This window comes from Hippichthys cyanospilos, chromosome 7 (genome assembly GCF_059441005.1).
Source record: "Hippichthys cyanospilos isolate Australia breed blue-spotted pipefish chromosome 7, RoL_Hcya_1.0, whole genome shotgun sequence".
NCBI lineage: Eukaryota > Metazoa > Chordata > Actinopteri > Syngnathiformes > Syngnathidae > Hippichthys > Hippichthys cyanospilos.
This window is the reverse complement of record NC_142375.1, coordinates 8,358,472-8,422,345: the sequence shown is the minus strand read 5'-3', so window position 1 is coordinate 8,422,345 and position 63,874 is coordinate 8,358,472. Positions and strand designations below refer to the sequence as shown.

General features: G+C 42.1%; 6 protein-coding genes across 12 annotated transcripts; 3 read left to right on the top strand and 3 right to left on the bottom strand.

Annotated features, from left to right (window-relative positions):
- The first annotated feature begins 725 nt into the window (after positions 1–725).
- gnav1 (guanine nucleotide binding protein (G protein) alpha v1) lies at positions 726–26,633 on the top strand. Its single transcript, XM_088419040.1, has 9 exons — positions 726–1,124; positions 2,603–2,694; positions 7,830–7,922; positions 8,314–8,474; positions 14,392–14,520; positions 20,576–20,705; positions 21,047–21,118; positions 24,441–24,528; positions 25,560–26,633. Exons 1-9 carry the CDS (start codon positions 995–997, stop codon positions 25,748–25,750), a joined length of 1,086 nt encoding a protein of 361 aa, XP_088275166.1. The 5' UTR covers positions 726–994; the 3' UTR covers positions 25,751–26,633.
- Positions 26,634–26,683: 50 nt separating this feature from the next.
- Positions 26,684–28,012, bottom strand: npb (neuropeptide B). Its single transcript, XM_088419041.1, has 2 exons — positions 27,575–28,012; positions 26,684–27,121 (listed from the first exon to the last, which is right to left on the bottom strand). Exons 1-2 carry the CDS (start codon positions 27,836–27,838, stop codon positions 26,993–26,995), a joined length of 393 nt encoding a protein of 130 aa, XP_088275167.1. The 5' UTR covers positions 27,839–28,012; the 3' UTR covers positions 26,684–26,992.
- Positions 28,013–34,540: 6,528 nt separating this feature from the next.
- On the bottom strand, positions 34,541–40,695 carry sgsh (N-sulfoglucosamine sulfohydrolase (sulfamidase)). Its single transcript, XM_088420285.1, has 9 exons — positions 40,472–40,695; positions 39,789–39,949; positions 39,347–39,452; positions 38,888–39,258; positions 38,693–38,774; positions 38,406–38,609; positions 35,765–35,931; positions 35,232–35,449; positions 34,541–34,858 (listed from the first exon to the last, which is right to left on the bottom strand). Exons 1-9 carry the CDS (start codon positions 40,581–40,583, stop codon positions 34,675–34,677), a joined length of 1,605 nt encoding a protein of 534 aa, XP_088276411.1. The 5' UTR covers positions 40,584–40,695; the 3' UTR covers positions 34,541–34,674.
- Positions 39,956–49,634, top strand: slc26a11 (solute carrier family 26 member 11). Its single transcript, XM_088420283.1, has 16 exons — positions 39,956–40,022; positions 40,746–40,832; positions 41,402–41,491; positions 41,708–42,137; positions 43,099–43,291; positions 43,474–43,559; positions 44,078–44,300; positions 44,378–44,556; positions 45,064–45,136; positions 45,655–45,766; positions 45,879–45,934; positions 46,628–46,768; positions 46,852–46,979; positions 48,105–48,204; positions 48,275–48,408; positions 48,655–49,634. Exons 4-16 carry the CDS (start codon positions 41,871–41,873, stop codon positions 48,757–48,759), a joined length of 1,797 nt encoding a protein of 598 aa, XP_088276409.1. The 5' UTR covers positions 39,956–40,022; positions 40,746–40,832; positions 41,402–41,491; positions 41,708–41,870; the 3' UTR covers positions 48,760–49,634.
- A 1,278-nt stretch (positions 49,635–50,912) lies between these two features.
- On the bottom strand, positions 50,913–56,878 carry LOC148420884 (triple functional domain protein-like). Of its 4 annotated transcripts, XR_015866171.1 has the most exons (16): positions 56,766–56,878; positions 55,461–55,645; positions 54,776–54,928; positions 54,586–54,691; positions 54,100–54,215; positions 53,857–53,972; positions 53,561–53,627; positions 53,361–53,470; positions 52,909–52,978; positions 52,715–52,807; positions 52,533–52,625; positions 52,215–52,326; positions 52,080–52,139; positions 51,949–52,020; positions 51,775–51,873; positions 51,172–51,319 (listed from the first exon to the last, which is right to left on the bottom strand). XR_015866171.1 is itself a non-coding variant. In XM_088419721.1 (15 exons), exons 2-15 carry the CDS (start codon positions 55,581–55,583, stop codon positions 51,173–51,175), a joined length of 1,596 nt encoding a protein of 531 aa, XP_088275847.1. In that variant the 5' UTR covers positions 55,584–55,645; positions 56,766–56,878; the 3' UTR covers positions 50,913–51,172. The 4 variants fall into 4 exon arrangements, 3 of the variants coding, with proteins under 3 accessions (XP_088275847.1, XP_088275848.1, XP_088275849.1); XM_088419721.1 differs by having other exon boundaries at positions 50,913–51,319; positions 51,949–52,139; XM_088419722.1 differs by lacking the exon at positions 56,766–56,878 and adding an exon at positions 55,099–55,202 and having other exon boundaries at positions 50,913–51,319; positions 51,949–52,139; positions 55,461–55,610.
- Positions 56,879–57,725: 847 nt separating this feature from the next.
- LOC148420883 (triple functional domain protein-like) lies at positions 57,726–63,477 on the top strand. Of its 4 annotated transcripts, XR_015866117.1 has the most exons (16): positions 57,726–57,838; positions 58,960–59,144; positions 59,677–59,829; positions 59,914–60,019; positions 60,390–60,505; positions 60,633–60,748; positions 60,978–61,044; positions 61,135–61,244; positions 61,627–61,696; positions 61,798–61,890; positions 61,980–62,072; positions 62,280–62,391; positions 62,467–62,526; positions 62,586–62,657; positions 62,733–62,831; positions 63,287–63,433. XR_015866117.1 is itself a non-coding variant. In XM_088419321.1 (15 exons), exons 2-15 carry the CDS (start codon positions 59,022–59,024, stop codon positions 63,431–63,433), a joined length of 1,596 nt encoding a protein of 531 aa, XP_088275447.1. In that variant the 5' UTR covers positions 57,726–57,838; positions 58,960–59,021; the 3' UTR covers positions 63,434–63,477. The 4 variants fall into 4 exon arrangements, 3 of the variants coding, with proteins under 3 accessions (XP_088275447.1, XP_088275448.1, XP_088275449.1); XM_088419321.1 differs by having other exon boundaries at positions 62,467–62,657; positions 63,287–63,477; XM_088419322.1 differs by lacking the exon at positions 57,726–57,838 and adding an exon at positions 59,403–59,506 and having other exon boundaries at positions 58,995–59,144; positions 62,467–62,657; positions 63,287–63,477.
- Positions 63,478–63,874: the final 397 nt, after the last annotated feature.

Sequence of the window (63,874 nt, the reverse complement as noted above, 5' to 3'; positions counted from 1 at the left end):
AACCTAACGTGTAACGTTACCTAACCTAACGTGTGTAATGAGAGCAAAACTCAACACAGAGAATAAAAGAGATGGTCAAATATGTGTGTTAGCACTGTTCACTTTAATTATGTTCTGTGTAAGATTTTTTTTGCAATTCCAAAATAATTCAGTTTTCATTTTAATTTGATAATCAAAGACAATATGAATAATCGATTTTAAATTAATATACAAATGAAATAAAATGATACATCTTCATTGAGTAAACCTTTAGAGTTAAAAGAAAATGAATTTCACTTAGGCATTCTTGCTACTTTCAAAGAGAAAAGAGCGCAGATATAACAGCACGTGACACAAAATCACTTCAAAGGTGCGCAAACGATCATAGGCACAACCAGTTTTCCTGGGTTTCAACTTAACATGTATTACGCTATAACCAAACTGTCCAATTTAACGGGAACAGTGTCTTCAATCCAATGATCGAAATAAAGAACGTAAATGACTCATTCAAAATCATGCCGTCAGGAAGTTTCATTAAAGTTGCATTAACTCAGGTAAAATGGTTTTAAAAAGAAGAAAACGGGCACGAACGATAACCATGGAGTCCAGTTACGTGTTATTCACTTCAATTGAATGAATATTAACATTTGAATTAATTCATGATTTAATTAAAGTTATACCTGACTACTTTATTTACTTTGACAATGACGTCACTTCCCACGAACTCCAGAGCTTTTCCCATCTGGAGCGGGAGGGGGCATTGTGGATTGTTAGGGGTGAACCAGCTCAATTTAGACTGTCGTGAAATGATCAAATCAACTCATTTGACGCGGACCTACAACTACGACTTTGTTGAGGGCTATTTCGCATACGGCCAAGCTGTTTTTTTTTTCCTCCATGCCGACACCGAGGAGCTGTGAGCATGCCGCGTGAACAAACTCGCTCGGTTTGAACTCAGTCGGTCAGGACTCGTTCCGAGCCCAGCTCCGGGACGAAGAGGACATGTGTGCTCGGGATGGGACTGTGTCTCGGTACCGATCTGACGGATGAGGAGAAGAAGGCGAGGATACACAGCGCCAAGATAGACAGAGACCTGTACGAGGGTGCCAAGCGGGACATGAATGTGGTGAAAATACTTCTACTCGGTGAGATACGTAAACTTCACGACGCTCCCTTGGTACATTCTCGTATGTTAAAAAAAAAACAAACACTTGCAATAGTCGTATTTAAAGAAGTTTTAAGTCAAATAGCCGCGCTGATTTTCTTTGTAAACCTTTAACTTCCATTCGTTTGTTACTAGGTAGAGTTCATGAGAAATTAATCAACTGCTTCTCATAGGTCAGTGAAAAAAAAAAGATTTCAAACAGACACTCCCACTCAGCAGTTTTGATGAGGATTCCCCAAATTTTGTTGGAGCCAAGGCAGTGAAGGCACACACTATACATGAAGATATTCTCATGGCCCACAACCAAAGATGAAATGCAAAGTGGGTCACAGATTTATTTTTTTTCTGTAAACTCTACTATAAAAAGTCTCATCACTTAATTGTGCTGCCTGCCTCTACAGTGCTGGCTCAGATAGACAGTCAATGAATGGGTGTTTCTCGCCCATTTTGGGGGACGCTCAAGCACCTCTTAATGAAATCTCAGCACTAGAAAAATTGAATTCTTATTTTTGTACTCAATGTGCCATTTTCAAATAAGACAAAGTGTGTTAACAGATTAGTTTGTTGAAACAACAGAATTAAGCAAGGTACCCCACCAGCACCTCCTCAAAAATATTTTTTTCCACTCAATCTTTCCCATCACTCCCTAATCAGGTTGTCCTATTTAAACAAATGAATGAGCTGCCTTCCTCTAATATACAGAACAGACAGTACAGTTCATGTTATGCTGTTAGTTAACACCTGGCACAAACCAGGGAATGCAGCGCATTTCTTACCTTCTACCGCTCAGTACCTTACCAACACTTTACTATCATTCACTTATGGTCGTGCGCTGTGGATTCTGACTGAAGGAATGATATTTTGGGTAAGCGGCCGAAATGTATGTATTTTCTTGGCAGGATAGTAAATTTTCAATATGGTTTAATACTGAATGGAGCACAGTATTGATTTTTACATAATACAAATTCCAGTTTTCATGTGTGTAGTCCTGCTTTGATTCCAATATTCATGTCCACCTCCTATATTCTTTTAGGTTTTGTTTTTAGTCATGCTAATTGTACCACTTTATTATTCTGACATGGCTTAGAACTAAACAAAGTTTAATTTGAAAATGAAATAGAACAAATGATATGAATTACCTTCATTTTTTACAACCTAAAATACTGTTCTTGCTTTCGGATCGGTGATAGTGGTACCAGTATTTGGTATCGATCAGTATTTACTTGGTATCGCTCGATGGATACCAAAATGTCAAGTATCGCACAGCTCTTCTAAAGTCATGCATGCAGTCATACCAGATGTCAGCTCAGCTCCATAAGTGTTTCAGCTTGTTTGCGTTTTTCTTATTTTCTTTTGTATTGACAAAGAGGAAGAATTGACAGTGGTAGTGGTTGAAATGTAACCTTTTCATAGAACCAAACACTACTCAATGTGCGCTTTATCCGTGATTCCTTTCAGGTGCAGCAGAAAGTGGTAAAAGCACTTTGGTAAAACAAATGAAGATCATCCACAGCAATGGCTTTACCAAGCAAGAACTCAGCAGCTTCAAGGTCAGCAACGCACATTCAAACACACAAGAAATAACTATCAGGCGATATACTTTATGACATCTCTATTGTGTATTTCTTATGCATAAAAAATCCAATGTATTTGGTGAGTAGCCGTAATCAATAAACAACTACGAAAATGGTTAAAAGTACTTTCAGTTTGCTATTTGTGAAGTTTGCCTGAAGTTATATCTCTGGTGATGTCCTTGCCTCAGGACACCTGACTATGGCCAAATGGAACATAATAGTTTTACTAGTTGTTTCAAATGTGGCTATCTGGAAACGTTCACGATTCCTCACCCTGTGATTGTCAGGGAAGAATGGAAACACTTATGGAACAAAAACAGTTGTATTCTGTTTTCCATCAACTCTTATCATGAGTCGCATTCCTCCCTTTGCACCCCTGCAGATTTTTAGCCATCCTCTGTCCCACCAGTCATTTCCTATCTGCATGTCTCTGTGTATCTTTCCACACTGGAAGAGACTAGTAGGCAGACAAATCAGATTAAATTGAGCACATTTAAATTAACATGGGGTTGCACAGACTCTTGTGCAACAATACAAAAGTTACACTACCATAATGACACAAGCAGCAGGAGCTGTTGTTGAAGTGACTTATATTTATGCAATATCCTAGATATTGACCTTGATATTCTACATGTGAAGACCAGTCATTCTAGTTTATGGACCTTTAGTTGGATTTGAAGGCTATCAAAGTAAATACTCAAATAGAACAACTTGACCTGGGCTTGTGCAGAAGATCATTGGTGGGGGAAAAAAACCTTGTTCTTAAGGGCTTGAATAGGATTTTAAATCAAACTGTTGGACCTCATCAAGATTCCTTACAGTGTGTATGTGAAATTGTTTATTGCCATGAGAAAGTTTAATAAAAGAAACAATTGAAGTCATTGTTCAATAAAGCAAATCAAAAGAGGTAAATACACACTATAATGTGTTCATGCATGCAGTAAGCTTTGTTGCTACTTTTGAATGGGTAGTGGGCTCAACCATGACATTAATTTTTTCTGAATCTAGGGCAAGTGTGTGTCTGTGTGCGCATGCGAGTGTGTGTGTGCGTGGGTGCACATGTGTGATGACGTTAGGAATTTGATCTCATAGTATGATGTATTCCCATTCCACTTGGCGATTTGGAAATTGCATGCGAGGACACCATCCTATCAGTTTTATTTCAATGAAGTGTTTATTCTCTGTTGGGCACTCCTTGGAATGATGTGTTTGCCACCCCAATTTTGATAGTTGATAGAACGTTTCAATAATGATGTAGCAAAGCTAAACAGCCAGTTTATGTCACTTGTGTCTGGCTTGCATATGCTGTTTACTTGACATTGTGTGAAGGCCCCAATTGTTCGGTTTCCATTTGGAACACTTCACTGCATTCTTTCATATAAATGAGCTATTGCATTCTGCTGTCTGTGTGTATTGCAGTCCTGTCACTGTGCTTGACACATTCTATTGATTGTTTTATTTTCATTTTAATAAGAACATTACATCTGTAGAAGATGAGAATTTAAGAATTTTGTTGATAACAATTTTTTTCCCATTTCCAGCTGTGGCTTCCTTGTTTATGTCCGCGCAAGCCCGGGTTATCTAACCGGTATTGACATATTTGCCAAGTTTTGTAGAATCCACTCGATTGTGAACTGAAATCAACGACAAATTATATTTGTATTCGCTCACCTTCTCGCTTGGCATATGCTTCCAAAGTATAGTATCACCAGTAACACCAGTAAATGGCAAAATAATTCCATACAATGTGGCTTTAAAAAGAACCCCTGATTTGATATACAATAAACAAGATGCTAGCTGGAATGCATGTGGGTCTTCTACATTCTACAATAAATTTCTTGTTTCATATTATTGACATTTTTGTAGTGTGACATCGGTTCACACGGATAGTTCTTGGCTGGGTGATTTGTTAGGCCATATATATATATATATATATATATATATATATATATATATATATATATATATATATATATATATATATATATATATATACACACACACACACAGTATCTCCCAGTGTACTATATGTACTGCATCCCAGACACACACGGGGAACGCACACTTTCAAATCACCATGCGTCCATCGGATGCATCGTTTTTTGACATCAAAATATTAATCATCCATCTATTTTTATTCAACAAAAATGACTACTTACGAATATTTTTAACAACTTTGTCAAATGGTTTCACAATACTTGTATTGCACCTCATTAAATTATGAGGCGCTACAATATCTATTGAATTGGGTGTGTGCAATTTGTACATCTAAATAGTCTACATGTACAAACTTGCATTAATGCAGTAAAAACTGGTCATTGCCTGTACTGTCATTGGGATTTGCTTTCATGTGAAACCATTTCTATTTTCTATTGAAAGGTTGTACAGCTCTCTCCAAATGCACACTTCCATGACACACACACTCTGTCTTGTGCACACACAGTCATAGTGTCTCCTCTTTTTATTGCTCTCGTGGAGTGTTTGTTTTGTGCACCACCTCGCATCATAGAAGTGGAGTGCTTCCAGTGAACATTTGCTTCAGTCTACATATGTGTGCTTTGCTTTGTTTCTCAAATCTCATTGATCATGATACTCATCAACTTTGTGTGTATAAGGCACAGGCAATAGGGGAGCAAGAGGTCTGATCTTGATCGAATTCTTCCTTTATTCAAAGCCAGAGGCAGCACTATGCTGTTTTTACTATCCACAGGCTGATGAACTTGATGCTGGAAAATACAAGCTTGTGTAAACAAGGGGGATGTTTAGTGTGCAAATTGGATTGACCTCTTAAACACTGCAGCTACAATTGTATCGGTATTTTTCATTGGATAAGCTGTTTGATTTGTTGAATATGCAAACTCTCACGAGCACAGTTTGTTGAACGTTGTTGGCACAACGGTCTGTGGTTAATAAATATTAGGCTGCCTTCTTTGTTGTGTTTAAGTCACGCATGCTGCGACACAAGGCAACTGTTTATTTTGTGTATTAGAAAGCCGCTGAGCCAAACATCAAACTGGACAAGCACAATGGTTCCGTGTGCTGGGACGGATTCAGAGATTACTGAGTTGTTCTTTGGCTGCTGACGCTGCTCCTGTTCTTATTGCACTGTTTGTCTCTCTCTTTCTCTCTCTCTCTCTCTCGCTCTCTCTCTCTCGCTCTCTCTCGCTCACACACACACACACACACATGCACACACACATATGCACAGGGGAGTCCAGGTGTCTTTTTACACTATCTTTTCCTACAAATGTTAGGTAACAAAAAGAGGGATTCTGATTGCTATACTTCTAGAGGTTCATGCTGTCCTTTTGCGTGTAAGAGATTCATTTTCAGGGTAGGAGTTAGACCAAAAGCTTCACAAGTCTTTCTTTTAATTTGTGGTTGATAATGTCAAGAGATAACCCATTTAAAAATACTTCATCATGCAGAATGACCCAACCGAGACTGATTAATCATGTTTGCATACCCTTTTGAAAAAAAAGTAAGGTAAGCATTAGTCATAGAGAGAGAAAGAGATTAAAGAGGACAAAGGTGGACTGGGCCAGGATGAAGAAAAACACTGAGAATGCATCCAAGGAATCCACAGCCTCTGCCAACAAATTTCCGACTGATTTTTATCTGAGAAATGTGTTTTTATTCATATTGTCCATGTCCAGAAACACACAAATCTCCAACTTTAGGCAAGGCAAGGCAGCTTTTCCTCTATAGTCTGTTTCAAACACATGGTAATTCACTGTTGGGCGGCTTGGTGGATGAGGGGTTAGTACAATCGTCTCACAGTTAAAGGACTTGAGTTCAATTCCAGGTGGGGCCGGCCTTTCTGTGTGGAGTTTTCATGTTCTCACGAGCCCGCGTGTCTTCCTCCCACACTCCAAAAACATGCATGGCAGGTGTATTGGACACACTAAATTGTCTTTAGGTGTGATTGGGTGCGTGAATGGTTGTTCGCCCCGGTGTGCCCTGCGATTGGCTGGCAACCAGGCCAAGGTGTCCCTCGCTTACTGCTCGAAGCCAGCTGAGATAGGCACCAGTAAGCCTTTGTAGCTATATTTTCAGTATTGTACAAAAATAGAGCAACAAAAGACTTGTTATTGTTTTGTGCAGTTGAAAATGTCATCAAATATGAACATTTGTCATCCCATAGCTTGGACGATGGAAACCCTATGATTTGATTATGAATTTAAAGACAAGTGGCCAGATGAACCATTGATTGTAATTAGGTAAAATGGCAAAGTGACCTCCACCATTCTCTTTTATTTCGGCTTGTGTAGATTCCTACACAGGATTTGTGCTGGTGCTTAGTCTTTTTTTTGTTGTCATTCAGCCTGTGTTGTTAGAGTGTAGAATCCCTTTTTTGTCATTATACAGCAGGTGTGCAACAAAATTGCGAATTTGAAGAGCTAAAAGCCACTGCACCCGTGCTCACCGCCATTTTGTTGCTCCATATGCAATGCAATGCAATACAATACAATACAATACAAAGAATGCAATTCAATAACATAAGCAAATGTTTAACAAACAACAATACAACAAATAATGGAACAAAACATAAAACTGTGACATTGCCACATATGCCTCGTTGTTTGAAGTGGTATTAGATAAAAGACGAGAGATTCAAAGTCTTCTTTCATTAGTGAATCAGAGACGTCAAGACGACAATAATAATGACAGTACTGTAGCTGATGTCAGCAAATGGCACCACAGTTCTGTGAAGCTCATTGACCAGCTCTTTTGACACCACCAACATACCACAAGGTGGTGGTCTAGCACTACAAGAGGTTTCTGATCGCATGGATTCTTCACACCAAAATGTAACAAGATGGCACCAAAGATGTTTTATGAGACAGTTAAAAACGATATCTAATTTAATCAAACGGGACAATTTGAATGCATAAAGTAAATATGCAGATTTTACTGTAATCTAACTCAGTGATTTTGAAACATTTACTTCATATTAAACTGAAATGTAATTTTAAATTAATTCACTTCATTTATTTATTTATTTTATTTAGTTTTTTATTTTGAAAGAGAACTGCCTACGTTCTTGCACTATGTTAATTCTTTTTTTGAACACCCTTTTAGGGTTATTTTAATGTGTGTTGCTCTGTCAGCCTGCAGTGTTGGATAACCTCCTGACCTCCATGAAATTTGTTCTACATGGCATGGGCATCCTCCGCATCAACCTGGCTAACAGCAGGAACAAGGTAGCCCGCCTCACCCCTGGCTCCACTATTGTACTGACAGCAGATCGCCGCTAAGGGGCAGCATCTTGCAACTGTGACTGCCCAGTCCTCACTATTGGCTTTCAATCGAATGCACGCTACACTAAAGGGTTTGATATTAAGCTTTAATTTGCTTTTAAACTTGACAATATAATAGAACTCATTCCACCCACTCATTCTATCCTGTTGGGAGTCGATGACAAGCAGAGTATTTCCTTAGATAATTGCCTCCACTGTGTGTGTGTGTGTGTGTGTGTGTGTGTGTGTGTGTGTGTGTGTACTGTATATGTGTGTAAATGTGGACAGGTTCACCTGCCAGATTTTACTGTGAGTGTCCGTGTTCATTCATCAAAATGCGTTTCTTTTCTTCCAGGTGCACGCCCACTCTGTGCTGTCGTGCGGTCGCTCATTTGACGAAGATCAGATGTTTTTTCCCTTCCTGAGTCACGCCCTGGCCTGCTTGTGGGCTGACCAGGGGGTGAGAGCTGCAGTGGCCCGGGGATACGAGTATGAGCTCAATGACTCAGCGCTGTAGTAAGTGCTCTCCTAGCACGCAAACACATGCACGCATACTGCGCTGGGAAGATGCAGGGGTCTAATTAGTAGGACTTTACGGCTGCGACTCAGCCATGTGCTCGCTGCCACTGGGTATTAAACTTACAGCGTAATGATAAAAACTAGCATCGCGCCCAGCAGGACACAGCCATATGCTAAGGACAAACAATCCTACAAATGTCTGGTATTGACGGAAATATTGTGATGCACCCATAAATATTGTTCCATTCCAGATATTCAAAATGAGTTCCACACTCTGAAATATCTTTTTCACTGCACCTCATGATCTGCTGAATGGTGCCTGACTGCTCTACTAAATGCCGGGCCATTGTAGTGGCAAAAAGTGTGAAGGATTCCTCAGTCTGCTCGTTAATCTGAATCTGCATCACCATTATAAAAGCTCATGGTCCATTTCAACATGGTCTACATTTTAACTGATTTTCCTAACTAACCGACCTACCAGGAGACCTTCCATTTTAGTGGTTGGTATGTCAGTGAATAATAAAAAAAAGAAGACTAAACCTACTGTTGTTATATGTCATTCTCATAACATTTACCACAATAAATGGGGCACTTTTAATTAACCCCCCCAAACAGGCATAACAACACTGAACAAGAACACATTTAGAGCCATAGTATGCAGTTTTATTTCATTTAATTCAAAATTTTATGAATCTGTGCGGGACGCTGCTCGTGAAGTAGTAGTCTGTTCCCAAAGTCTATTGGGTTCACTAAGGCGATGTGCAAAACAAGTTTATTTATTTCTTTGTTTCGATTTTCAGCCAAGCGTTTCTCATTTGCGATTTTCGGTTTCGTCCAAACATGATCATTTCGGTGCATCCCTCGTTTTATAATAAATGCTGAGAACAAGGATGACTTCACATTTTCAAGCCTCCTATTTGAAAAATAGGTTTGTTTAGTTGTTTCCCTACAGATAGAATACGTGCAATACGTGCTTTGAAAGTAATTCTAATTGTACATGGTGTAAAGTGGGTGCATGATGAAAACTCAAAATGAAAGGTAACTCTTGAGAGGATGATGTGTGTAATGCGCAAGTACGTCAGAGCTGGGGGAGGCCGTCTGGTCTCATTCTCCACCTTGCAAGAGGCTGCACCTCTGTGGTTATCTACACCGACAGGACCCACTGGTCCCTTGCTGCGAGCATCTAGAGGTGGCATAAGTATTCACACTTTCCACTAGTACAAATACTTGGGTAAAGTGAAACCGGTTAAAATAGCGGCGCCCCACCTCTTGTACTTAAGTAAAAGTAAAATGGAGGAGAATGTGAAACAATACAACAAAAAGCGGAACAAAAAGCAAAAGCTAAAAAAGACATTTTCAGTTTTTGCTGTCAGTTATGTGAATTGCCCACTTTCATGTAGACGAAAAAAAAGGTAAACCAAACCGATGTATATTCTTCTCAATGAAACAATTCAGGTCCAGATGCCACACTGAATATGCATATTCATGTGTGTAATTTAAGACAAGCTCATCATTATTTCAGTATACTGTAATTCTAACATGGCGTTTTTTTATGTCATGGTTTATCATAAAATTTTCTCAAGTGAAATACGGCGCCAAATGAATGAGTAAAGCTCCGTCAGCTACGAGAATGTGCACGACAAAGCCTCACCTCTGTGAGTTCTGTATGAGAAAGTCACAGATGAACAAATGCTGACTATACTACTGTATGATACCTGAAATGTGGCAGTTATGATGAAAAATTGTGTCAACGGGACTATATTTACTCACGTTCTGCAATTGCCCATGATCAAACCAGGATCTACAGAGACCAGCAGCCAGTGGGATTGCCTCAAGCTCAAGCTTGACGCTAAACAGGAAACGTAGGAGGAAATGAACGGATGAGTCACAGGAGTTTAATATTCAAGTAATGTATAAATTGACTTCATTGGGAAGTCTTGTGTCTGCCTGTGTCCCAGTGGCAAGGAGAATCAACTTGCATCATGTAAATAGCAACGCTTCATAGTGTCTTTGATGACTTCCGTCATCAGCCAAGACAGAGATAATCCTCAAATGCACCTTTGTTCTTGAATCGTTTTTCATTTGCACAGCTTAGTAAGCTTCGGGGTCTTCGAGGCGATGTGCGTCACTGCGACACGTACTTACAAACTATGTCTTCAAAACGGGCAGTATGTGGCATCATAAACATATGATCATACAGAAATCTATCTATCTATCAAACAGCAGACTCCTAGATGGGCAATGAATGATAAAGAATATTTATGAGAAACATTGCTGTACTGTTTTTCACCTGCAAAGAAATTATTCTAGTCACATGCAATATCAAGACATGGAGTTGTTTATATCATTTGTGCTTCAGTTACAACATTTAGAGGACAGTCAGACCGAAATTGGGTAAATGAAAATAGAAGAGGATAGAATGCCTTTATTGTCATTGCTCCAATCGGTGCATCTCAAATGAATATGTACAGTAAATAGAATGAATAGTATAGAATAAAAATCACAGTAGCACAGGAGTACAATTTAAAATTGACCATTCACCCTCTAAGGGTTTCATGTGGATCCCACACAAGTTGTTCCACCGAAGAACCGTTTACATTTCTAGGGTTTCATGTAGAGCCTAAATAAAGACCTATTTATTTGGGTTTTCCATTTAATATTTGTTTTATTTTGTGGTTCTTGGAAGGACCACTATAGTCTACGGATCAGGCACAATTATTGAATACCATATGTTGCATATTGTGTACAAACATCACTGTTGACATTGAGAACACATTCAAACTTTTTTTTAATAATCTTTGCATTTGATTTAAAAATCTTCAAGTAATGATGGATAAGGAGGGCAGATGCTCTCAGGGTATGTCAACAAGAGCTGGTTATGAAGGCACCGTGTGAAATAGGATTGTTGTGGGCATAAGGCCAATGGAATCAGCAACATTAAAGACACAAGGCAGGCACACCAGGCCGTCCTCAGCAGGTGGAGTCTTATCAACGTGAGATGGCAGGAGAAAATAAAGAAATAAAAGACCGTTAGCAGCACCAACACAAAACATACTGTACATACTTGATGAAGCACTAAGCCATCTTTAAAAAGTAAAGTTGAAAACTCAACATTTTCAGCTGAACCACTTAGCTTCCATACAGTGTAATGAAGGAAGCTGTGATGAGTCTTGAGAAAATAAAATGTTTATTTCCTTGGGTATCCATTATGGGCAATAATCAACAACAAAATTGGTTTCACTTTGATGATATAGTTTAAGATGGTTTAGATTTTTCCTTTGTGTTGTCATTTTAATAGGACAGTGGAGACACTGATCATTTATGACATCGCACCAGAAAAGGCATTTGAATAGTCACCAAAGCCCTCTTGCTGAATAGTGGCAAACAAACTTTCTTTGTTCAAACTGCAACTCAAAGAAATGATAACTACAAATAAAAATGAACAAATAGTAAGAATAGAATGGTCTACCTTCGTCTATATAGATTCTGAGCTAGAGTGACACTTTCTGGAATAACTTAGTCGATTTGGCTTAGAGTAACCTGATTATTTGAGGTTTCTGATCTTTGGTCACTTCAGTCCATCCTCTCATACAAATTCCCACATAGATAATCACATAATTACCACTGATGTGTCACACATTTTTTTGTATAGCAGGGCAAACCGTGACGTAATCCATAGTGAAACCACCACTCCGCTCCCACAGGGCAACCAACAGGTCAGCCAAGTTGCAGACACTAAACTTTAAACCTTTCCCCTGGATGACTGGGTTTTGACTCCCAGCTTGAACACTCCTCCATTCCTTTAACCCTGTATGTGTGTATATGTATGCATTGATAGGGCTGGTGCCCCTGAACATTTGTGTCAGTCAGGGGCTGCAAGGCCTCTCTGCTGGCCTAACAGAACCTGACATCATTATCATATATATACAGTGATCCCCCCTACTTCGCGGTTAATGGGGGCTGTCAACTCCCCGCGAAGTCTGAACACCGCGAAGTAGGGTATCAGTTCCTAGATTTCTATGTACGCCCCAATATAGCCGCAGTAACCATAAACAATCCTTTTTTTTGTATTTTTTGCCTATTTTATTTCCTTTCTCCTATTATTTAATATTACGTTATCCTTATTAACATTATTGTATATTTATTAAATAACTAATATTACTTAGTTTGTTGGGAATTTGTTCTCAGGACTGGTTATCTGCACCAAGACTCTGGTGAAAGAGTACGCAAGTCATCACGTTGAACTTCACATTTATTTTGGCTTATGTACGGTGTATCATGTAGTATCTGTTGAATAATAAATCAACAACAATCTTAAAGTCAGTAAACTAACATATAAACACTTAATCTATGAATTTACTGTATTTTTAGCCGACATTAGCGGTTTAGCAACAACTAACAGCTACTAACTATAAAGTGCAACCTCTACACAAACGAACTCATAAACAGAATAAACACTCATCGCTTACTAAACATAGGCAGTAGCGTGCGTCATCAACATAAATTATAATAAACTATAAATATGAGCTTACGTTGTCATTCGCACAGAAAACGTAAATCAGGAAACGGAAATGCAACGAGACCCGACAAATTAAAAGCATGCATTTCAAAACGATAAAAAAAGTCACAAACTGAAACGCTTGAAGAATTATTAAGATAGTTATTAACAAATATTACTTCGTTATTTGATTAATACAGTACTGTATAATGTACTTTTTTGCTTTTTTCTATTTTTGTACATTTTTGCACATTTTTAAAATGATTTTTTCATTTTGAAATATTTTTTATTTTTCCTGGAAAAAAAACGCGAAGTACTGAGGCCGCGAAGTTGGAGGGATCACTGTGTGTATATATATATATATATATATATATATATATATATATATATATATATATATATATATATATATATATATATATATATAATATTGTATTAGGGAGAGAAAAAGTGTACTCAAATCCTAGTTTTATTTATTTATTTATTTGTTTTATAAAACTATCCCACCATAGAAGGCTAGTGTAGCAGTGATTTAAACCAAATAAAACATCGAAATCCTTTTGGCAACAAGTCCTCAAGATGCACAAGTCAATTTGAAATGCTTTGGGGGCCAACGGTCATTTAGAAAAGACAGTGGGGGAAATGTTTGAAACAACTGCTTAGTGAAATAAAACCCACTGTAATAATGGCTCCATACTTGTTCCAGGAGAAAGTTGCTCACATAATTGTTTCCACTTCAAGGCCCTCACGAATAAGGTGGTTTGGTCAACAGAAGAATTTCAATACAATTTCATGTTGAATTTGTGGCAAAATTACTATCATCATCTTATTTGGAGAGCAAATTGAAACAAATTGTTTAACAATAACCCAAAACAAACATTTTCAACACAGGTTGCCTCTCAAATAGAAACAAAATGAACACACACATCATCTGTGCTGTGCAGCACCTTCCAAGCCATGTTGGGTTGTGTTTACCAAACAGCAGGATGCAGCTTTCTGTCCAAGAAACTGATTCAGGATGACGAGTTGAGAATGTCACAGTCGGCCTAGCTACTTTTATATCTCTCAGTCTTGTGTGCGCGCGTGTGCTTGTTTACTCTTCCGCGGGCGCACGACAAACTTTGTTGTGCTAATTGTGCTACGAGCGAATCTTGCGTTTGAAACTTTGCCTCCGATGGTAAACCGCATTGTGAATATTCATCATTAGCAGCCACTGCGCCTCCCGGGGCTTCGCTCTTATCACCGCATACTCAACCCGCCTCATCTAATAATGGACTTTTAACATACACGCATACAATTTATTCCTAGTTTACTCTTTGATCTCAAACTTGTCTGCAGGTTATTCTTTCTGTCACGTCTCCTCTGTTTTTGACCTTTAGCGCCACCTTTTTCTCCTCTCCATCTTGTCATTTTTAGTTTCTTTGAAAATATGAGCCGCATCTCGTCTCCGGACTACATCCCCACAGAGATGGACGTTCTGCGTGTGCGCCTGAGGACCACGGGCGTGATTGAGACACAGTTCAAAGTCAAACACCTCACTTTCAGGTATATAGCTTACACTTTTTTTTTTTTTTACCTATATTCTGTGACATGTTGCAACAGTCTATCGATGCCTTGGACTATTGAAGGTCCGAACGCCTGTCCGAAACACCTTTCATCCAAAGTTACTCCACTTTTTGAGCTATGGCTCTCTTATCTCTGTCTGCAGCCCTGTGATAGGGTGCAGATGGAAAATGGAGATGGGTGACTTCATTCATCAATAAGTCAATACTGCAACACACACATGCATCCCCAGATTAAGTCAAAGGCATCTCGGCCATGGCCTTATCACTGTAGGAGCAGAGGGTGGATGCCAGATCATCATATTCAGCCTTAATCAATGGGCCATTGTCACATAATACCTCCTCCGCCATCTCTGAATGGCTGAAGTCATTTTCTCAAGCTCATTATGGTTTTGACAGGAGGACGGATAAAGAACTCGATTTCTCTTTGGCCTCAGCTGAGTACAAGTATTTTCTCCACAGTGGAACCTCTAGATACAAATTTAATCCGTTAGTTAGTTTAGTTTAGTCCTTTAGTTTCAACCTACTGGATAGGGCTATGATAAACCTCTGTAGAAGCACAATCGAGCCACCTTTTGTGATACGACAAACCTAAAATGTACATTTTTTAACCTGTTCTGATATGAGTGTCAGTTTTGATGAGTTTCAGTCAGTGTTTAGACTGCCAAAATATGATTCAATTCAACTGAACAATACATGGGCAAAAAAGACGACTGTTAATCAACTCGGGACGCGGTGCGTAGAGGCATATGTACCTGAACCAAAAGAGATTGAGTTGAACAATGGCATGCATGTGGTTTGATGCATGTGGAAATACATTTGCGAATGCATGTTTTATCCAGACAGCACAGAGATTAAGGGAGGTTTTCCACCGTTAGTTGAATTGGAGTGATGTTGATTAGCTGAGGTGATTGGTAGTGTTATTGTGGCACATCCGACTAGACATACACTCACTGTTGGCAGGGATATTTATTCCAACAAAATTGAATTACGTGCTCTCTGTTGTTAGTAATGTCTATCCGAGGATTACCTCGGCCATGAAGCTTTCACAATATTAACTTGTCCCTCATCCCCACATCTCATATTGAGTGATCATAATGAAACACATTAGGTCTGCTTTTCATAAGTATCATAAGCAATGTAGCCCGAGTCAATTCGTCAGTAGATTACTGGAGTTGACTTCTAAATGCTGTTTGTTTGTCTCTGGGTGCTGCTGACTTATGGTTCTTTCTGTTATGCTTCACTAATGTCTATCATGTTGAGAAACATTACCCAGCTCCCCAAAAGCCACACTCTCTATTTGTCAGGACTGCCTTTAATTTGAGAAATACACATTTTGTGTGCCCTTGTCCCTCTTTACTTTTCTATCATTTCAGTGTTGGAAAAAAAACAAACTGTGCATTCAGTTGAAGTACTAAAACTAGATTTACACAATAAGTAAAAGTTTCAAATATATGACAATGATATCCAGTCTCTGATAAGCAGAAGTGAATAAAACTAATAAGAAACAAGTTACGCACCATCAAATAACGATTCATGAAAAACAAGGCAAAATATCACCCATCGCAATTCATAGCATATTCGGTTCTTTAAAAATGCTTCACGACATTCTTCCTTTTAATGTAGTGAATTATGATATTGCACACACTAATATAGATCGAATGACCTGCTACATTGCTCCACAATTCTTTATACACCATCAAAATATCTTGTTAGCCTTACAGAAAAGTGGTGGATATAAATGATAAATGAATGGATTCTGTTTATGTTTAGATTTTGCATATTCTCCAAGCGGCACGGTGGCCAACCGGTGAGCACGTCCGCCTCACAATGCATAGGTCATGTGTTCGATTCCGAGCTGCAATCTTGCTGTGTGACGTTTGCACGTTTTCTCCTCGTGGTTAGTCTCCAGTTGTCTTCCCACATTCTAAAAACATGCATTCACACGAATGGTTGTCTTTCTACTGTCTATGTGCCCTGTGATTGTTTGGCAACCAATTCAGGGCGTATTGGCCGACTGCCCGAAGTCAGTTGGTGTAGGCTCTAGCACGCTTGCAGGAAAACCAGTTCAGATATTGGATGGCAATTTGGGATTGTATGCTCCAATCACAATTAATCATAACCCTAGATGATAAGAAGTGAAAAATCAAGTTTTACACCTTCAATGACATTATGTAATTTGTTTGGAAGTGGGAGGGTGCATGATGCCTGTATGCTCTCCCTGAAATGCCAAGGACGATGCTGATGGCAGAATGATCTCCACGGCGTCTCTCTGGATTTCCCACGTCTGTCACATTTGCTCGGTGTGAACCCGCTCTCATCTGTGAAAAGAACGGCCCTGCCAGCGGACAATCTGCCGCATTTGCCTTTTCTGGCAAGTCCCAATCGGACTGCATGGTGCCGGGCTGTGAGCGCAGGCCACACTTGTGGTTCTCTGGCTCTCGTTTTACCCTCATGGTGTCATTGTCTTAGAACTACGCTTTCTTTCATTTGTTTTTCGAAGCAATGGATGTTAATTACCATTCCACTCATGGAAATCACTATGCATTCAAAAGTTAATCACTTTTATCGGAGAAAAATAAACGTACCCTCAAGAGAACCAGGAGATTATGTTCTTTACAAGTGTATATAAACCTTTGACCACAATTGTACATTGTTGTTATGAAACATATATGCATTTAGAAACAAATCTCTGAATTCATGTGTCAGGGTCTGTAAAAGAAAATGTCTGTGAAGACAATACTGTATTTGTCTTGAAACTTGCAGAGGTGATTTCACCAACAGTGTCACATTTGATTAAGGAGAGCAAAGTCCCAGGTGGTGTTGCAGGGTGATCTCAGATTTCCGCCTCTCAAACACCTTCCCTCTTATCTCCCAGAAATCTTGAGGAGATCCATAAATGAGTCGGTTAAGTTACACTCAGGTGTGTGCGTGTGCGGTATGCGTGCTCACTTAGTTTTGGAGCAAAATCCTGGGTGTTGCCAGGGGATCTCAGCATATGGTCGGTAATGCATTCATCTGATATTAGGCATTATCTGGAGTAAAGAGTGTTTTTGAGAGCTGTGTGTGTGTGTTTTTTTTAAAGATAGGCAAACACGCAAAGCATTTTTCATCAGTCAGTGCAAACAGACTTTTGTTTTCTCCCATAAATATCACTCAGCATATCCATTCCTTGCATAGTGTAGAATGAAGATAGGCCAACACTGGCATTTATGTTTTACAGCGCAAAAACATTTTTAATATGCTGTGTATTTGTTAATATTAAAACTTTGCTTGTTAATGTCACACTTCCAATTAAGGCTGGGTGATACTGCTATCGTATGGACATCTAGATATGAACATTCAGGATATTAAAGGGCCCATATCATGATATTTTTAACTTTCCACCGTTAAATATATGCATAGAAATGATGAAGTCTTCTTACCTTTGCCACATTGATGATTTAATTCCTTATGAAATACGACAGGTTTTTTTGTACCTACATTTCTAACCAGGAAGTGAAATGTCTCGGTGAGTGAAGCCGCATCTCTCACCGTGGGGCTTTTCTAAACACTCACAGACGCTTTACAACAGGTACATTATTCATGCACTCAGGGCTGGGATATGTAGAATGATAACTAGCTGATGTTAATTAGACTTTCCTTCAGAAGGCATTAATATCTAGGGGCCCAGGGACTGCGTAGCCTGTTAAAAACAGACAAAAAAAATGTCCAGAATTATTCTGCAGCCTGTGTGGATGGTATAGGATGAGGAAATTATCATCTATCCAGTCACCTGAAAATTTGCATTTTACAACCCATCAAAATGATAAAATGATAAGCAAAGCAGAGGTCCCGTCCACACGGAAAAGAGGTTTCAGTGTACCTGCACAAATGTAATTTTTTAGCATTCATTACATTGAAATACTTTTGTTGGTTTATAAATCTTTTGCTTCAGGTCTCAGGGTTGAATCAGCAAAATGAAATGGTCACACAAAATTTGAAAGTTGCTCCTCAAACTTTCACAATGAAAAAAAAAAAACCCTCTATTTTTAGCCCTGTGTCCACTTGTTAGGAGAAGTTGTTTATCTTTATGTGCCTTGCCATTGGATGGCAAGTAGTCCAAGGTGTACCCCAAAGTCACCCCCAAAGTAATCTGGGTTAGGTTCTAGGCCTCACCACCAATGGAATAAATGATAAAACACCATAAAACCATAAACAAAGAAAGACTGTCATAGTTTTGTTTCCATGTTTGTGTATGGGGGTAGTCAAACAAGATTAGAGGCTGAAATGTCACCCTTCAAACAGTGACCCTTCATTGTAATATGGATGTTTTTTCCTACATCTTTAACATAAACGCCTGTAATCGTCCTCCTAAGCCTGTAAATGAGATGTAACTTTGTGTTATGTAGAGAGGAAGCATGACTGAAAATTATTTAGTCAGTGTGTGTGTCCTAATTGAGCAGAAGTAACTAGGTTTGTGCAATATGCACTGTATTAACTTCACTGATTGAATGAGTGTCCGTGGAATATTTCCATCTGAAAGCCATTTTCTTTTTGCGACATCCAATCCAGCGTTTTTTTCCTCTCAATGTGTCTGGCTTCCTTTCCCTTTTCGATAAAAATAATAGCTGCATTAGCTCCAAGGGTGCTCCAATGAAAAATGGCACACTTGACCAACTGGTGACTAGCAAGTGCTTTTCTTTTTTTGGGGGGGCTGTCGAATCAGGTTGACCAACACTCCATGTGCTGTCGTGTGTTTGGCAAACTGAAAGTCCAAAAAACACGATTGTTTCAGTCAACGTGAGTGAGCTTTTTCTTCTTAAATTTCTGTAGATACTGGTTACACCATTATTACATTTTAATCATATGGACTTCTTTTGGGGAATGGCTTTTCGAAAAAGCCTAAAAAAATCCAAATGGAATAAATGTTCTGATACATCCTCTAGTTCTAGTTCTAGTGATTTACACTGGTGAGGTCTGCTTTGATGTAGGCCTGTCACTCGTAGGGCTGTCAATCATGATTATTTGAATAGTTGATTAATCAGCGATTATTTTTACAATTAGTCAACTCATCACGATTATTTTTATTTATTGCTTGAAATTACCTAAAGCTCTAGGGCAGATTCCTCACTAAGCCCTTTACTTCACCACAAAGACAGTGCAAAACTTGTGAAATGTGATTTTATTCATTACACAAAAATAATAAAATAATGTGAAACCAAAAGTACAAAAGTATATAAAATATGCATAAAATTATAAATATAATATCTAATACAATAAGTATAAAAATATGTAATATGATTATATAGTACATGTTTTAAACAGTGTACAAAATTAAATAAAGTGAACTTGTGCTGTAGCACATTTACAACTTTACATAATAACATACCGCTTTCTAAACATGTTTATTAAATGAGACCAATAGCAATAGCTGAAGAGGAGGGTTTCAAAGAGATGATTCAGATTTTACTAGCGGGATGGCTTTTCAATATATATATATATATATATATATATATATATATATATATATATATATATATATATATATATATATATATAATGTGTGTGTGTGTGTGTGTGTGTGTGTGTGTGTGTGTGTGTGTGTGTGTGTGTGTGTGTGTGTAGGTAACATGTTTAGAATGCTGTATGTAATTATGTAAAGTTGTAAATGTGCTACAGCACAAATTCACTTAATTAAATTTTGTACATATATATATATATATATATATATATATACTGTATATTGAAAAGCCATCCCGCTAGTAAAATCTGAATCATCTCTTTGAAACCCTCCTCTTCAGCCATTGCTAATGGTCTCATGTAAGAAACATGTTTAGAATGCTGTATGTCATTACTGCAGCCATTTGCGAAGTGTATTGGCCTTTCTTCAAGCAAAAAAATGTCGCTCATCATTTGCTGCTGCGGTTAAAAACCCATAGGAAAATAAATGAATTCAAGCTTAAACAGACAACTGTACCACCTGCATCCCATATTGAAAAACACATATTCTTTCTAAATGTTGGTCTCTTCTGGCATTTCCATCCGGTGTTGCGCAGGATGTACGATGTCGGAGGTCAGCGAACAGAGCGGAGGAAGTGGATTGGGTGTTTTGAAGACGTCCGGGCGGTGCTCTTTGTGGTGTCGCTCAGTGGTTATGACATGACTCTGGTGGAGGACCCCTCCATGGTAAAAGTTTCATTTGGCTTAATACACTGCCCCCGTCTAGGTCATGATGAATGTCTTGAAGGTGAGCCTTTGTAAAGTGCTTTGAGTACCATTATGGTGTAGAAAGCACTATATAAGTCCACTCTATGTGTCATATACCGTTTATGTTGAATCGCAAAAGTAATGCGTATGTGTAAGGCCCATAGGTTGCATTTGAAACTGCTCGGTCGGTTAACTGGAATATGCTTCATTTTTCATTGGCCTTCGGGGTGAGTGAAAACTACAAACGCTGCCTAGCAACTATCTGTATTATGTCAGTACATCAATGTTCTCTTTGCATTGCTGCTGTGTTTCTCGTGTAGAATCGTCTGCAGGAGAGCATGAAGCTTTTCTCCTCCATCTGCAACAACGTCTTCTTTCGAAGCACTTCCATGGTGAGAAAGATCTTTTTCACTCCATTACGTGAAAAATAAGAACTACAGTACAGATATATATATATATATATACTCCCTGTCACATTTTTGCAGAAGGATTTTGAGAAGCATGGTCAAAAAATACAGTATGTCATACAGAGTTATGTTTAATTGCAAAAGTAATGTGTATGCGTAAACCCATAGGTTGTGATTGAAACAGCCTGCTGGGCACGACTGGGCTATGCCTCATTTTTCATTGGCCTTCGGGGCCAGTGTGATTGCAAACTGCGAATGCTGCCTAGCAACCATCTGTATCATGTCCCATTTTATCCCACAGAAAAACAGCGAAGCGAATAATGATCAACCAAATTTGTGAGATGAAGATTTTGAGATGTGATAATGCAGACATCTCATGTAATAGATATATGATGAGCTGTCCATTATTTGGAGTAGGTATGTGGAAAAACCACATAACGATAAAGAAAATCTGACCTTGCACCGAGGTAACCCTTCACTGTCCAAACTTGATCATGACGGTTCAAATTTCAATGCATTTACCAATGAATCAAAGTCACGCTGTCGTTGTGGTCCACGTTTTGTTTTTGTGAGACAGTTAAAAATGTCCTCTCTTGAGCTACATTAATTTTTCTTAATACGGTCTATGACAGCATATGGTCGCTCCAATGCCTGTGCATGTGTGCACATTCTGCAAGAAATGCTATTAGTGTGACCATACAAAGTAAAAATAAGGTCACGAGTGTGTGTCAAGCCCGTTTTAGTCATTCCTCTGCACAGATACAATTTTCCCCACCTTGCTCAAATGAACTCATTACCTTTGATTAAGTGATGTTCAGGAACAGATGTGGCAGTAGAAATATAGGTGGAACATATGCGCTTGGTGCCCTCTGTCACTTGTAATTAAACAGTAAGTTACAATTAGGATGAGCTGTTCCATTCCTGTTTCTGCTAAATGATCCCATTAAGACAAGCGTGAGGCGGGCTCGCTCAATTCTTTCCACTTAAATTGTGTTTAAATCCAATCGCACTTCCCGAAAGTCAAATATTTTTGGGAATATTCCCCGCAGCAATTTACTTTGTCAGCTACAGCCGAGCGACAGGTTTTTATGCCAGCATCGCGCCTGCGACCAATTACCCCAACGTGTGAAACGCTACTTTTCAACTCAATAAAGTCTTCCTCGCGGCTGGTCAGTTGTGATGACCCCATGCAGCGACTCCTATTCATGCGGGCCTTTTGTTTTGGGTTTTGATCAGTGACAGAGTTTTAATTGGTCAACGACAAAGTTGATAATGTATCCCCGTGAGACCTGGTGTCAGAACATGAGTTCATTTGAGCACCGGCAACACTTAAATATGCACGTATTTGCTGCATCAGATCCCACAAGTGATTGATTGCAATGTTGAACTCTGCTAATTGGTGCGCAGTTCATCCTGCTTTGTACCAGACCAATTAGTGATATTTGGATTATTAGTAATTATTTTTCGGTTTTAATTCCTTTTTTTTTTTTTTGCCCTGATCTTGGTTATCTTAATGATCTCCACACTGATCTGTTGCTATTCAGCGAGTTCCAGACCAATTAGTGCTATTTACTTATTTATTTATTTATCATCCCAGTTCTTTTATGATTGCCGTACTGATCTATTCCTATCCAGAATTTTTGGCTCATTAGGTGCACCATCCGTATTATTAGGCGAGCACAATATCAATGAATTTGCATACATAAGGTCCGCCATGTTTTAAGGCACATTATCTTTGAGCAGCATTGTATGTTAAATACCTTATCCTTACTATAGATTATGTTTACTTGATAGATAATCTAATCAGTGGTTGTGATTTTGCTTTGTTTTTTTACTGTGTTTTTACAAATCATTAAAGTCAACAGATACACCAGGTTTCTCGCTCACCATTATCCAAACTTGTTTTGCTCAGTACCAGCAGCTATCGGAAGCTGGCTGTGTGGTTTACCTCCGTCCCACAGACTGCAATGATATTGTCCCAAGTTGTAACATTGGAAACGCTCAGATCTACAGCATCAGGCTAGTACGGGGGTCAGCAACCTGCGTCTCTTTCATCATGTTGTGGCTCTCCGTGGTTTGGGAAATAAATCATGCTTGGGCGACACATTTGAATCGCAGCCAATGACGTTTGCGCGATTGGGTTATAGGGAAAGATCTATTGGAGGTGTTTGGTGCCACGGGACACAAAACGTGATGCGGGACAGCCAATCTGTTTCAAGTAAAAACAGAAAAGGGAAATATAGCGCCACCTTCCAGATTAAAAGCACACATTTTCAAAGTAAGATCCTAAAACTGAACATTAAAAAATAAAGAGCTTGAAGAATTCTTAACACAGAACAAGTCTCTTCTTTTTGCAATGGATTCGGACGTTGGTTCGGTCTGCTTGCTTCTATTAATGAAAATAATGCGGTGCAACCTTGGTTAACAAAAAGCTGCTGTAAGCAACTCCTCTGGCTGCTCTCACTCAACTGGTTCCATCCGCTTCCACCCTCACACTCGCCGCGTTACCGTAATTATCATACGAATACTTTTCAGAACTTCATTTCAGATGTAATAAAGTGTTGGCGGCTTCCGGTGTTGTCTTAACTTGGAAACCGGTTCAAAATGGCTTTGAATGTTAAAGGTTGCCGACCACTGGGCTAGTAAGACTAAATTTCCCATGATTCTTAGAAACAGAAGCAGGAAATAGTTCTGGACACGGAATAACAAAAATATGGATGTGGATGAGAATATGAAAGGTGAGGAAATATTTTGCATTAAAGACAATCTATTCAAAAGCCAATGTCCAATAAGGAGCACCAGAAGGTACACTATTGATTTTTGAGAAAAATCAAAGGATTTTAAGTGCATATTTTGGTCCCATTTGGGTAATCCTTTTTTACACAATCCATAGTGTGTTTCTGGATGCAAAATCTGTTCTTGACAAACCGCACAGGGACTCAAGGTCGGCTACTAGCGTTATTGAGCAGGCATGTACAGAAACTTGTGGAAATCTATCAGAAGGGCTACCATAAATGACATCCACAAAAAGGAAATCTATCATGACTTCTGGACACCCTGACCTGCACGTGTTTATATACAGTATAAAATGACAAGCACATTTTTTTTAAATGATTCATTTGTTTCATTTCTTGCTTCGTTATGATGTTGCTACATGTGGGAATAAGTAATTTTTTTCCCTATTGATGTGTGATGCTCTTTCAAATTGATTTTTCTTTTTCACTTGAGGTAAAACCATGACTCATAACGAACATCTTGAGCGCTGGGCTGATTTTTTTTTTCCCTCTATATGTTCTATTTGTTTCAGATTTTATTCATGAACAAAATTGACCTTTTCCAAGACAAGATTCTGCACTCGGGGCGACACTTGCGCCATTACCTCCCTGAGTTTAAAGGTTTGTCTAAGAGTTCTGCCTTTTACCCGTCACTGGAACAGGAACGTGAAAATTCTGTCAGTCATCAGACAACTTGGCGTCTCATTTCTCCAGCATTGTGAAAATTAACATCTCTTTCGTATAATGCCTGTATTGCACTTTGGTTGAGTAAATAAATGCCCCGGGCTACTAGTGCATATATTCACATTATAACTGGTAAGCTTTTTGCACATAAAGATGGCAGATGTAACTTTGTAATATGTTGCTTGTCCAATTTCATGTGTTATGGTCACAACAGACAGAATGATGAATTTCATTTGCATTGTTTTATGTTGCAATAATTGATTTGAAGTGTTAAAAATCTCATGGTGCCAGGTTTGACTGTGAACCAGGTTGACTGTGACCCAATTGGCCACCATTGGAGTAAACAAGTATTTAGTCAACAACCGATTTTGCAAGTTTCCCACTTAAAATGTTGACAGAGGTCTCGTCATTTTCATCAAAGTTACACTTCATCTGTGAGTTACAGAATGTGTGTGAAAAAAAATCCTGGAAATGACTTTTTTTTTTGTAAATTATTATGGAAAATAAGTTTTTGGTCAATAACATTGGAATTCGATAATAACAAGCAGGAATGTTCATTCTTGCCTTGAAGATCTTCTGATGATATGATAATGGTGATACAGTCGGGATTTGGGCACCACAGGTAAAAAAAAAAAAAAAATGTGCATAAAGAAGCCCAGGAGAGCTGGAAATAAGCTCCAAAATGCATCAAATCATAGATGACACTGTAGCATGTTCAAATAAATGTGATTGTTTTTCCATTAGAGTATTTACACTTTGAAAATATAAGTTGTAAATAGTATAGCGCATTGTAAAATGTCACCTCATTTTGTGAGTCGGCGAACTCTCACAGGAGTTTGGTTGAGGTCATGGGCTGGTGAACTTTCTGTATTTAAGAGTATTTTTTGGCTAAGAACAGAAATGATCACAAATCAGTTCTGAATTTTGGACTGCTGTGTTTGTCATCACTTGGCAATATCGTCTTCCAGGAGCAGACTGCGACGTGGATTCAGCCGCCCGCTTCATCACCGCCACCTTCGTCGCGCTCGACACAGCTCCGACTAAGCTCATCTATCACCACTTCACCACCGCCACCGACACCTCCAACATCCAGGTGGTCTTTCAGGTGGTTATGGACACCATTATAAAAGAAAACCTGGAAGCTGTGTCTCTCCTGTAGCTGCCAAGAAAAGTCGAATTTCCTTCAAACTGAGATCTAAATGGACCGTCGGATCTTTGGATGTGATGTAGGCATGTCAATCTTCTAATCCACGCACGCTGTCTACGGTTTGCCCACTTACTTTGAGTTTTGACCATTTCAGGGAGTTGTGTAAAATACCCCCCAAAAATTAATATTTCATTGGACAACTCTAATGTGACTGTTTATTCTAATGATCTGCATGAAGTGAAGCAGACTTACTATGGAGCTGAGCCTGTGTGTGTGTGTGTGTGTGCGTGCGTGCGCGCACGCGTGCGTGTGTGTGTGTGTGTGTGTGTGTGTGTGTGTGTGTGTGTGCGTGTGCGTGCACACTTGCGCCTGTGGGTGTGTTTGCTGGCAATTCACCATTTGTCCATGAGGTCAGCTGTACAGAGTTCATTCAGTGCATACTATAAGATTTTCTTTTTCTATATTGTCATGACATCTCACTCACGTAACATGACGCTAATCACTGTAAAAGCTACATCTGCAACTAAACTTAGCAAAATCCTTACAGCAATATGTCATTTTTAGTACTCTGATAACCTATTTATATTTGAAAAAGATGTGTCTTCGAAATGTAAGTTTCTTGTCTTTAACTTTTTGAGATCACGCCAAATCGAGTGCCTTTTAAATGTGACTTGAAGGCATCAACGATGCAGCAGCTGTTTTTATTTTCAGAGTAAATCTCTGTTTCATTTTTGTATCTCGACTGGAATTTAAAGGAATTTTATGCCTTATTTTGGTGATTTACTCTTCTTGATGTTTTTTTTTTGTCTTTAAAAGGAAAGCACACATCGATGCTCTTGCTATACATTTGTCATTGTCCCGAACCTGAAAAACATAATAAAATGTGTTGCTGGAATTTTGCTTCATGGTCCCATTTTTCTTTATATGACACGTGTACACAAGGGGTTCCAAATATTTGTCCAGTTTTATTTAATACAATAAAAGGATTCAAACATACATAAATCAACATTCTTACACACAGCAGTGCACATCAATGGTTTAGAACACTCGTGGTCAGTAATTTCAAATCATTTTTACCAAAACGAACTTTCCAGTGGATTCTTTTTTTTTAGAATAAGGACGCATGTCGACTCTCGCTCAACACCAAAAACGAAAACATACTTGCACTTTTAAATATGAACGAAAAAACATTCAAGAGTCTATACTGGTCGACAAGGACCCTTCTTTTCTATACAAGAGGAGCGCACCGTGGATTCATGCGGACAAGCAGTCGAGCGAGTCCAGAGTGAGGAAGACGTCCGCCTTGCACTGGAAGGTGCCGCTTCCGTCCCTCAGCATCTCGCAACTCTTCAGGTTTGGGGAGATGTCCTTCACGCAAATGGCCTTCAGTAAAAATAAACAATATACATTTATAACGGGGTATGTTCTAAATCCAAACGAATTAACACTGTGTTGTTTACACTTTGCAAGGTTATCAGAGCTGTTGATATGAAGAACAGAAGTGCCAAATAATAGTTTCCATATCCAGAAATATATTCAGAAGACACCAATCGAGTTTCAAATCTGGTCATTGAATTAAAACCACTGTAACGGCACTTTTTCCTTTTGCGGTAAGTTGTTGACGCTCGTGCGTAAAACCTATTACGCTGGCGCTTTTACGCACCGAAACCGCTAGGTGGTTTGATAAATGTGTTGTTTTTCATAAAGAGCTATTTCAAAATGAAATAATGAATGAGAAGTGGCATTCTTTATACATTTGAGGGGGCTTTGCGCTAAAGGCTGCAGACATAAACAGAAACTAGAGGAAAAGAGTGAAAGCAAATGATCACCACTCACCATGCTTTTGAGTAAGGAGATGATGTGTTTGCCAGTTTCCGGAACGAGGTTGCCACTGGTTGCTTCTCCGCTGTCCATCGTTTCTTGGGACTCGGACCTGCGCACATAAGGCGACCTCCGGATTCCGGAGAGCAAACCCGAGGCCCGACCCACAGAATAGTAAGTGGGTCCGGTGGACTGCTTGTACCAGGCTTGCACGGAGTGACACGAGATGAGCAGAGACATTCCAACGCACACCAACGCAAATCGAAGGGACCTCTCCATGTCTTGAAAGCACTTGGACAGTTTGGGGCTCTGATCTTCTCCTGCGGGTCGCCTTGGCTTGATAGCCTCTTGCGCGATTTTCCTGCTGCTTTTATAAGCGGGATGCCAGACGTATCGTGACCTAGGACGTACGTCAAATCAAATTGGAGTAGAGCAGATGATCTTCTGTCTTGATGCGCGAAAAACGGAGGGGGGGGGGGGGTGAAGACGGTTTTCAATTGATTGGGTGCTGATGGGCAGAGAGAGAGAGAGAGAGAGAGAGAGAGAGAGAGAGAGAGAGAGAGAGAGAGAGAGAGAGAGAGAGAGAGAGAGAGAGAGAGAGAGACGTCAAACGCGTGGCGCTCGAGATTTACTCTAGGGGCCCAATAGTGACGTCATGGCCCAACTCAAAGAACTCCGGGAGGACTTTTTTTGCAGCCATTAATCCTTCCGTTTGTCTTCTGTGTCAGTGTCTACTATAAAACAGGTAGTAGACGTCACTATTCTACTAACTAAGTATCTGCATGTAATGGGTAAGTGTCACGGGGGTGCACGGCGGGTGTGAACGCCGGCGTGGTTGCGGAGGACCCAAAAGCAGGGGAGCGTCGGGACAGGGGGTTGATGAAATCCATGTTTATTAATACAACGAACGGGAACAAAAAGCGGGAAAAACAGGACGGCAAAAACTAAGGGCGCAGGCAAGCTGGAAAAACGGAAAACAAACACTACGGGCAGGCTGGCAGGAATACACGAAACTGATGGGCGAGACGAGACGGGACTACAAGACGACAATGACCTGACACGACAGAGACAATGATCCGACACGGGCTGTAACAGACACTAGGCTTAAATACATTCACAAACTAATCAAACTAACACATGGCAGCTGGGCAGGGACAACAGGCAAAGGGAGCAGATTGGAGGACACGAGGCGCAGGTAACAGACAGGTGGACTAAATCAAAACTAACGCAGGCAGACGCGACAGGGGCAGAAACCGGAACTATAAACGTAAACAGAAACAGAACCCCTCAAAATAAACCCACAACCCAACAAACCATGACAGAACCCCCCTCTCAAGGGACGGATCCCAGACGTCCCAAAACAAACCGACAAGCAAACAAAACCGAGGCAGGGTGGGCGGAAGGGGGACCGGAGGAGGGCACAGGAGAAAAACAAAAACAGTCCAAAGGCACCCCTGGTGCCAAACGGGATGCACCCGAGGGGGAAAGTCCAGAGGACGACCCGGTCGCCAGAGCGAGTCAGGCGGGCGACCCGGTCGCCAGACGAAAGGTGCCCTGCGGGGCGAGTCAGGTGGGCGGCCCGGACGCCAGACAAGAGGCGCCCGGCGAGGCGAATCAGGCGGGCGGCCAGGACACCAGAGCAGATGTGCCCGGCGGGCCGAGTCAGGTGGGCGGCCCGGACGCCAGACAAGAGGCGCCCGGCGAGGCGAATCAGGCGGGCGGCCAGGACGCCAGAGCAGATGTGCCCGGCGGGCCGAGTCAGGCGGGCGACCTGGGCGCCCGATGGCGAACAGCAAGCCACCCCAGGTAGGCTTGTATCCCGGTTGCCCCTGAAGATCGGCAGGCAGGGCGTCAGGCGAGAGCGGAGGCGTCGGCTGGACGCCGTCAGGCCAGAGCGGAGGCGTCGGCTGGACGCCGTCAGGCCAGAGCGGAGGCGTCGGCTGGACGCCGTCAGGCCAGAGCGGAGGCGTCGGCTGGACGCAGTCAGGCCAGAGCGGAGGCGTCGGCTGGACGCAGTCAGGCCCGAGCGGAGGCGTCGGCTGGACGCCGTCAGGCCGGTGCGGAGGCGTCGGCTGGACGCCGTCAGGCAGGTGCGGAGGCGTCGGCTGGACGCCGTCAGGCAGGTGCGGAGGCGTCGGCTGGACGCCGTCAGGCAGGTGCGGAGGCGTCGGCTGGACGCCGTCAGGCAGGTGCGGAGGCGTCGGCTGGACGCCGTCAGGCAGGTGCGGAGGCGTCGTCGGGGTGCCATCAGGGAACAGCCACTGGGTGCAGGCCACAGACACGAGTGAGAGCACGAGACTGACCTGGGACAGGGGCGACCACGGGGGACCGTCTGGCATCTCTGTCGTCGGCGGCAATGGTGGCATGGCTGACAGCTCAGGCGACTGCGGCTGCCGCGCCGAGGCTGGCGGCTCAGGAGGCTGTGGCAGCGGCGCAGAGGCTGGCGGCTCAGGAGGCTGAGGCGCCGTGGCTGGTGGCTCAACAGGCTGAGGCTGCGGCGCCGTGGCTGGTGGCTCAGGAGGCTGAGGCAGCGGCGCAGAGGCTGGCGGCTCAGGAGGCTGAGGCGCCGTGGCTGGTGGCTCAACAGGCTGAGGCTGCGGCACCGTGGCTGGCAGCACTGGGAACGGCAGGCTGGACAGAGACAGCCACTGGGGGCCAATCAGAAACGGCGGGGATGCCAGGAGACTGACTTGGGATGACTGAGGCAGACGGGCGACTGGCTTTGGAGTCAGACGGGCGACTGGCTTTGGAGGCAGACGGGCGACTGGCTTGGGAGGCAGACGGGCGACTGGCTTGGGAGGCAGACGGGCGACTGGCTTGGGAGGCAGACGGGCGACTGGCTTGGGAGGCAGACGGGCGACTGGCTTGGGAGGCAGACGGGCAGGGTTCACAGAGCCTGGGGTCCGGCTCGCAGGGTGTACAGAGGCCGGGGTCCGGCTCGCAGGGTGCACAGAGGCCGGGGTCCGGCTCGCAGGGTGCACAGAGGCCGGGGTCCGGCTCGCAGGGTGCACAGAGGCCGGGGTCCGGCTCGCAGGGTGCACAGAGGCCGGGGTCCGGCTCGCAGGGTGCACAGAGGCCGGGGTCCGGCTCGCAGGGGTCACAGAGGCCGGGGTCCGGCTCGCAGGGGTCACAGAGGCCGGGGTCCGGCTCGCAGGGGTCACAGAGGCCGGGGTCCGGCTCGCAGGGGTCACAGAGGCCGGGGTCCGGCTCGCAGGGGTCACAGAGGCCGGGGTCCGGCTCGCAGGGATCACAGAGGCCGGGGTCCGGCTCGCAGGGGTCACAGAGGCCGGGGTCCGGCTCGCAGGGGTCACAGAGGCCGGGGTCCGGCTCGCAGGGGTCACAGAGGCCGGGGTCCGGCTCGCAGGGGTCACAGAGGCCGGGGACCGGCTCGCAGGGGTCACAGAGGCCGGGGACCGGCTCGCAGGGTTCACAGAGGCCGGGGGCCAGCTCGCAGGGGTCACAGAGGCCGGGCGCCGGCTCGCAGGGGTCACAGAGGCCGGGCGCCGGCTCGCAGGGGTCACAGAGGCCGGGCGCCGGCTCGCAGGGGTCACAGAGGCCGGGCGCCGGCTCGCAGGGTTCACAGAGGCCGGGGACCGGCTCGCAGGGTTCGCAGAGGCCGGGGACCGGCTCGCAGGGTTCGCAGAGACCGGGGACCGGCTCGCAGGGTTCGCAGAGGCCGGGCGCCGGCTCGCTGGGACAGGGGCGGTCTGCCGCCTTGGCGCTGGGACAGGGGCGGTCTGCCGCCTTGGCGCAAGGACAGGGGCGGGTAGCCGCCTTGGCGCAGGGACAGGTAGCCGCCTTGGCGCAGGGACAGGTAGCCGCCTTGGCGCAGGGACAGGTACGGGTAGCCGCCTTGGCGCTGGGACAGGTACGGGTAGCCGCCTTGGCGCTGGGACAGGTACGGGTAGCCGCCTTGGCGCTGGGACAGGTACGGGTAGCCGCCTTGGCGCTGGGACAGGGGCGGGTGCCGCTTCAGCCCGCCGGCAGGAAGTTTGGGGAACAGAGACCGGTGGTACAGACGCGACAGGAGCTTGGGACAGGGTGCAAGAAGAGGGTGGTACAGGACAGGAGGAAGTAGGCAGGGCGCGGCAAGAGGGGGACACAGAGACAGGAGGGAACGGATCGGAAGGCTGAACAGATGGGTTCTGGTGGTCACTGGGGCGGTGGCCTTTTCGCGGGCCCCTCCACCGGCGGCCACGAAATGCCAACCGGGAGCCCACGAAAAGGTCACGGTCAAATAGGGGCTCTGAATCGGAGTCTTCGGACGAACTGTAAAAGGACTGGCCGGACTGATAGTCAAAATCTGAATCAAAATCATAATCAGAGGTGCACGGGCTCGAATACGGAATATGATAAAAAGTGTTGACGGAAGAGGGACGCGGGTAAACAAAATCAGGACCGGTACTGGAACGAAACGTGACGAAGGGAGGGCAATCCTCGATGTCGGAAAAATTAGACTCTAACGTGTAGTGAGGAGCGCGAGCAGGAGAGGAAGAGTGATCAGGAGGACGGACGGAAGGTGAACTACGCAAATCAGCGAAATCGGAACTACAAAAAACGTGCGGGGACAGAATCGTGTCGTAAGGGAGGTCGGAGGAACACGAGGGAAACGCGGAAGTGACGGACGCGGGGGACAGATCAGAAGCGGGGACAGGCGCGGACTCCGAGGGGAAAAACACGGAAGAAAAAACAAGAGGTCTTACACTGGGGGAACGGGGCTGGCCGGCGGGCTGAGAGCGGATGCGGACGGGGCGGCGGCGTCGTGTCCGCCGCCGCGGGCTTCCCGCTGGGTCCTGCGTTGGTCGGATCATTCTGCCACGGGGGTGCACGGCGGGTGTGAACGCCGGCGTGGTTGCGGAGGACCCAAAAGCAGGGGAGCGTCGGGACAGGGGGTTGATGAAATCCATGTTTATTAATACAACGAACGGGAACAAAAAGCGGGAAAAACAGGACGGCAAAAACTAAGGGCGCAGGCAAGCTGGAAAAACGGAAAACAAACACTACGGGCAGGCTGGCAGGAATACACGAAACTGATGGGCGAGACGAGACGGGACTACAAGACGACAATGACCTGACACGACAGAGACAATGATCCGACACGGGCTGTAACAGACACTAGGCTTAAATACATTCACAAACTAATCAAACTAACACATGGCAGCTGGGCAGGGACAACAGGCAAAGGGAGCAGATTGGAGGACACGAGGCGCAGGTAACAGACAGGTGGACTAAATCAAAACTAACGCAGGCAGACGCGACAGGGGCAGAAACCGGAACTATAAACGTAAACAGAAACAGAACCCCTCAAAATAAACCCACAACCCAACAAACCATGACAGGTAAGTGTAACCACCCTTTGCCGGCATCATGTAAAATAATCTTTATTTTTTTCACTAAATAATTTGATCATGTTGAAATGCTAATTACTTACGGGAACATGACCCAAACAACAAAATAACAAATGTAGAAGGTATCAAGGTTTTTTTTTTTCCTCCGCAGGATAAAAGCCCAGACCATGACGGATGCCCAATTTGGGTGAAAGTCCGAGTCCTGCCTTCCTGTAGTTTGCATGTTCTCCCTGTGTCCGTGTTGGATTTTCTCTCTGTGCGGGTCAACGCTTTCCTTCCACATTCCGAAAAACATGCATGGTCGGTAAATTGGGGCACGCTAAATTGTCCATTAGTGTGATTGGTTGTTTGTTTCTGTGTGTCCTGCGATTGGCTGGCACCCACTTCAGCCTGCTGTCAGAAGACAGCTTGAATAGGCAACTTCGTACACTCGACCCTCATGAAGATAGATGGTCAAGATAACGGATGAACGAAAAAAAATCTACGTAGCCTATCAGTAAATTGTTATAAAGAATGTTTTTAAAACAACCATGTACAGTAAGACTATTGACAAGCATTCCCAGTAAGGCGTTTTTGTTTTGAAAGAATTTGTTGTAATAAGTCAGGCCCTCAGACATGAAAATTAATTTGAATACCGTGCTCTCAATACTCCCAGTTAGTGACTTTAGTGAGTTTAATTGCAAATTCCCTTTCTTATATGTTGTATTGTCACAGTATTTGTTTGGTGAATGTAGTGAGTATAATGTTAGGAATCAGGTGTCCTCCTGTTATTTATTATTCATTAATTACTGTTCTAGTTATCAATAAGATACATGTGTGGAAGGCACAGAGGCTGAGAAATGTATTTAACTAGTCAGTTTTTGAACGCTACCTTTTTCTGCAGGTGCTTGCGGCTATATGTATTGGACAAAGTAACTACAGTTCAAGTGATTACTGGCATGAATGAAGGAAAGCAATAGAACGGTTTTCACTCCAAAATGAGCTTTATTTTAGAATAAGTCTGGTAACATACTGTAACAAAACGCAAAAAATTAACAGCTTTTCTGAGTTAAATCTATTCATTCGTTGTTTAGCAGTACAGTAGCTAGATTCTACTTAAACTGTTTTTCAGTGTAATTAACAATGTACGTTAAATTACTGGTTGGTGACTGATTGTCATTACTTAGAAATGTTCACATTTGGAAATTAGTTTTTTTCCAAGTAAAGTATACTTAAGAGTATGCATTGTCAGGGATGTAGCAAAGTGGTCATGCGCTGGCCACCCCCACATTTTGGGGAAAAATGTCGTTGACCTGTATTTTGGAATGAAGGCACGCATACATGGCCACACCCCGCACTGACTGCTGCGTTGAGCTGTTACGACAACATTTACGATATGTATGATAAAGTAGTTTGTTTGTTTTAATGGAAAGGTTGGTTTACTGATCCCACTGCTCAGGTATCATTAGCTCCAGCCCTTCCTGGGAGAAGAATGTTGAGGGATGCAGTCCTCCAGTCGAATAATAAAAGAGTCACAGTAAATGTCACGTATGCCATAAGAGGCTCTGGATGACAAAAATATTGTACAGGTACGGAAACCGATTAGAGGCCGCTTCCAGTAACAATCCAGCATGATATCTTGCCATTAAATGAATTAAGACGATGCCAAAGGTTTATTTGTGACTTTTAAAAGCAGCTTGGCATACAAAAATATAAATAAACATGATTCATGAATTATTGTGTACAAAGTGCAGACGTAAATGGCAATCAAGATAAGCTTAGCTACCATTAGAGTCCATTGTAAAGTGGTCTGCATTGTGGCTCCAGCTTGTCCTCCAGCACATAGTCTGCGCCGCAGACCCACGGGTCCCCTGTCTGCCACTGCCATTTAAGCAGATTCTGCTTCAGGCTCTCCAGTACGCCGCTGTAGGACGAGTCTGACGCCAGGTTTTTTGTTTCCAGAGGGTCTCGTCTGAATTGGACATGTGGATTTAAAAAAAGTAATACCGATCACTTTCAACAGTGCTGTCTCACATGTGGGGCTTCAGTGTGTGTGTTAAAAAAAAACCAAAAAACAACTCTTTATATTTTTGAAAGTGAGTTCATCTACATTCTCGAACTAGACCTACCATTATATTTAAAGCATACTGTTGGTCATTAAGAACACATTCATTTGCAAGTTTTTGAAATTTACAATCATTTAATTGATTCCTTTTTAATGAAAAACGGTCTAAATCTTACACACCGTCCCTTTAAACGTTCACCACATATTAAGGTGCCTCAAGGGTTAATCTTTGTATGAGATAAACAATGCAGGCATAGTGTTGTTGGAGATGACGGCAGACCTGATATCGTACAGCTCCCAGCGTTCTCTGTAGTAGTACTGCTGCAGGCTTTTGAACCAGTGCGTGGGCTCACTCAGTCTGGTGCGGTTGAGCAAGTCCTGGAAGGTGGCCGAAACGTACAGGTCCTGGTCGATGGGAAAGGGCATTCGGTAGTGCAGGTTGTGGAGAAGGCGGTATGCCCCCGTGTGGACGGAACGCATTGGGTAATACATGGTGACCTGGTTGGAAACAGACAAAAAGGAATTAGTGATTTGCACTCTACACAAACGGTACAGATATTTGTGCAAAAAAACAACAACAAAACCAACGTTAAAAGTTAAGTCATTACCGATTCATCAGCCTCACTCAAAAACAAATACAAAATACTGACTGAAATATGCTGAATGCATTTTTGGTCTTAATTCATGATACTGAATTGGTAACATAGCTCGGAACACATTTGAACATGGAACATTCGTGGTCGCCTACAACCTCAAACAATTCTCTTAAATAAAGCCATGTAGGGCTAAGAATTTGCTTCGGCAATCACAAACCTCGTGCAGCGACTGGCTCGAGTAGACTGTGTGCCAGTTGCTGGGCTCAGTGACCAGGACAGGGAGCAAAGAACGTCCAGTGAGGTGGACTGGGGCAGTCGTTGTGCTAGGGAGGCTGTATGTAGGGTAGGGGACAGAAAGCCAGTCCAGGATGGTCGGAGTGATGTCTACCAAAAGAGGATGGATAACAGATCGCAGTCCCATTATAATATTTGCAAAATGACAGGGAACATAGTACATTACACTACTAGTAGTTGTTTCCAGTACTTGTAAAAGCAAAGTATCGCATTGTCGTTGTGGCAATTGGGGGCTTTGTTCAGCACGCAACAAGTGCCACGTCACCGTTTTGTGACATCGAGAGGCGATTATAGTTAGTATGGGGGAAGGAGTGGCTGAATTATTCAAGAAGGGCTTTGCTTCATATCTAATTGAGCGCTTTTGCAATAGTCACGGTTGCATTGCTCTGGTGGTTTGGCTATGTCTTGAAACAGTTTGAGGGTAATACACTGTATGACTTAAGACAAAAAAAAAACAACGAAAAGGAGCTTTTGTATATCCGTATCCACAGTGAAACTTTGGAGCAGATATGTAAAAAGAATGATAAAATCAATATTTTTGAGAATATAAGAAGGAGCAAAAACTTCATAATGACATGTAACAGCGCTGGCTAACTTGTACTGGTACTATCATGAATATTGTATTTATTCTTATTGTTGGTATTGTCACGATAAGTACGTAAGTATAAATATTCAAAAAATGGTATCGGGTATATGGTTACTTTTTAACTGTGGAATGACTTTTATTAAAAATAATTAGAATATTAGTTACAGTATATACTAGGATATTAACAGTTTTAAAGTTTAACCAAACCACATACAATGAAGCCGAATAGTATTAACTAAGCAGTTATTGGTATGGTTAGTAAAATGTAAACTGTAAACACTGTATAGTATTTGATAAAGTGTGCACTGTCATTAATAATAAATTGCATGTTATAGGAATATTGATATACTGTGGATGAAAGGGGTAGAATGTGATATGTTTATACTTTCCTTCTGTTTATCCCTCTTATGTGTGACACATAAGACCATGTTGAACATTGTCTACGTATTATGATGATTTTGTTGATGTTTTTTTTTTACTGTTGTTTGATTTGTACCTTTGTCCTTCAAGTGTACTTATTTGAATATATCAGTATGTTTTCGTTTAAAAACAAAGAAAAAAAAACTTTTAAAACAACACGAAGAAATCCTTAACCCACTAAGGAATTGTTTGCAACAGATCGTTTTCTTCAGTGATTTCATCAAATTTCGTAATGTCGTGTAATGGATGTTCTCTCGAAAACATGTCGGCATGATTTCATTATGTGAGTCAGATTGTCTTACAGCCCCAATTATAAAATGACACATGTGACTTGTATCGTAAGTGCATGTCTGGAGGTGCGTCTAAAATCGCTAAAGAATTCATATGTGCATCATTTCTCAGTTTAACTGCTCCTCGCCACTCTTGGTGACTTATTAGTGGCAAGGACAGCCACACAGAGTGAGTGGCCTGCCCCCAGCTATTTGATTACAAAGTCATTCTCTGCTCTAAAGTACATAAGCAAAGGAATGTAATGATGCCAAATTGGCTTTCGAAAAAAGACTACTGTATATATGCATTTATTTCTATTTTTCGAGTATGCAGGTCCCGGAAATATTTAAAGTTGCCAATTACTGGTGTTACGTGAATGCAGCACGTGGGCTACAGCGTCACAGAGAGACCACACTTTGGAAGCGTGCGCCAAGCGAGCGAGAGAGAGCGAATACAAATACAATACGCCATTGGTTTCAGTGCATAATAGCGCGGAACCTACAAAACTTGGGCAAATATATGTCAACACTGGTTAGTTACTCCAGGCTTTCGCAGACATAAAGAAAATGAAAACGCAACTCTTTTCAGTCAACAGAATGCAGAAAACAATCCAGGAGGATTGACATCAGGTAACAAAACATTGAATACAGCGTGTCATTCACAATAAAGTGAAGCCAAAGACTAAAGTAAATTCTTGTTGTATCGTGATGTCTTTGCTGGCGTTTTCTTTTGTGTTCGGTGGGCGAACTCAAAGGTGTAGAATAATTCGTCTTCCTAACACCCAAACCGATCGTTGTGCACGTCATAAAACTTATGATTGGTATACAAACCATCTATTTCCACTTTTTTCCTTTTTCGATTAATATAAAAATCAGAAACTTGTGCCGCGTGGAGCGCCCTGACTCGCCCTATCTGGGTGGCGTTCCCCATGTAATATAAATAGCGATTACTATTTATTTACATGCATTTATTCACACCTTGTTGAAATTTATAGTGGGTTTTCAAAATGACTAATAAACTAAATATTACATTTCACTTTAAATCATATCTATGGATACAGTAGTTTTACAGTAGGTGCTGGACCGCTTCAGAAATACAATATGTAGTAAAGTCTCCCTCTGGTGGTCAATTAAGAACATAGCAACCACATTGGGTTATTTAGTGGATTCTTTTTGCGGGTCGGTTAACGCCAACAACACCAACAACCACTTACTTGAGATCGAATCAAGCGGCTTCCATCTTTTGTGTATTTTTTTTCTGAAGAGAATATATATATCCTACCTCTTACCTAATAAGCTGACATAGGCCTCGCTGGTGTCTCCCCATCGCCCCCTGTGCTCTGGAGAAGACACCAGCATGGGCTCTGCTGTCCCAGAGTGATACAAGTTGGTCCTTCCGTTGGGGAAGGGGATGCCGTTATCGGAGCTGTAGATGATCAAAGTATCATTCTCATAGCCAGCGTCTGTGAGCTCTTGAAGAACTAATCCGATACCTGTGCAGAAAAAGGCACTCCATTAAAACTAGTGATTTTAATCCATGAGTTTTTGGTGAATGCGTGTGGTGTACAGCCTGTACCTTGGTCCAGTCGGCTAACTGTAGTGTACAATGCGGCTAAGTCAGCTCGTGCCGCGGGTGTGTCCGGCACAAAAGGGGGAACCTGGATTACAAAACAGGATCCATATTAATTCAAGACTCTGAATTTGTATGATCACACCATCACGTCACACAAAATTAGTGAAAGAAAACGAACCCCGAAATGGAATCTCTGACCTTAACTTGGTCCGGTGTGTAATATTGCGGAGTCCAGTCTGGAATTCTGCCCATCCCCATCTCCCCATTCCCAAACTTCTCGCAGAAAGCACCATACTGGGGCTGGGAGTGCCCACAGCGGTGGGTGTCATGGAAGGCAACATAGAGGAAAAAAGGCCTTTCTTCATCTTTCAAATTGTTGACTGTGCTGTCTTCTGCTTTTTGTTTTCTGTCAAAAGCTTCCTCTTTATGGGTCTGGAAAAACTTTCGAACGAGAAGTTTGATGCGAGTGATGTTCCGCCCCACCTGAAGGACAGAGTTGGTTTCCTCTGTATATGCAAAATCAAATGGGTAAACAGATCCAGGACCAACATGCTTTTTTCCAATGATACCTGAGAGCGAAAACGACAAAAATACAGATGAGCACACGTTTGCAAGTTGTATCGAATTGGAGGGGTGGTTCTCCCCTCTATTACTAACCCGTGTGTATGTTAGCTTGGCTGAGAAGCAGAGGCAGACTTTGGACACCATCAAAAGAGTTGAAATGATGAACTCCCTGGTGAAGGCCATACATGCCATTTTGATGCTAAGAAGGCAGGAAACGATTGTTATTGAAGGGCAGCATAATTGGGCAAAATGAGGACCTGACATTATCTACAGTGCTCTCTATGCAGTTAAGTGTCTTTTTTTTTTTACATAGGCTGGTAGTTAACAACAACAACAATGTGTATGTCACACTTTTTGTTCCTATTAAAGCTATGTATTATTTTCCTCAAGTCCTGGTAATGGATCGGTTAATTTCAACTGCAAGACAGTTAAAATCATACGCAGAATTTAGGATCTACTACCTGCTTGATTAAATGCTTCAAAGAAAACCCTGACAAAAGCCTGTTGTTCATACGTTGTTGCATAAGTGCTTTACCTGTGGCAAACCACTGAGGATAGTGGAGCGGCTTGGGGAACAACTGCTGACAGAGGTGAAAGCGTTGTTGAACACGACACTGCGCTGAGCCAGGGAACGCAGGTGAGGGGTGCGCACCACAGAGTTGTTGTACACCTCAGTCTCAAAGCCGGCATCGTCAGCTGGAAGAGGGGGAAAAATACTCGTGGGCTCTGGTACAAACTGTGTGTGCATCTACATACTGGACTGCATACAGTATGTGTTGTTTTTTTTTAATATGTATTATCATTGATATCGTTATGTTATAGTGAAACCCAAAATATTTAAATACATAAAAATATATGTTGCTTCAAGTTGCATTTAATATGCTCTTCATTTGAAAAGAAACTGTATTGATCCCGTCACTGCATTTAAACAAATGTTGAATTTGATTTACTGATACCAGTAGAAACACTGTTAAAACTTCACCTACCCCCAGTGGTTACACCTACCCATTTGACACCCATGCTCTTTTTTATTTTATGGAAACATTCAATATGAAACCATTTGTACTTTTGCTACCACCCTTTGCACTATTTGAGAGTGTCATTGAACGGTGGACATGATGCTGAAGCGCGGAAACCACTTAAGCAAGAAGGGCTTTTCGTTTGTTTTTGGTTTGTTCCTGCATTAGGGGAACATCAATTTTAAACGTAATCACTCACCGATGATTAGAAGAACGTTTCTCCTCTTGCACTCGCCGAGGCGACAAAAAACCAGAAGCCAAAGAAATGGCTTGAGCAGCATCGTCTTGTTAATATTGCCCGGATTGGTCATTTGGAGACCTAATTTAGTACAAAACGTAAACGTTTTAGATTGTTTCACATTGTTTTGTATTGAAACGTGAGCTACGCTGCCTCGCTTATTCAAGTTGTTTGGGACTTCCGCAAAAAAATACGCCCACATGTGACACTCATACCACGTGACGTTTCACAACAGGAAGTCCTGACTGGGATGCTTTTTGGGAAGCGGTTCGAACTCCGTACGACGCAAAGCGGCGAATCAGCACCTGGGAAAACCTCTACCGTAAGGAAACACAACTTTTGGTCATATTGTATTTGTAAACGTATCATTTATCTTCAATCTATATTAGTGACCATGTGTGCACTTCTTTTTAAACATTATGTTTATCCGGTTTTTAACCTGATTCAATTTGGCATACTTAATTGTTTGCTGTACACTATATAAATAATAGTACTCATAATTTAATAAGACACTTGTAACACGTAACACATTGGAGAGAGAGGAGAGCGAGAGCGAGAGAAAGAGGCATTGTTAGTTGTGAAAGTTGGTCAATGCATATGTCATATGATTCTCATGCGCTCAATCTATAAACGCCTTATTATTGCTGCGGTCATCGGCGCGGTCTTGCCCGAGGCTCACATGACGCGATCGTTGTTCTCCGAGTTGAGAACCAGGTTTTAAACATCAGCACTTCCTTGGCTAGTTCTGCTCCATCTTTTGAGGAATGAGATTTACAGTATATGAGTTTACACACTGGCAAAGCTCAAAATGACCCTCCGCTCTTATGATTATTTTTTTAACCACTTAGCGAATTTTGTCGTGAGCGTTTGTGTTGGTCTTCAAACATACAGATTGCCACAAGATGAGGGGTTGAGATTGTCACCTGCCACCGTGGAGACCCTGGTTCAAGGCTATCGACCTCCAACACCAGCATGTCTGTGGTATCCTTGAGCAAGGAACTTCGGAGCCCCTTGCTCCAAAGTGATCGGTCAAATGCACAGGTAGGATTTCATGCAAGCTGATCTACTCTACCTGATTATGCTTTGTACATGGAAGTTCTGCATGAAGCAATCAGGGACAAACTGAGAAGAGGAGAGGTCTTTGCAGAATGCTTATAATTTTGCCAAAGAGGTTCCACTTAACTAAGTTACTGGAAGACATTCCCAGTCCAAAAATGACATGAGCGACATATAATACAAGAGAAGGAACTTTCATCTTGTTGCGTAAGTAAATTTGATGTTGTATGTACACTAACTAGTGTAAGTGCTGCACTCATGTTACTGGAATTTATTTTTCCATCCACTTGTGAGTTCTGCCAACATGCACCTCTGCAGGTTCACCTCTTACACAATACAACTCAAAGTTTTCGTCATCATGGACCAACCTCTGCTGCAAAGAGAGAAGAGAGAAAAAAAGAGAGTATGTTGCTCAAGCAGGATGGTAAAGGCATGGTTGCCCATTCTCTCCTGGCTACCCAAATATGAGTTTAAATGGCTTCAAATGGATCTCCTTGCTGGCCTCACCGTCGGGCTGACAACTGTTCCGCAGGCCTTGGCCTACGCAGAAATAGCTGGGCTTCCCGTGCAGGTGGGTGCTTTAATCAACCATTTATTTATTTATTTCGTTTTTATTTTTGGGGCGGATCTAGAACATATTTTTCACCCTTTGAAAACAATTAGACAAAAAAATCAGACTAACAAACAAAATGTCATAAACCAGCAATGTTTTATGTAGTCACATAAAACACATTCATTAGACATACCTTGCAGTTGAAAAGAAAGATCACAATGAAATTGATTAAATAAATACATTAAAGCTACTCACTCGATAAGGAAGTGTGACAGAGTTGTACTTTTGAAGTGAAAAGGGAGGGATGCGGAAGGCAAGAACATTACATTATATTGGTCCCATCTTGTGGCCTCTTGATGTCATGGAATTATGCAAAAATAAATTGAGAGGTTTTACACAATCATAGTGCTGTGCTTATTTTGCAACTACTGTATATTGTGGCATCTTTGGTGGCATCTTTTGGTTTTAGAGAAAAGTGTGAAATTTCATTTGCAAGAGATACTTTACTACATTGCTATTTAAGCTATGTTCAGCAATTAAAAAAGTAATATTTAGTCTGCTATTAATTTGACAACTTCACTATTATAATGAACAATATACAATTAATTCATTTAAAAACATATTTGCTACATTCTGTTGACATCATGTGCACAGGGCCCAGGTAACAAACAATCACAACTTACCTGTTTTCGAGGTATGGTCATGAGACTTACACAAGGTGAGCCATGATTGGTTGTGGCCATGTGTATGAAAATTTGTATCCCTATTCCAAGATGCCATAAATACAAGCCTTAGTCACATGTCATCTATTTATATCATGATATGTTCATGTAGAAAATTGTGTTTATCTATAGTAATATCCAAATTATGGATCTGTTTGAATGAATTGAATTCCCCGCCTTCTCGCTGTTGTGAAAAAACGTGATCGTTTGTTGCATATTTGCAGCCAATTTCAAGATAATCACTTTTTCGCATACAGTTTGGGCTCTACTCTGCCTTCATGGGAGGCTTGGTCTACGCCTTCCTAGGGACATCCAAAGACGTGACACTGGGTCCCACAGCCATCATGTCCCTACTATGCTTCTCGTTGGTGGGGGGCGAGCCACGTCGAGCCGTGCTGCTTAGCCTCCTCTGTGGTCTGATCCAGGCTTCACTGGCATTACTGAGATTAGGTGAGGGGAGGGAACCCATCAGAATCATGTGAAAATGCAGGAAATTTATTGAGTCCCACTTGACCTCAGAAATCACAAGTAGTCACCTTCTGTATAAGAATTTGCATTCACTGGCGCACGACATAGCAATTTGGTGGTACATTTTGTAGATCAACATTGAAATTTGAAATCGTCCATTGCAGGCTTCCTTTTGGACTTCGTCTCATTCCCTGTTATAAAAGGCTTCACTTGTGCTGCGGCAATAACAATCGGCTTTGGTCAAGTGAAGGTGAGTTTATCATCGTAAGGGCACAAACACTGAACGCCAGTAATTACAACACTCTATCAAGAGCAATAATTCCATTGGTTTATAATTAGCAAGAAAGTTATCTGAACCAAAATGTTTTAGAAATCACCTTTATCAGTAGCGATATTTAGTCAATATTCTCCCCAACAAAAACATTGAAAACATTCATGAATGAAGATTAATAAGAGCAGTTATCACCGCTGTCTCAAAGTTAATGAGGGTGTCCTGAGGTGTGACTTTGAGTCTGAACGGCCATTTGTCGAAATGTGCTCTGTGATCGAGTGCCAAAAAGTCCAGACTGTACTCAATGTTTCATCCAAAGACAACAAGAATGGGCTCTAGCTCACCTGTGCTCATAACAAGGATAAGTGGCATTGAAAATGAATTGATGCAAGAAATGCATATTCATATTCATCATGTGGACATTCAGGAGCTATACATCTGTAACCTCTCGTTTTCTTTTTGGTATTTTTTATAAACCTTTTAAATTCTCTTTCTAGAATATCCTGGGACTCCGAGATATTCCCCACGAGTTCTTTCCACAGGTTTACTACACATTTTACAAGATCCCCGAGGCCCGAATCGGCGATGTGGTCCTCGGTCTGCTCTGCGTGGCGTTGCTGGTGATGTTGACGTCAATGAAGACAAGTCTGGGGTCTGATGATGATGATGCTCCCGTGGCCTCCCGGGCTGCTAGAAGATTTGTTTGGATCATTGCTACCAGTCAGTACCAGTGTTCCAAGTCCTTTCTTTTTGCCAGCACGATGGTTTTCCTTAAATGGCTTTTGTGTTTTGATCAGTGCGCAACGCCCTCATCGTTGTGGCTGCGTCTCTTTGTGCTTTTTCGTGGGAAGCTTATGGCCATCATCTCTTCACAATTACTGGGGAAACCTCTGAGGGCCTTCCTCCCTTCAGCCCCCCACCCACCTCGGACACCACCGCCAATGGCACTGTAGTGACATTTGCAGAGATTGTAGAGGTAAGGAGAGAGCAGGTGATATGTAACGCCAATTCTTCAAGGAGAAGTCAATCCAACACTTTCAAATTTTAAAACGTCACATTTGGATTAAAATTGTGCCTATGGAATATGAATTAAGCAGCAAAATCCCCCTGCTTTTATCCATCTCAGGAATATTGAAATTGAAGTCATGGTTGCTCAAAGCTCAGGTAACAACCAATCAAGACTCACCTGTTAAGTCAGTTAGTTAGCTCATGTGATGTTTGTTACCTGATTTCTGAGCTACTGTGATGTTTAGTCAACAGCAAAAGGCAAAATATCTGCCACCTGAGATGGCTAAAAAAAACGAAAAAAAAAGAAGTAGATTTTACTGCTTAATTTATATTCCACAATCAAAATTTTGATCAGAATGCCTTGATCAAACTAGTGGGGCTGCATAGAACATTATGCTTGAAGAACATTTTGATTGACTTCCCCTTTGTCATCTCACTGCTGATTTCTTAGAGATCCCCTTTGTATGGTGCACAGGGCTTTGGAGGGGGTCTAGTTGTGATTCCTTTCATGGGACTGCTGGAGAGCATTGCAATTGCAAAATCATTTGGTGAGTTTATCAAGGGGAAAAGGGTCCAGGTGGGTCAATATGTGCGTTAACTATGTAGACCTCAAAAAGATGCAGGGTACTTTCACATTCTTGCAAGAACAACAAACATACTGCGAAAGCAGCATACATAGTAGTTACGACTTATTATACTATACTATACTATACTATACTATACTATACTATACTATACTATACTATGCTATGCTATGCTATGCTATCTACTTTTTTATACCTTTGTCCAACAAAGGATAAAAACTTGAAGCTACCAAGAAATGGGTTATCTGTATAGATGTGGTTAAAAATAATATGGTATCAATTTTATTAAATTGTAACTGAATCCAGATGATACCACTTGGCGAGATAAAATTGACTAAATTAAACAACCATTTAGTCCCTGTATGCAGTAAATGATCATTTGAAAATGCCAAAAGTGGAGGAGAATTGAATCTATATGGTTGCATAATGTCATTGAAGGGCTTTTCACTGGGCTAACCTTTTGACTTCTTGTTTGTCCTCAGCCAGGCAGAACAACTACAGAATAGATGCCAACCAGGAACTGTTGGCAATCGGTGTGACCAACATCATGGGCTCCTTTGTCTCAGCCTATCCTGTTACGGGTAGCTTTGGCAGGTGTGTGTGGGCGTGCATCTGAGAAAGAATATGGGAAGGAATGGATGAAGCATGAACACTACGGTGTGTACTCTACTGTCTGTACAAATTCATCTTTTGTCATTGTTTTTAGGACTGCAGTAAATTCTCAGACTGGGGTTTGTACACCAGCTGGAGGGATTGTCACCAGTGAGTTCAGACACCTTTCCTCCTTTGATATCATTTTAAAACTTGATTAAATCAGTCTTGCAGTGCATCCGGAAAATATTCAGAGCGCTTCAATTACTCCACTTTTTATCATTTGGAGATGATTTAAAATGGATTAAAAATAGAAACCTAATACATGAGTATTCACAGCCTTTGCCACTAACCTGAAAATGGAGCTCAGCTGCATCCTTTGCCCACTGACTGTCCACTGACATGGGGTACATCACCTGTGAACTGGCATTTTTAAGAGGGACCGGGACCGGTAGGTGTGCTCGGGCTATAGAGAGATCACTCTCCTCAGCCTCCCCGGTAAAGTCTATTCAGGGGTGTTGGATAGATGGGTCCGTCAGGAGGTCCAACCTCAGATTCGGGAGGAGAAGTATGGTTTTAGTCCCAGGGGTGCATGGGAGTTCACCCATCCAGTTTACATGTGTTTTGTGAACTCGGAAAAGGCGTTAGACCGGGTGCTTCGGGACTATAGGGTACCGAACGCCCTGGTACCTGTCCGGTCCCTGTACCAAAAATATCAGAGTTTGGTCCGCATTGCCGACAGAAAGTCAAATCCGTTTCCAGTGGGGATTCAACTCCGTCAAGGGATGCTCCGCCATGAGAATCCGATGACTGTTAATCATTAGTTTGGTGTGGCTTTATTTATTTATTTAATTTTTTTGGTAGGTGTGATAGTGTTGCTGTCCTTGGCGCTCCTCATGCCGGCCTTCTACTACATTCCAAAAGCTTCTCTCGCTGCTGTTGTCATCTGTGCGGTTGCTCCTATGGTTGACTATCATATCATGGCTAAAATGTGGCGGATACATAGTAGGTTTCTGCACTTGTACACAGTATACAAGTGTAGTTACACAGTTTTGACTCACACAAATGTGCCTTTGTGTTATCCCCAGAGCTGGACCTTCTTCCCTTCATTATGACATTCCTGATGAGTTTTTGGCGAGTGCAGTATGGAATCATAGGAGGTGTAGCTGTATCTGGAGCCTTACTGATGTACACCATGGCTAGACCTCAACTAAAGGTACTCCAGTGCTGTTTGTTTTCTATGGCAACCTTTGACTTTATGTTGTTTAAAACTGAATGTATGAGGTACCTTGAAGGACAGAGAATGTCTTATTTTACAAAGCGCCACTTTACAATAAAGCACTTTTAAATGTCTCCCTCATAACTTGATTAGAGGGGCCATATAATGCAGTTTTTTCAACCACAACTTAAAATAGTGCCCACATGTTTTATTAACATGCTTTAAGGTGCTTGTGTCAAAAATACCTCAAGAAAAAAGAAATAGATCATACAATAAATTACATGCCTATACATTTCTTATTCTGCTTAAAAGTAGCATGTTGAGAAAGAAGAGCAGTTTCTGGCAACGTTAACCCCACCCCATACTGCTGGGCCTGCTTGCCGAAGCTGCGCCCAGAGGTTGGGAGAAGAAGCTGCCAACTTTTAGGACAACACATGTTTTTTCACTTATAAGCACAACCTTTGTAGACTAGGCTATGCTTATGTGTATTGTGGACATAAAAACAAACAGAAATGTCCTCCATAACCCCTGACAGTGCCAAGGGGCTCCTTCTCCCTAGAAAGTTATGGTAATAAATTTAATACCATAGTATTTTTAATTACAACTATACAGATAAGCGTTGTTTCCCACTGCCTCTTCTCTTGGTCAGCCCCACGGTCTGCTCGTTTACCCAGCAGGGCTTTTGCTTTGGCCGATAGCAGTGAATAAGCCACGGCCAGTGTAAATGCCGTGGAACCGAACCTGAAGTCAGAGTCGGCTAAGTAGGTCTAACAATTGTAACTTGAACTCAAAACCGGATGTCAACAAATTCACCTCAGCCGATTTGGATGCAATAACGAGACGGAGGATGTGAACCTCCTGAAGCCCACTGTATATTATATAGAGAGAATAATGTGGAAGGATTGGGATTGGGATCACAAAAAAAGTTACTGCTAGCAATAATATTTGTCTAGTAATAATAAGCACTACTGGTGGAGCTCTGGTATAAAGATGAATCGTACTTAAGTACACAAAATAATGAGGCAAAGACGATTTCTTAACTACATAGTTGAAATGATTCATTTTTCGCAACATGCATCTGTGCTTGTGACGATTGTTGAGTTATCCATGTGCCTGTTGCAGGTGTCCAATCAAGGCGTAATGCTTATCCAGTTGGCCAGTGGGCTAAGTTTTCCTGCTGCAGAACATCTGAGCCACATCATACACACTCAAGCTCTCCAGGGTAAATGTTGTAGTCAAAGGATCAAAACTGATGACCTGAAACAATAAAGAGTCTTTTGCTTCCTAACCAGAGTCTCCTCCGCGGTCAGTTGTACTGGATTGCCATCATGTCAGTGTAATAGATTACACAGTGATTAATGAGCTGAGTGACTTGTTGAGGCAGTTCAAACGCCAAGATGTGCATCTGATCTTTTCTGGATTGCAGGTAGACCCAGTAGCATTTCTTTGCACACGTTGATTTGTTCTGTATCTGTTTTTTTTTTCATAATCAACAGCCCAACCCACCGCATGTATGTGTATTTGTTTATGAAGTTATGGGCACGTGTAGTAGCTGCTATATAAATACAATGTGATGGCTTGGTTTGCTATATAATGCCAGATTTTACATTATAGACCATATAATGTTTTTCTTATCTGTTTTCTTCTCTTTTTTTCTTGCTTCCCCTACCAGCCAAATATCCTCGAGATTCTTTTAGCTGCAGATCTGGAAGGCCTCAGATATGCTGACTGTGTTGAGACGGCACTGCAAATGGGATCAGAAACTCTTAATTTATAATGCAGGAAATGTTCAGCCACTCTCTGAGGAAGACGTGTTTGCTGATGTCCACTATGGTAGTTCACACACAAAGGATTGCGGCGGAAGGTGCTCTTTGAATACCCACCTCACAGATCTCTGATCTCTCTCGCCGACTTTACATCAGACCTTGGAGGTGTGCTTGCAATCCTTTACTGAACGTACTTTGTGTGGCTTCATATCCTGCATGGTCTCAAGCGACTCTGTTTATGCTTCCACCATGTTAACAACTGCACCTTTTGTGCTGCGATCCTAAACAGAATCAGAGGAGTCACGGCAATTTGGCTAAGTTCATGTCCTGTTTCTAACTATGTGCATTTGCAAAAATACCATAACTTGTCAAGCCCATGGCTGTGCACCAGACTAGGGCATTAATGTTAAGCACCAAATGTCTTGCTGGTTGCTTCAAGCCAATTGCTTTTATACAGTTAAGTTTGCTGCCATATTTTAGGATCTAAACATTTAAAGTAGTGCAGTTATTGCACCAGTACTGTAACAATATTGTATCCTAAAGGGAAAACAAAACTTCAATGTAACGGATTACCTCAACACTTAATTTTGTGTGTCCGACATTCCAGATAACATAACCTTAACCCCGGACAACAGACACGTGCAGACATGCTTGCACACACACACCCACACACGCACACACACACAAAAAACAACCTTTACATGGTAATGTAAAGTACTTTGAGTACCAAAGGTATAAAAGTACTATATAAGTGAAAGTCCATTTACCATTTATTGCTGTGGAATTTTTAACTGCCTTCTTTGTAATGAAACGAAGAGTGAGGAGCAATAAGCCAGAATATCTTGTTGCTCTCTCCCACTTTTATAAAAGATATCATTTGACTCTGGTTGTGTACTTGTGTCCAGTCTCTTTTATTTATAACTCTGATATATACTGTAAGTTGGTCGGTCAAACCAGATACCAAGATATCTGTGGTCATTGGGGAGCTAATGTGAAGTGATAAGGTGGCTGAAATTCCGGCCCGTGACCAAAACACTAAAGTTCAAAGTGAGGCCATAGACTTATGCCAGTGATTCCAAAGGCAGAATAAGGTTTGAGTCCTGTGAATCTTTGAGGCTTTGAGGAAGAAAAGACTATAGTCCTGTAACCTCTTGATGCCTGAATCCATAAAAACATTCCAGCCTTGATAGTTTTCGATAGAAGAAAAGTTTGAAGTCTTTTGACTATGACATGCCAAAACAAGGATAGGCTACTCTCAGGGTACTCTTACTTGTACAATGCATAAAGTAACATGCAAAACAAGGAAGGTGTACAGATTACGCTGGGCTCTATTGCCAAAATTGAATGTTATGATAACCCCGAAATAGCATTTGCTAAACTACTGTAATGTTGTTCAGCTTTGAGTCGCCTTATTCACGTCTCGGAGCTACGGATGCCGATTGGCTGAAGAGGGTCACGTGACATTCACAGCGCTGTCCATGGTGCCGAGTTGAATTCGTGGCGCTTTTTATGGTCACGGAGGCCGGGGTGCAAAACGCCCCCCTGCAGAATAAATTGGCCAGGCTTTTTATATACGGCGCTGTTTATTTTAGAGGAACGCCGCCCCGAGTGACCAATAAAACTCAACTGCACTTATACAGCGAACACTTTGATTTACGTTGACTATTACGGTCAAACGTGCTATACGAAAGGTAGAATCCTTTACGGTTGTAATGGATACGGATTTCAAATTTGTTTTTGATTGCACTAGTGACGGACAGTGAGGCTTTTGTGAAGCACCAACCGACTTTCCGTAGTTTATCCGAACAGGGTGAAATACCGGACAATTCAGTTATAGTGACCTCACCTGACGAGAAGCAAGACTGCAGTGGATTTAAAATAGTTTGTTTTTTTCTCATTCAAATGGTATGCACACACATATGAGCAGTAAAACTGGAAATCAAATCCAAAAAAAAAAAAGAGATCTGGTCAGACTCCTACTTGAAGGGGATTCATAACCCGGACAAATTTATAGTGTGAAGAGTACGTAGTTGAGTGCAACCGTAACTTTTTACGAATGACCAACTCCTGAAAAGTTGGGAAATACTACAGGACTAAAAGCAAAGCTATTAATTATTTTCCCAGCCCAAGTCCACACGACAAAGCCAACAACACAACAAGATCATTAAAACCTTCTGTAAATATGCCAGTGACAGTTTATTTTATAATAAGTGAAAGCTAAAAAACAATATATGAACAATAAACAACATATGTACAATATACAAAAAAAATCAGTAAAAAAATAAATAAATCAACAACTGTAATAATAAACTATACAAAAACATCACTAAAACGTGACTTTTTGAAAACAGTGGTTTTTTTTTGTTTGTTTTCTTTTTAATCCAGCTGTAGCTGGACAGATGTTTTTGGGGAGTCACCGGCAGGTCATGCTGCCGAAGGGCACCTCGAACCCGGCAGCAACCAAGGTCCTCCAAAATGGCAGGGTGCAAACTCGGCTTTCTGGCCGCAGTTCGTCTCGATCACCCGCCTGACGTGTTGCATCCATTCCTGTCTCTGCTCGATGCTGGATGCCTGTTGATTAGGAGGACGGTCAACATCAAGAAATGTCATTATTTGGTCATTTGCTGACATTACTAACTGTAATAAAACATTATTATCTGCTTTCTTATTTTAATAGTGCTTTTAAGGCCCATGAATCATTTGATTTTAAAACCCAATTTCTTTTTTCTACCGCCGTCTCAATAAGTGTATTTTAAGTTGACAGTAAAAAGTTAAAACCTTTTATTAAAAAAGCTTTTGAAAATGTTTTCACAGTCTTTCACTCAAGTATGGTGAAGTTTTACTTTTATAAGTGATGGAAGTACTACTGTGTATGTTCAACCAACACGCTTGACAAAGATAAAAAGGAAAAAAGAACTATCCGGAGACAGACAGCTTAGAGTCTAGGAGTTGGAATAAAAACATGTCACGATGTCAGTAGTGTGTGTGAAATTGCTTCACGTTGAAGAAGCGGCAGATCATCTGACCTTAAGAACAACGTTGTTCGTCGCGGGCGCGCGTCCCACCCGGAGAGCGAATTTGTAGGGGTTGCCCTTAACGTCTTCTGTTAGTCCTAACTCGGAGGTCTGGGGGAGGAAAACGAAATTAGAAATGCTCACGGGAACGACAAAGAGATGAAACGTGTGTTAAGTTGGACTCACGCGGAATTTTTGCTTGTAGAGGTATTTGGTGCTGCCGCTGGAGTCCTGCACCTCCTTGCTGAGGATGAGGGACTTCTCAAAAAGAAAGAGGTGCAAATTTGGGCTCTTACGGAGCAGCGCGATGGACGTACATTCCAGGACGGAGCCGTGGTGGATGAGCCTGCCCTGCGACTCCACGGTTTCCCCAAAGTCTGAGTCAAGAGGGAACATGAGTAAATGACAGCTCGACAATTAATGGATGTGCGGTCTCGTTCGTTCTCAGTCACCTTTCAGCGCGGCCAGATGTATCGCATCGTTGGCTCTCTTTGGAACGTCGAGCATGACCTCCAGGGCATCGTTCAGTTTGCCGCCGTCGTCTCCGACGCAGCTTAGTAGGTCCTAAAAGGAGGCGTGTACAATAACAGGGTCTTTTGCTGTTTTTACAAACTAAATGCAAGTCTTCTTTTTGGAAAGTGAAAAAAAGAAGTGAAAAAAACTCTTTTTGGAAAGAGTTCTTCTGAATATGACTGAGTGCATAAGAGTAGCATAATTATTAAATGTTAAATGAGGGATCAACGAATTCTAAAATGTGTATTTGAGGTTACCTTTAGCAGAAGCTGGTACTTCGTGATTCTCTGCACAGGCTTGATCAGGTAAGAAAACACGGAGTTTGCTAGTCCGTGTTTCTGCTGCATTTCCTGTTCAAACATAAGGGAGAAAAAAAAACTGAAGGTAAGACACTCAAATACAATGTCGTGTAGTTTCATTGCAGTCACTTTTTACTTACGCTGAAATAGCTTTGAGCGGTCGCCTCAGAGATGAGCTGAACGGCGCCGGTGTTGTTTGTGCAGTAGGTCACGTACATGCTGAAATGTTCAGCCTACAAAGACAACCAAATAAATAAATACATCAGGGATCCTTTCCGGGTCATTGGCCAAAGTTTTGGCCATGGTTCATGGCCCTTGAGAAAGTAATACATACCCATGTCACAAAGCAACGGGCAACTTCTTCGGGCGCCTGCTCACATTTGTCAAGCTCTTTGAGGAAGATGCTGAAGAAAGAGAAGACATGTGAGTGATGCAGTTGAGGCAAGCTTTTGCACAACTCCTCCTCATTCAATGACACGAGCAAGGGTCTCCCAAATTCGATTAGCCCATTTGTTTAGCTCGGCCGCTCTATTGAAAGATCTTATTCAGAAGTGCGCACATTTTTTCCTTAGAGGCCTGCGGTGAGAAAAACCACGGGATGCAGGGCCATCTTTGAAAGTTTTATCTAGCACGCTAAAAATCAATCATGTGGATGTTGTTAATATTGTATACTAAAGTTGTTTTTTCTTTGTAAACTGCGTAAAAAACCTTTTTAGGAAAATATAGGGCATTTCAGCTAAGCTCTATTTAAAAAAAATAAATAAAAAGGTGTGACTCGATGCTTACTTCTGGTGGAATTCATAAAGGTCCCGCATGTTTCCAAATATGATGTGATCCTTGTCGAGGATCGATGAAGGGATCCCCTCCACCCCGCTGGTCATCTCCGCCAGGTAGGTCTGCATAAAGTCACACAAAGATATACTTATGTCTCACGAACAGTTAAAATAATAGTCAAACAAAAATATGCAGGCAAAAGTGAAACTCACGTCGATGCAATCGCGCAGATCTTGAACGTAGGCCCTCTCTGTCTCCAGCAGCTCTTTGGTGATGAACCTAAAGAAAAAAAAGCGACATCGTTACGCCTGCTGTTACTTATCTGACAGAGCAGAGTTGTGGTTAAGGATGATGTGCGAAATGTCTTCAGGTCCCCTTGCATCGACGTTATATTGTAACCAACAGACGATACGTCAAAACTCAAGCTCAAATCGCTCGGTCAGCTTTGGTGTTAATCGTTAAAGCAGCCCATTGGCCGGTAAAACGCATCCATCAATTCGTCACATACCTTATTTTGCGCAAAGCCTGGCTTTTCTTCTCGTCTAAAGCGTTGGCTTCGCAGGTCTGCTGGACACCTGAAGCCGGCTTTGCGGCAGGATCGGCAGCCTGTTGGAGATCCTCAGTCTGACAAATGAGAGACAGGGAATCCCGCGTAAGTGTCTTTGTAAAATGTTAACAAAACAATCTGCTGAATTTACTTGAAGCCATCGCCTACTTTCATTTGGCTTCGACAAAACGTATGTTTGCTCACCTGTTTGGCCGGGCATTCGGCGAGGGCATCATGCTGACGTTGCTTCAACCACTGCAATCTGATTTCCCAGAGGTGGAGGGCGCCGTTCGCTCTTTGCAGCATGTTATCACGGATGTCTGCGGAGATAAAAGAAGACTTACACGTTAGCATTACGGAGTGGATGGAAACCTGGCCAATAAGATCGGAACCGTTTAGAATGGCTGAGGACACGCTTAAACAATGAAGGACAGTTGTTTGCATTGTCCTGTATGTTTTGTTTTTTTTCATTCCACAACAGCCTGACATTGCAGTGGGTCACAATCGCATTACTCGACACTTTTTAATCACTTCTGCATTGTTAATACGCTACTGTTAACACTAATGACGGTGATACTCGGAGAGCTAAGAATGATCATTGGTGACGATACGTGTAAAAAGAAAGCTCATTTTTCCAAAGGAAAATTGTGAATCTTTCAGTAATTGGCTAATAAATGTGTGTCAACTGACTTTTGACTTGTCGCACTGATGCTTCGTCTTGTGTTTCAGCGTTGCTGCCGTTCCTTTCTATGTATTTGATGAGGACGTCTGAGATTCCCCTGGCCACAGCGCACGCCTGAATGACAAAAATGACAAGTACTTCAAGATAGAGGTTTATCAATGGAACTCTGTTTTGGATCTTCCATAGGGTCTTTTTAACCTTGAGCAAGACTTCCTTCTGCTCCCGGTGCTTCTCGAGCTTGAGAGTCAAGTCCGGTGAATTCTTGAGCTCAAGTTTGTCCTCTCCTCCATACCAGTCCTCCTCCTCCATACTTGAATATTCCCATTCCAGGCCATCCAAAAAACGGCAGACCTGCAAAGGACATTAATTTAGGTCAATTCGATTCAGTTAAAAGTGAAATGAAGTGATTGAAGTTTTTACCGAATTTTCCTCCTATAATGCCGAATAACACCCAACGGTAAGTTTCTAACAAAGTAGCATGTGTTAAACATACACTGAAAAAACGTGAAGATAAGCCAAACCTATTGTAATTGGTAGGCAACCATTCCAGGGTGTCCCCCACCTTCTGCCAAAAGACGGCCTGGATTGGCACCAGCTAGCCGGCGACCCTAATGAGGATAAGTGGCTAAAGAAAATGGATGGATGGATGGATGGATGATCAAGAAACCAACCTTTTTAAAATGACACATTTTGAAAAATGACATGTATTTAACATATCGCAAACTGAAAAAAATGGAAAAGGCCTAACATAAAATGTTGCAGAAGTGATGTTGCAAAGGAGTACTTCATTACTTTTCAGTTTTAAGCTCATATTTTCTTTCTTTAGCGTGGACATCAAACAGTGATGTGTAATCAAATGTCATACAATGCATGCATGCCTTACTTGTTCTGAGGTCTGGTAGAAGGCCAAAGAAGCCAAGGCCAGCTTGTGCTTGTCCTCTGCGCTGCGCAAGAGGTGCAGCCAGTTGGACTCCGTGTCCTCCGCGCGGTCTCTGAAGACGTCCATGTCGTGGTAGCTGGTTTTCCGATTGCAGAACGTAGGCCTTGCTGAATGCTCGAGCGAGTCCTCTGTAGGTGGGAAGTAAAACGGAAAATTGTTGCAGCAGGAACATTTTGAACTATTGCAAAAATATCATTTGAGCACTAGTTTGACCCTTTCGTTAAAGGTCACATACTCATGCGCTCAATCTTTGATTACATTATTCAATTTACACAACACAAATTCATTGCATATGTGACAACTCACTGTACCTGACTTACACTAAGTAGCTCACTTTACATTGACATTTGCCTTAAGGGAAGTCTAAAGATTAATATTTACTCCTTTCTGTGCAACATGGGAATGGCATAATGTTTGCTTGGGCAAGATTAGCCAAAAGCCTTGACATAGCCTGTCTGATTTTCAAAATAACGGCTAGATTAACACTGCAGTGTCATCGATTACTTTCGCCGGTTTTCAGAAGTTAAAATCATAAAAAAAAAAAAAATAGTCAACGTGGCCTTGCGTCTTTCTTTTTAGTGTGTGTGTGTGTGTGTGGGGGGGGGGGGGGGGGTCTTCAGGGGTAATGGTGTGGTCTACACGTTGAAAGCAAACTCACTTTTGAACGTTACTATGTCATTTAAATAATCTAGCATCATCGGAGAGAGTTTAAGGTGCTTTAAAAAACTCAAAATGTAGCTGGGCAAGTGCAAACAACGCAAAACAAGGCAAAACTGAATTACATGTATCGTAACTGGTACACAAATGCAGTCTACCCAACAATAACGTGCGATTTTAAGGCTACCGTTAAAAACGGCTACCGATTCACAGACGCCGAATACGTGCGGCCATATTTTCCAACAGCAAAAAAAAAAAAAAAAAAAAAAAAAAATCAACGCCAAACAAGTACGCACGATGAAAAAATAATACATCGCGGGGGCTCCGCACAAAAACATTAATGGTCAAAACGAAAACAAAAGTTTCATAAGAAAAAGTTATTGAACCCACCGGAGTCAGAGGCATTTATCATTCAAATTGACACCATCGAGACACTGCATAGCGTTCTTGACAATGTTCGAACACACAGAAGTGGATAAATACGTTGAGCGACCGGCATAATATTTGGACAAACTTTGCAATTTCAAGAGCATCACAAACATCCCGGCTGAAAAAAAGAAGAAACTATCCTGCTTGTTTAATCCAACTCACCGTCCGTCCGCTTGCAGCAGGTTTGCGTCCAGGAAATTCGATAGAAAAAAGTTTTTGTCTTGAAATGACTTTCGTGCGTCCTCTCTCCTCCGCCGCCAGATCACACACCGGGCACTGGGCAAATGCTTCGGTATATAAGCGTTTTCAGTTGACCAATGAGATGATCGTGACGTCACGCGATCTTTCATCTTTCCTCTCGACTGTCGTGACGTCACGTGCCCCTTCATCTCTTTCACCAAGACTCGAAGTTCAGCGTCCTAACGGTTGCCAACAAATGGTACGTTCTGCTGTCAAACATATATGTCAATAAAAAAAACAGAACTATATAGCAAGAATTTCACATCAGCGGATTTTATTCCTTCTCTTGTTATATTTCTCTCTTGCACTTTGTGATACTTACGCGAGTATTTGTTGAAGCAAAATGTTCATTAATTAAAAAAAAAAAAAAAAAGTCCGAACGTTGGTAGAAGTCTCCAGTGTTAACGGCTATTTCGCTAACGAGAAAATTGACATCTCGCGATGAGTGCATTTGAGGTGCATTCAACAACATTCGGAATTTTTAAATTCCAGCTGAACGTACCATTTGTCTGTCCAATAATATCGCGTATCTGTTATGCATTTATTTTTTGAATCAAGTGCCTTGGTGATCTGTTCTCAGCCAATGCAAAATGTACCTGGTAACAATCGAATAAAGGACGTATCTTCACTTATTGAAAAAAAAAAAAGATGAGGTGGTTGTTAAGACTGTTGGCTATTGGCCAGGATTTTTTTTTCTGGGCGGCGGGTGTGTCACAGGGGGCGGTTGGCAACCGTTAGGACGCTGAACTTCGAGTCTTGGTGAAAGAGATGAAGGGGCACGTGACGTCACGACAGTCGAGAGGAAAGATGAAAGATCGCGTGACGTCACGATCATCTCATTGGTCAACTGAAAACGCTTATATACCGAAGCATTTGCCCAGTGCCCGGTGTGTGATCTGGCGGCGGAGGAGAGAGGACGCACGAAAGTCATTTCAAGACAAAAACTTTTTTCTATCGAATTTCCTGGACGCAAACCTGCTGCAAGCGGACGGACGGTGAGTTGGATTAAACAAGCAGGATAGTTTCTTCTTTTTTTCAGCCGGGATGTTTGTGATGCTCTTGAAATTGCAAAGTTTGTCCAAATATTATGCCGGTCGCTCAACGTATTTATCCACTTCTGTGTGTTCGAACATTGTCAAGAACGCTATGCAGTGTCTTGATGGTGTCAATTTGAATGATAAATGCCTCTGACTCCGGTGGGTTCAATAACTTTTTCTTATGAAACTTTTGTTTTCGTTTTGACCATTAATGTTTTTGTGCGGAGCCCCCGCGATGTATTATTTTTTCATCGTGCGTACTTGTTTGGCGTTGATTTTTTTTTTTTTTTTTTTTTTTTTTTGCTGTTGGAAAATATGGCCGCACGTATTCGGCGTCTGTGAATCGGTAGCCGTTTTTAACGGTAGCCTTAAAATCGCACGTTATTGTTGGGTAGACTGCATTTGTGTACCAGTTACGATACATGTAATTCAGTTTTGCCTTGTTTTGCGTTGTTTGCACTTGCCCAGCTACATTTTGAGTTTTTTAAAGCACCTTAAACTCTCTCCGATGATGCTAGATTATTTAAATGACATAGTAACGTTCAAAAGTGAGTTTGCTTTCAACGTGTAGACCACACCATTACCCCTGAAGACCCCCCCCCCCCCCCCACACACACACACACACACACTAAAAAGAAAGACGCAAGGCCACGTTGACTATTTTTTTTTTTTTTATGATTTTAACTTCTGAAAACCGGCGAAAGTAATCGATGACACTGCAGTGTTAATCTAGCCGTTATTTTGAAAATCAGACAGGCTATGTCAAGGCTTTTGGCTAATCTTGCCCAAGCAAACATTATGCCATTCCCATGTTGCACAGAAAGGAGTAAATATTAATCTTTAGACTTCCCTTAAGGCAAATGTCAATGTAAAGTGAGCTACTTAGTGTAAGTCAGGTACAGTGAGTTGTCACATATGCAATGAATTTGTGTTGTGTAAATTGAATAATGTAATCAAAGATTGAGCGCATGAGTATGTGACCTTTAACGAAAGGGTCAAACTAGTGCTCAAATGATATTTTTGCAATAGTTCAAAATGTTCCTGCTGCAACAATTTTCCGTTTTACTTCCCACCTACAGAGGACTCGCTCGAGCATTCAGCAAGGCCTACGTTCTGCAATCGGAAAACCAGCTACCACGACATGGACGTCTTCAGAGACCGCGCGGAGGACACGGAGTCCAACTGGCTGCACCTCTTGCGCAGCGCAGAGGACAAGCACAAGCTGGCCTTGGCTTCTTTGGCCTTCTACCAGACCTCAGAACAAGTAAGGCATGCATGCATTGTATGACATTTGATTACACATCACTGTTTGATGTCCACGCTAAAGAAAGAAAATATGAGCTTAAAACTGAAAAGTAATGAAGTACTCCTTTGCAACATCACTTCTGCAACATTTTATGTTAGGCCTTTTCCATTTTTTTCAGTTTGCGATATGTTAAATACATGTCATTTTTCAAAATGTGTCATTTTAAAAAGGTTGGTTTCTTGATCATCCATCCATCCATCCATCCATTTTCTTTAGCCACTTATCCTCATTAGGGTCGCCGGCTAGCTGGTGCCAATCCAGGCCGTCTTTTGGCAGAAGGTGGGGGACACCCTGGAATGGTTGCCTACCAATTACAATAGGTTTGGCTTATCTTCACGTTTTTTCAGTGTATGTTTAACACATGCTACTTTGTTAGAAACTTACCGTTGGGTGTTATTCGGCATTATAGGAGGAAAATTCGGTAAAAACTTCAATCACTTCATTTCACTTTTAACTGAATCGAATTGACCTAAATTAATGTCCTTTGCAGGTCTGCCGTTTTTTGGATGGCCTGGAATGGGAATATTCAAGTATGGAGGAGGAGGACTGGTATGGAGGAGAGGACAAACTTGAGCTCAAGAATTCACCGGACTTGACTCTCAAGCTCGAGAAGCACCGGGAGCAGAAGGAAGTCTTGCTCAAGGTTAAAAAGACCCTATGGAAGATCCAAAACAGAGTTCCATTGATAAACCTCTATCTTGAAGTACTTGTCATTTTTGTCATTCAGGCGTGCGCTGTGGCCAGGGGAATCTCAGACGTCCTCATCAAATACATAGAAAGGAACGGCAGCAACGCTGAAACACAAGACGAAGCATCAGTGCGACAAGTCAAAAGTCAGTTGACACACATTTATTAGCCAATTACTGAAAGATTCACAATTTTCCTTTGGAAAAATGAGCTTTCTTTTTACACGTATCGTCACCAATGATCATTCTTAGCTCTCCGAGTATCACCGTCATTAGTGTTAACAGTAGCGTATTAACAATGCAGAAGTGATTAAAAAGTGTCGAGTAATGCGATTGTGACCCACTGCAATGTCAGGCTGTTGTGGAATGAAAAAAAACAAAACATACAGGACAATGCAAACAACTGTCCTTCATTGTTTAAGCGTGTCCTCAGCCATTCTAAACGGTTCCGATCTTATTGGCCAGGTTTCCATCCACTCCGTAATGCTAACGTGTAAGTCTTCTTTTATCTCCGCAGACATCCGTGATAACATGCTGCAAAGAGCGAACGGCGCCCTCCACCTCTGGGAAATCAGATTGCAGTGGTTGAAGCAACGTCAGCATGATGCCCTCGCCGAATGCCCGGCCAAACAGGTGAGCAAACATACGTTTTGTCGAAGCCAAATGAAAGTAGGCGATGGCTTCAAGTAAATTCAGCAGATTGTTTTGTTAACATTTTACAAAGACACTTACGCGGGATTCCCTGTCTCTCATTTGTCAGACTGAGGATCTCCAACAGGCTGCCGATCCTGCCGCAAAGCCGGCTTCAGGTGTCCAGCAGACCTGCGAAGCCAACGCTTTAGACGAGAAGAAAAGCCAGGCTTTGCGCAAAATAAGGTATGTGACGAATTGATGGATGCGTTTTACCGGCCAATGGGCTGCTTTAACGATTAACACCAAAGCTGACCGAGCGATTTGAGCTTGAGTTTTGACGTATCGTCTGTTGGTTACAATATAACGTCGATGCAAGGGGACCTGAAGACATTTCGCACATCATCCTTAACCACAACTCTGCTCTGTCAGATAAGTAACAGCAGGCGTAACGATGTCGCTTTTTTTTCTTTAGGTTCATCACCAAAGAGCTGCTGGAGACAGAGAGGGCCTACGTTCAAGATCTGCGCGATTGCATCGACGTGAGTTTCACTTTTGCCTGCATATTTTTGTTTGACTATTATTTTAACTGTTCGTGAGACATAAGTATATCTTTGTGTGACTTTATGCAGACCTACCTGGCGGAGATGACCAGCGGGGTGGAGGGGATCCCTTCATCGATCCTCGACAAGGATCACATCATATTTGGAAACATGCGGGACCTTTATGAATTCCACCAGAAGTAAGCATCGAGTCACACCTTTTTATTTATTTTTTTTAAATAGAGCTTAGCTGAAATGCCCTATATTTTCCTAAAAAGGTTTTTTACGCAGTTTACAAAGAAAAAACAACTTTAGTATACAATATTAACAACATCCACATGATTGATTTTTAGCGTGCTAGATAAAACTTTCAAAGATGGCCCTGCATCCCGTGGTTTTTCTCACCGCAGGCCTCTAAGGAAAAAATGTGCGCACTTCTGAATAAGATCTTTCAATAGAGCGGCCGAGCTAAACAAATGGGCTAATCGAATTTGGGAGACCCTTGCTCGTGTCATTGAATGAGGAGGAGTTGTGCAAAAGCTTGCCTCAACTGCATCACTCACATGTCTTCTCTTTCTTCAGCATCTTCCTCAAAGAGCTTGACAAATGTGAGCAGGCGCCCGAAGAAGTTGCCCGTTGCTTTGTGACATGGGTATGTATTACTTTCTCAAGGGCCATGAACCATGGCCAAAACTTTGGCCAATGACCCGGAAAGGATCCCTGATGTATATATTTATTTGGTTGTCTTTGTAGGCTGAACATTTCAGCATGTACGTGACCTACTGCACAAACAACACCGGCGCCGTTCAGCTCATCTCTGAGGCGACCGCTCAAAGCTATTTCAGCGTAAGTAAAAAGTGACTGCAATGAAACTACACGACATTGTATTTGAGTGTCTTACCTTCAGTTTTTTTTTCTCCCTTATGTTTGAACAGGAAATGCAGCAGAAACACGGACTAGCAAACTCCGTGTTTTCTTACCTGATCAAGCCTGTGCAGAGAATCACGAAGTACCAGCTTCTGCTAAAGGTAACCTCAAATACACATTTTAGAATTCGTTGATCCCTCATTTAACATTTAATAATTATGCTACTCTTATGCACTCAGTCATATTCAGAAGAACTCTTTCCAAAAAGAGTTTTTTTCACTTCTTTTTTTCACTTTCCAAAAAGAAGACTTGCATTTAGTTTGTAAAAACAGCAAAAGACCCTGTTAATTGTACACGCCTCCTTTTAGGACCTACTAAGCTGCGTCGGAGACGACGGCGGCAAACTGAACGATGCCCTGGAGGTCATGCTCGACGTTCCAAAGAGAGCCAACGATGCGATACATCTGGCCGCGCTGAAAGGTGACTGAGAACGAACGAGACCGCACATCCATTAACTGTCGAGCTGTCATTTACTCATGTTCCCTCTTGACTCAGACTTTGGGGAAACCGTGGAGTCGCAGGGCAGGCTCATCCACCACGGCTCCGTCCTGGAATGTACGTCCATCGCGCTGCTCCGTAAGAGCCCAAATTTGCACCTCTTTCTTTTTGAGAAGTCCCTCATCCTCAGCAAGGAGGTGCAGGACTCCAGCGGCAGCACCAAATACCTCTACAAGCAAAAATTCCGCGTGAGTCCAACTTAACACACGTTTCATCTCTTTGTCGTTCCCGTGAGCATTTCTAATTTCGTTTTCCTCCCCCAGACCTCCGAGTTAGGACTAACAGAAGACGTTAAGGGCAACCCCTACAAATTCGCTCTCCGGGTGGGACGCGCGCCCGCGACGAACAACGTTGTTCTTAAGGTCAGATGATCTGCCGCTTCTTCAACGTGAAGCAATTTCACACACACTACTGACATCGTGACATGTTTTTATTCCAACTCCTAGACTCTAAGCTGTCTGTCTCCGGATAGTTCTTTTTTCCTTTTTATCTTTGTCAAGCGTGTTGGTTGAACATACACAGTAGTACTTCCATCACTTATAAAAGTAAAACTTCACCATACTTGAGTGAAAGACTGTGAAAACATTTTCAAAAGCTTTTTTAATAAAAGGTTTTAACTTTTTACTGTCAACTTAAAATACACTTATTGAGACGGCGGTAGAAAAAAGAAATTGGGTTTTAAAATCAAATGATTCATGGGCCTTAAAAGCACTATTAAAATAAGAAAGCAGATAATAATGTTTTATTACAGTTAGTAATGTCAGCAAATGACCAAATAATGACATTTCTTGATGTTGACCGTCCTCCTAATCAACAGGCATCCAGCATCGAGCAGAGACAGGAATGGATGCAACACGTCAGGCGGGTGATCGAGACGAACTGCGGCCAGAAAGCCGAGTTTGCACCCTGCCATTTTGGAGGACCTTGGTTGCTGCCGGGTTCGAGGTGCCCTTCGGCAGCATGACCTGCCGGTGACTCCCCAAAAACATCTGTCCAGCTACAGCTGGATTAAAAAACAAACAAACAAAAAAACCCCACTGTTTTCAAAAAGTCACGTTTTAGTGATGTTTTTGTATAGTTTATTATTACATTTGTTGATTTATTTATTTTTTTACTGATTTTTTTTGTATATTGTACATATGTTGTTTATTGTTCATATATTGTTTTTTAGCTTTCACTTATTATAAAATAAACTGTCACTGGCATATTTACAGAAGGTTTTAATGATCTTGTTGTGTTGTTGGCTTTGTCGTGTGGACTTGGGCTGGGAAAATAATTAATAGCTTTGCTTTTAGTCCTGTAGTATTTCCCAACTTTTCAGGAGTTGGTCATTCGTAAAAAGTTACGGTTGCACTCAACTACGTACTCTTCACACTATAAATTTGTCTGGGTTATGAATCCCCTT

Coding starts and splice junctions, on each gene's coding strand:
- gnav1 (XM_088419040.1), top strand. CDS start 995: ATGGGACTGTGTCTCGGTACCGATCTGACGGATGAGGAGAAGAAGGCG. Junction 7,923..8,313: donor TGGCTAACAGCAGGAACAAG/GTAGCCCGCCTC, acceptor CTTTTCTTCCAG/GTGCACGCCCACTCTGTGCT. Junction 21,119..24,440: donor TCTTTCGAAGCACTTCCATG/GTGAGAAAGATC, acceptor TATTTGTTTCAG/ATTTTATTCATGAACAAAAT.
- npb (XM_088419041.1), bottom strand. CDS start 27,838: ATGGAGAGGTCCCTTCGATTTGCGTTGGTGTGCGTTGGAATGTCTCTG. Junction 27,122..27,574: donor TCTCCTTACTCAAAAGCATG/GTGAGTGGTGAT, acceptor TTTTTACTGAAG/GCCATTTGCGTGAAGGACAT.
- sgsh (XM_088420285.1), bottom strand. CDS start 40,583: ATGACCAATCCGGGCAATATTAACAAGACGATGCTGCTCAAGCCATTT. Junction 39,453..39,788: donor TCCTCAGTGGTTTGCCACAG/GTAAAGCACTTA, acceptor CTGCCTTCTTAG/CATCAAAATGGCATGTATGG. Junction 38,775..38,887: donor ACACACCGGACCAAGTTAAG/GTCAGAGATTCC, acceptor TTTGTAATCCAG/GTTCCCCCTTTTGTGCCGGA.
- slc26a11 (XM_088420283.1), top strand. CDS start 41,871: ATGCACCTCTGCAGGTTCACCTCTTACACAATACAACTCAAAGTTTTC. Junction 46,769..46,851: donor TAAAATGTGGCGGATACATA/GTAGGTTTCTGC, acceptor TGTTATCCCCAG/AGCTGGACCTTCTTCCCTTC. Junction 48,409..48,654: donor TGATCTTTTCTGGATTGCAG/GTAGACCCAGTA, acceptor TTCCCCTACCAG/CCAAATATCCTCGAGATTCT.
- LOC148420884 (XM_088419721.1), bottom strand. CDS start 55,583: ATGGACGTCTTCAGAGACCGCGCGGAGGACACGGAGTCCAACTGGCTG. Junction 53,628..53,856: donor CAGGCTTTGCGCAAAATAAG/GTATGTGACGAA, acceptor TTTTTTCTTTAG/GTTCATCACCAAAGAGCTGC. Junction 52,979..53,360: donor CTTTATGAATTCCACCAGAA/GTAAGCATCGAG, acceptor CTCTTTCTTCAG/CATCTTCCTCAAAGAGCTTG.
- LOC148420883 (XM_088419321.1), top strand. CDS start 59,022: ATGGACGTCTTCAGAGACCGCGCGGAGGACACGGAGTCCAACTGGCTG. Junction 61,697..61,797: donor CCCGTTGCTTTGTGACATGG/GTATGTATTACT, acceptor TTGTCTTTGTAG/GCTGAACATTTCAGCATGTA. Junction 62,073..62,279: donor AGTACCAGCTTCTGCTAAAG/GTAACCTCAAAT, acceptor GCCTCCTTTTAG/GACCTACTAAGCTGCGTCGG.